The following is a 72,089-nucleotide window of genomic DNA, read 5'->3' on the forward strand; positions in this document are numbered from 1 at the left end:
GGACGTGAAACTTTGTGTTAATGCGTGCGCCTATTTTTTACGGGAATAAAAAATGGCGTCCACCCCGCGGCCAAAAAGTCGCTACTCGTTGCCAGGGGCAACCGCCGTCCAATGAAAGCGGCGAAGGCGTCGCTACCCGTTGCCAGGGGCAACCGCCGTCCAATGAAAGTGCGTATGGTCCGGCGACACACACACAGACAGACAGACAGATTCGCGATTTTATATATATAGATAGACAACACGTTTTACTTATTTAAATCGACTTTTTAATAAATGTTTCCTCCTACAACATCAGAGTGCAGCGCCACATTAAATATGCACTACAATGACAATAGTTTAAAGCGATTTGAAGCATGTTATATTTGGAGGGGGGGGGAGCTTTGTGACGTCATATTTGACGAGGGGGGGGGGGTCAAAAATCGTCCAAAATCACGTGACGTCATTTATGGACGGCCCCTGACTACACACGCACCAGGTACACTCTTCCCCCCCTCCCTTCCCCCCCTGGATCGTTGAGTCTCCAAATGACTCGGTGTACAAACTGAAAGAGGAAGTAGGAGACCACTTGCTCGCTCGCTCTGTCTCTCTGTGTCTGTCTCCCTGCGTCTGTCTCTCTGTCTCTCGCTCTCTGTGTCTGTCTCTCAGTGTCTGTCTCTCTGTGTCTGTCTCTCTGTCTCTCGCTCTCTGTGTCTGTCTCTGTGTGTCTGTCTCTCTGTGTCTGTCTCTCTGTGTCCGTCTCTGTGTGTCTGTCTCTCTGTCTCTCGCTCTCTGTGTCTGTCTCTCTGTGTCTGTCTCTCTGTGTCTGTCTCTCTGTGTCTGTCTCCCTGCGTCTGTCTCTCTGTCTCTCGCTTTAATCGGAGTTAGAGACAGAGGCAGGTGAGGGGTGAGAGAGAGACAGTGGGATGGAGACACCTGGAGCTTAAACTCCATCCGAGGAAGAGGAATTTCGCTCGTAGCGTTTGTGCTCTCATTTGTGGTGAGTCTCTGTGTGGGAATCTGTGGTGAGCTTGTGTGTGTCTATAGGTCTCTCTCTGTGTGTGTGGGTATTTGCAGCGAGTCTCTGTGTGGGGATCTGTGATGGGAACTATTGTGAGTTTGTGCGTGTCTGTGGGCATCTGTGAGTCTATGGGTCTCTCTCTGTGTGGGTGTTTGTGGTGAGTCTCTGTGCCGGAATCTGTGATAAGAATCTGTGGTGAGTTTGTGGGTATCTGTGGTGAGTTTGTGTGTATCTGTGGGCCTCTGTGTGAGTTTATGGGTCTCTCTCTGTGTGTGTGGGTATTTGTGGTGAGTCTCTGTGTGGGGATCTGTGAGTCTCTGTGTGGGTATTTGTAGCGAGTCTCTCTGTGGGGATCTGTGATAAGAACCTGTGTTGAGTTTGTGGGTATCTGTGGTGAGTTTGTGCGTGTCTGTGGGCATCTGTGTGAGTCTATGGGTCTCTGTGTGTGTATGGGTATTTGTAGTGAGTCTGTGTGGGAATCTGTGATGAGTTTGTGCGGGTCTGTGGGTCTCCGAGTCTGTGAGTCTCTGTGTGGGACTGTGGGTCTCTGTGTCTGTGAGTCTCTGTGTGTCTGTGTGTGTTTGTGTGTCTATGGGTCTCTGTGAGTCTATGAGTCTCTATTTGAGGGCCCAAACTGTACACGAGGGGGTGGGTGGCTAGCACCAAACCCGGCCGCCTTTGTCTCCCTAGTGGCGATGTTTTCTACACGTGTGCCGGCAGAGCGGAGGAACTGGGGCAAGGGTCACAGTAGCCCTCATAGAGAGGCCCCTGGAACCCTCTAGTGGGTTCGAGACATGGTTGACCGATAGGGAGCCATCCCTTGACCACACACCCGGGTATCGATCAGCCTCCCATTGTATCTGTACCAGATGGAAATTCCTCCGGTACAGCCATGGAAGGCTTCACGAACTACGTGGTCGAAATAGATGTTAAATAATATGGGAGACAGAGGACATCTCTGTCGCACCCCAAGGTGAACAGGGAAGGGCTCCGACTCCCAGCCACGTAGTTTAATCTGGGCCCGCTCACCATCATGAAGGTAAAATTTCGATTTAAAGCTTGCCTTTAAATCAGTCTCCTGCCCCGAGTAGAGGACTGTCCACCCCTCTTGGTGGCAGGATCTCGATCCAGTCCACCGGACCTCCTGAATACCACAGAGATCCAGGCAGTACCGGTCCAGCTCCTGACAGAAGAGTGGCAGCCTCTGCTCCACAGTGAGCGTTTGAACATTCCACGTGGTCACCCGCAGTGGATTTTGCTGCTTCTGGAGGAACCCCGAGGGTGAAGATTCAGTCTCCTGGCTCCGCCAAATGGGGTTTGGCCAGGAGATGTCATAGACGCCTGTCCCCCCGGGGCCTCCGGCGCAAGCTTTGTTTTATATTTTTTCCGATGGTATCCTGGTAATTTATTTGAAGTTGGAGGGGTTACCAGCCCCTCGCACCCATCCAGAGTCCTTTTGGCCGCTGCGTTGGCTAAGAACGCTATGAAGGGAATGGGCAATCTAAATTGGCCCTCCCGCCAGGGCACTGCTCACCACAGCGTTACCGTCCGGCACCAACGATGAGGTAGGTTTTTTTTGCCAGACCACACAGACACACACGCAGACACCACACACACACAGACACACACACAGACACACACATACGGGGTGGCACTCACGGAACCGTGCGAAATGAAAACACAGCAATAACTCAAGGGGCCTCTTTGCGATCTCGTGGTGTGCGCGGTGCGTTGCTCAGGAGATACGAATTGAAGATGCCCATCGGATCATCATTATAAGAAGAAGAGGAAGTTGGTGGTTGGTGCTGGTGGTGGTCTCCGAACGGGGGAAGATGCTCACGTCAGTGCTGGCGCTGTGCTGCTGTGCCGGATTGGTGGCTGCGGTAAGAGAAGGGGTGGAGGGGTTGATGATCATGATGATGATGGTCACTGCTATCAGTAGGTTACCTTCATCATCATCATCATGGGCACCATGGTGGTGAGGGAAATGTTAACTCCCTCTCCTGGTGTACAAGAGGTTCGATCCCATGACCCTGACGATGCCTGCTGCTGCTGTATATTTGAAGTCTGCGTCTCTCTCTCTCCCCGTGGTAGTCACTGCGTGGATTCTAGCCACACCCGGTTAGATAAAAGTAAGCCACCAAAACTAAGCGCCTGCCTGGGTATTTTGTTCCATCGGACACTCCACCCCCACAACTCCCAATTGGTGATGAGGCAATTGAGAGAGTGGAGAATTTCCGATTCCTGGGCAGTGTGCTCATGAGCAGTTCCGGTTTGACAGCAGAGGTCTCACTCCGAATCAGTCGAGCTGCATTATCTTTGCATCGGTTGCATAACGTTGTGTGGAAGCTACCGAATCTGTCGCTCCGCACGAAGCTTCAAGTCTTCTCGGCCACAGTCATTCCCTCCCTTCTCTACGCTTGCAAAACGTGGATCCCCCAAATGGAACATCTTTTCTGGTTAGAAACATTTAGGCTGGCCTCCCTACGATCCATCATGGGTTTAACCAGGCTAGTTTGTGTGAGGAGCTCACAGATCTTGACAAAGTCCCATCGGTGAGCACCTCCGGCAGGCATGGCTGCGTTAGCTGGGCTATGTAGCCCGCATGCCCAATCACCACATGCCCAAACAGCTTTTGTTCGGCTGGATCGAGGGGGCTAAACGGGCGCGGCACGGGCTAGAGAAGAGATTTAGTGACATGGTACAGGAGGATGTGGAGCTGAGTGGTCTTGCCGATGACTGGTACCAGCGGTGTCAAGATCGGCCTCTGTGGAGGAGGCTCGTGAAGGACGCTACTGGGCAGTTGGAGGCAATCGCCCTCCAACAACAACAGAGGGCGGAGGAGCGACGCTCATAACAACGAGCGGAGTGCCGGGTGGCTAAAGCACAGCAAGTTGGCACCTTAGGGGGCACAGGTGGTGCATCAGCCAGTCATCTCGGTCATCTCAGCCAGTCGACCCGTGGCACCTGCTGGGTCTGCCCCGTGACCTCCTCGACACTTCACGTGGCCTCAAGGTGCACATGGCCTGACACAAGCGTCGTGGTGACGTCACCGCCACTTAGTGGCGAATGGCGGCTGTTGTTGTATCTGAGTGTGTGAGTGGTAGTGTAGCGGTGTGCGCGCTGCCCTATGAACCTGGCGACCCGGGTTCAATTCCCGCCCATGTCGACTCAGCCTCAAATGAGTACCTGGTGCGATGTGTTAACATCGCCACTGGGGAGACAAAGGCGGTTGGGTGCGGTGCTGGCCACCCACCCCTCGTATGCTGTGCTGGCCTTCATAGATACTCGCTAACAGCACTTGCCCTAACAGTCTATTAAGGCTATATGGGAATCTTTGTCTTCGTCTTTGTGTATTTGTCTGTGTGTCTGTGTGTGCTGTGTGTATATATCTATGTGTGTGTGTGTATATGTTTGTGTATCTGTTTGCGTGTGTTTGGGAGTGGTAGTGCAGTAGCGGTTAACGCTACGCTACAAACCCGGCATCCCGAATTCGATACCAACTCACGGCCACTAATGTAATAGTGTTCCAGGAGACTTTGACACCGGGGTTGGAGGCACATGTATTTATTCCGTGTCGGTACAGTACAGCACTGACATACAACACTGGAGGGGGTATCGGCCCCCTCACCCGTCTAACTGGGGATACACTTCTAGCTACGCCTAGCCTACCCCTGGGTTCTCCACTAACGGGCTAGGGAAGGCTAGCTAGCCCGACACTGGTAAGTCGGGCTCACGGTACCCGGAGTCCCAGACCAGCTCTTACAAGAGCACCTGCTCTGGCTCTCGGGACCACGCCGCTGGCTCGATCCTGTCCGGCCCTGACAAGGGCGGCGATCCAGGGGAGTCCAGGGCTCTATCTATGACGATCTTCGATCTTCACTGGTTAGCTTCAACATCTCTCTCTGAGCCCTCCGGCTCATCCCCTTTTATACCAAAACCCCCGCTGAGGGGTGGGGCCCCGGGGGATCCCAGCTCTGAGTCAGCCCCCCAGGCTGCCCGATGCGGACGTCGCTGGAAGCACCTGCCCGTGCACCGACATAGCCACGCCCACTGTGTTTCTTTCCCATCTGATCCCATTGTATACAGCCCCTCCGTAACACCCCTACATCACCCCCCCCTGTACAGCTCGCAGCCGTCCCGGCTGCAACAAACAACAATAAAAGTGTATTTACCCCTTGAACCCGCGTGTGCCTCACAATTGTTTTTTCAACAATAACAACAACAAGAACACCAACAAGAACCCCAACAGCAAGAAGAGAATTAACCCGGCGCACCCCCCCTGAATAAATACGAATACCGTAAGAGCACCCTATATACAATTTGTAGGAGAACACACCACACACACAACACACAATGAACACAACATATGTACATTTCTCCGGGCCTCACAAAAGTCCGCGCATTTTCGCGCGCGTTCTTGCAGCAGGCCCGTCACACGGGGCAACCCCAGATGGCGGACTGTTGGGTGGCAACCGTCCGTGTCCGAGTGAGTCACTTTCCGTTGCCACGTGACCCTTGGCATCCCCAGGAGGGGTTGTCGGGCGTGAGCCTGTCACTCCCGATGCACCTGGGGGCGGGACAGCCGGCAGCACGTTAGGTGAGAGCAGCGGAGACGGACCCTGTGAGTCGGCGGACCCCCCACATGTCTGGCCACGCGTGTGTGAAGTGGGAACTCAGACCGCAACGAAGGGTTTCAATCTGGAGGGGTGCACAAACCACCGCCGCTTCCCCCATTTGATGCGTACACACTGAGGCCGCAAAACCTGAACCACCTCCACAGGGCCCCGCCACGGCCGCACCAGTTTAGAGGAGGTTGCAAGCGGTACCTGTGGACAGTGTAACCATGCCTTGTCACCCGGTTTCCACTGCAGTACGTGCGCCCGACCCAGCCTGAGCCTCTCGTTAGCCTTCTGGCGGAGGTCGGAATTTTGCATAGCAGCCTCCCGTGCCTCTGTTAATTTAGCAATATTGAATTTAACGTGGTCGGCCAATTTAGTTTTACCCCGCGGCGCGGAGATCTGCAGCTGGGTCTGAACAGGCGGGTCAGGTTCGCGGCCGTACATCAAGAAGAAGGGGGAAAATCCCGTTGCCGCATGGGGAGCCATTCTATATGCTGCCAAGACCCCTTGAATTTGAAGGTCCCAATCGGTCTGTGAGTCCGAGACCTGTTGGGACAGCATCGACGTGATGGTTCGATGCAGACGCTCGACCATCCCGTCAGTTTGCGGATGATATGGGGAGGTACGAATTTTTTTCATGCCCAGGAGCTCACAGACTTCTTGGAGAAGTTTACCAGAAAAATTTTTGCACTGGTCGGTCAGCAGCCGCTCCGGAGCACCTTTGTCCAGGACGTATCCCTGGACAAAGGCCTCCGCGATGGCTGCTGCCGACTGGTTGGCAAGGGGTCAGGCCATAGGCCAGCACGTAAAATATTCCACCCCGGTCAATAGGTATCTGTTGCCCCTGGGGGTAGCGGGGAATGGGCCCAGAATATCAAGTGCGACAAGCTCGTTGACCCTGGAAACCTTGATGGATTGCAAAGGCGGGTTAGATTCCCGTGCTGGTGGTTTACGTTGCGCACACCGAGGACATGATCCCAACAGATCCCCGACATCCCTTGTCATGCCCGGCCAAAAAAAATCTAGCTGGAGCATGGCGAGGGTTTTTTGAGTCCCCAGGTGGAGGAGGCGCTCATGAGCAGCCCACACCACCTTACCCCGCAACCCAGAAGGGACCACCAGCCGGTGTCGATGGGATCTCCCGTCCCAATGCATTAACAGACCCTGGACCATCTCCCATGAGTCGACATCACCCCTCCCCCGCCCAGCACTTCCGACGCGACGACGCAACGCGAGGAGGGAGGTATCCTCCATCTGGAGGCGCCCCCATTCAGCAACAGGCAACCCCAAGAGGGAATCGTTTCCCTCTTGTGCAATTGAATCCGTCATCGACGTTGCGTCAGCGGCGGCCGCCAAGACCGGAACGGACATTTCACTCGGAGGCCTGCAACGTCCCGACCCCAGGAGGCATGCGCATTCGGAGGTGGTTGGCATCCGTGACAGAGCGTCCGCATTTGTGTGGCGAACGCCCTTACGGTACGTAGTTTCGAAATCGAAGTCCTGGAGAATCTCCAACCATCGAGACAATTGTCCCGATGGTTGTTGAACTCGCAGGGCGTACTGTAGTGCCGCATGATCTGTGCGGACGGTGAAATGCCGACCGTACAGATATGGGCGATACTGTTGGATGAAGTTAACAATTGCCAACAGTTCCCGACGGGTGACACAATACCTTTGCTCCGCTGGAGACAACACCCGACTACCGTACGCGACTACCCGTTCCACGCCGTCAACCACCTGCGAAAGCACGCCCCCAATACCCGTGTTGCTCGCGTCCGTGTCGAGCAAAAAGGGTTTGGAAAAATCAGGGTAAACCAAGGGAGGAGCCTTAACCAACGCGTCCCGGAGGGATCGGAAGGCAGCCTCCTCGTCCTGGCCCCAGTGGAACCGGACCCCCTTTGATGTCAAAGCGTGTAGGGGCTTTGCGATCGTTGCAAAATCCGTGACAAACCGTCGGTAATACGACGCGAAACCAACGAAACTCCTGACCTCTCCCACAGAGGTCGGAGTCGGCCAGGAGCTGACACACTGCGTTTTGGCGGGATCGGTAGCAATACCTGAGCGTCCGACGGTATGTCCCAAATAATGCACGGATTCGCGTAACAAATGACATTTTTGGGGTTTAAATTTCAAATTAGCAGCCCGCATTTTGAGGAAAACCGCCCGCAACCTCTGGAGATGTTCGTCGAATGTTTTGCTAAAGACGATAACGTCATCCAAATAAATCAAGCACGAGTCCCATTGTAACCCAGCCAAAACCAATTCCATCAATCGCTGGAAAGTTGCCGGCGCTGAGTGGAGTCCCATCGGCAACCGGTTGAATTGGAACAGGCCGTGCGGTGTACAGAATGCAGTTTTGGGTTTCGAATCATCGTCCAGAGAAAGCTGCCAGAATCCCGAAAGCAAATCCAATGTGGAGAAGAATCGCGCCCCTGCCAAGGCATCAAGCGATTCGTCCATCCGTGGGAGCGGGTATGCGTCGGCAACCGAAATTTTGTTGAGGCGACGAAAATCGACGCAAAATCGCAACGAGCCGTCATGTTTTTTAACTAAGACAATCGGCGCTCCCCAAGGGCTGGTAGAAGGAGAAATGATGTCGGCGGCTAACATGTCATCAACGGCCGATTTGACATGGTCCTTTTCGGCGGGACTTAACCGAAAAGGATTCTGGCGAATTGGCGCGCTGTCACCCGTATCAATATGGTGACGCAGCAGATGAGTACAGCCCAGATCGTATTTGTTCCGACTGAAAACGTCGGAAAATTCACGCAGCAATGTCTTAAGCTTTTGACGCTCTAAGTCCGACAGGTCCGTCGATCCCGCACAAAGCGCCTCGAGCCACCCCTCATCACTGTCCGTATGTGGTCGCGGCAGAGGGGCAGCGCTCACGTGATTTACGACGGGCTCCTCACAGGGCACTGGCGTTGCGTGAGCAAGCACGGTCCCCTGTGGAACCACCACCGTCCGCGGCCCCACATTGAGGACCGCGATGAAAGGGTCCCCGTCCCCTTTAACGATGGTCTGGGCCGGAATTAAATGAGGTCCACTAACCCCGACCCTAGATGGCCCCAGCAGAACCCCCTGGTCCCCAATCCCTTTAGCAAAAGGCCGACGTAATTTAAGAGGCACCAGCATCTGGGCCCCCGGCGGTACGCGTACCGTTCTGTCAACGAGCGCCGGTACCGTTGCGAACGCCGTCCGACCCGCAGAGGGAGACGGTAGAAATGCCATACGTCGGCCCGACGGGAGCTCAATACAGCCCTGGTCGATTAAGATACGTATCGGCATTTTGCCCAGGAAGTCCGTCCCCAGCAGGCACGGAACCGCCAGCGAGGAGGAGACAAAAATTGGGCCCGATAATTTTATATCTCCGATACAAATTTGCGCTCGAATTTGTCCAATGATGCCCAGTGAGCCCCCGTTAGCAGCATAGAACGGAACATCAATGGGCAGCAAAGGACGGCTTTGAACGGGAAGAATGTTGTAAATCAATTCCAAAATAATGGTCGCCGATGCTCCCGTATCGACCAGGTTGCGCACCTCAACCCCATCAATGTGCCCCACAACAGCTGACGACCCCGACGACGCGGCCACAACGCGATGGGCCAACACGGACCACTGGCTGGGTTGGATATTAGTCCCCACAGTGGTACGTGTTGGCGCGACGGTGTGCAATCTCGGCCCCCCGTTCGTTGCGGTGCGTGAGTGTGTGACGGGTGTGTGCGTGGGCCAAACATGAGGGGTGCCGCGACCTGCCGGGTTATGTTGGAGCTTGGGAGGAGGCGCGGCGTCCTGTCGATGCGTCGCCCCGCGCTGCCAAGGAGAGCGGCATCCCGAGGCGACATGACCCCGGAGGCCGCACTTGTAGCAGCGCGGGAGCGCTGCCGATGACAATTGCTGGTCGAGGCGGCTCGGTTCGTCCCGAGCCGGCCGTACTCCCGCTCTCCACTCCAGCTGACGGTCGACGGCGCAGATTTCCTCCGCCGGGAGGGTGGCTGCAGCCACGGTACGGCCGGTCGCCGCCTTGCTGGCCTTTCGTCGCTGCGATAGTAGGTTGGCGTGGAGGTGTTGTGCGGCCCGGAGGGAAGACATCTCAGCGTCGTCCTGCGCCACGACGACGATGTCCAATTCGTCAGCCAGCAAGAGGATCTTTTCGGTGACCATGGCGTCCACTCCTTCGTCGTCCATTCGCGGGAAAGCCGTTCTTGCTAGCGCCAGGAGACTCGTGCGATACGCCAGGGGCGACTCCTTTGCACCCCGCTGACGATCGTAAAATAGCTGTCTGCAGTCAGACGGTGGTCCATAGACTGCAGCCAGCAACTGAAGTGCCATCTGCAGCGTGGCGCGCTTGTCTTTCGGCGCCAAGGTGAGAGCGGCGAGGGCATCGCTGTCGAGCAGCGCCGGCAGCGCGAGGAGAGCTTCGGCATCGGTCCACTGCGCCATCTCCTGGTGTGCGAGGAAGCGCCGCTGGAAGCCGCCCCAGTCTCCATCCTCGCCCACAAACTCCTTGAGGGGAGGTAGACGTTGGTGTAATGCAGCGGCCGCAGTGGAAGGTCGCCCCCCGTTGCTCCCATCACTCGTCTCGGCTTCGGCTTCGGCGCGAACGACGAGTGGCATCGCCGGTCGCACCACTGGTGACGCGCTGGCCGCTGTTGATGACGTTGCAGCCACTGTACGGCCGACGTCGGACGCGAGGCTCAGCCCGGCCACGCCCTCAGCAGCTGTTGCGGCGATGGCGGGAGAATCAAACTCCGGCTCCGTCGAAATGGCGGGAACCCGTGCTGGTCGTTGGCTGTTGTCGCTCCGTGGCGGTCCACCAGCCCCCAGCCGCGTAATTTGGTCGAGCGTGGCGGCAGCAGCGTAGAGCAGCTCCGCCAGTCTCGTGTGAGCCTGCCGCAGTCCATCTGCTGACGGCTCCCCTCCATCCAGACGCTGCGGTGTGGACGTATCCGGCCCCGGCTGCTCGGCGTCGCCTTCAGCCATCTCGGGCTCAATTTCTGCAGTGTTGTCCTCCGCCCCCGGTACCCTGGCACGAGCTGTCCGTCGCGTGTCCATATTCGTGGATGATCACTTCTAACACCAGATGTAATAGTGTTCCAGGAGACTTTGACACCGGGGTTGGAGGCACACGCATTTATTCCGTGTCGGTACAGTACAGCACTGACATACAACACTGGAGGGGGTATTGGCCCCCTCACCCGTCTAACTGGGGATACACTTCTAGCTACACCTAGCCTACCCCTGGGTTCTCCACTAACGGGCTAGGGAAGGCTAGCTAGCCCGACACTGGTAAGTCGGGCTCACGGTACCCGGAGTCCCAGACCAGCTCTTACAAGAGCACCTGCTCTGGCTCTCGGGACCACGCCGCTGGCTCGATCCTGTCCGGCCCTGACAAGGGCGGCGATCCAGGGGAGTCCAGAGCTCTATCTATGACGATCTTCGATCTTCACTGGTTAGCTTCAACATCTCTCTCTGAGCCCTCCGGCTCATCCCCTTTTATACCAAAACCCCCGCTGAGGGGTGGGGCCCCGGGGGATCCCAGCTCCGAGTCAGCCCCCCAGGCTGCCCGATGCGGACGTCGCTGGGAGCACCTGCCCGTGCACCGACATAGCCACGCCCACTGTGTTTCTTTCCCATCTGATCCCATTGTATACAGCCCCTCCGTAACACCCCTACACTAACACCAGTGGTAGCGATTATCTGAACCAGTCCTGGGCTTCCCCTAGGTCGACTCAGCCTGAAATGAGTGCCTGGTGCGATGGTGTATTTACACCACCACTGGGGGAGACAAAGGCAGCCGGGCGTGGTGCTGGCCACCCACCCCCTCTGTGTGTGCCACAGTGCCGGTAGCCTTCATAGGCGCTGCTGCTCGCTAACAGAACTTGCCCCAACAGTCTGTTACAGGCTATATGGGGGATCTTCTTTGTTTTTGCTTTAATGACGACGATGATGATGGAGTGCGTCGACCTCATAAAAACAAAGTTACATACTCACGTAAAAAACACACGCACAAAAACAAGGTCTAAGCCAATGCAACCCTTTCCTGCCACCCACAGACACCAACAGAGTATCCGTGTCCTCATGGATTCTACCACGTGGAAGAAACTAACCTTTGCTGTGAGCTGTGCAAGCCAGGTAAGGGCAGAGCCAAAAACGAAATCGTGCAGTCACGGCATTAAAGCAAAGCAGCGCTGTCGTAGACAAAAAAAGTTGCCATTTTTGAGGTGTGCATTTGTGAGCAACAGTTGCTAGAGAGATGTTGACTACCTCGCTTAGTGTGCAGGAGGTCGTGGGTTCGATTCCCTGACCCTGACCATGCACTGCTGCTGTGTATTTGGAGTCTGCATCTCTCTCGATGCAGTCAGTCACGTTGAGTTCCAGGCACGATTCGCGGATAACCAAATTCGTGAATAACGAGGTGGATGGTGATGATGATGATGATGTTTGTTTGTTTGTACCTTTTGCATCTCTCGTCTCTTGCAGGGCAATTCGTTGCGAATAGATGCACAGAAAACAAAGGCCCCTCGACCTGTGGGGAATGTCCTAACGGATACTACATGGCCGTAGAAAACTACCTATCAAGATGTTGGAAATGCAACGAATGTGAGAAAGGTAACAACCACTTCCCTTGCATCTTTATCAATGAGATGTGGCGTTCCTCTAAATATTCGATTTGGATGTATGGATGCATATAGAAGTGTAGTGTGTAGTGTATAGTCGTGCAGTATACAGTAGTGTAGTATATAGTAGTATAGTGTATAGTAGTGTAGTCTGTTGTTGTGTCGGGTGTAGTAGTATATAGTAGTGCAGTGTATCGTAGTGTAAAGTGGTATATAGTGTATACTAGTGTAGAGTATAGTTGAGTAGTATATAGTAGTGTATAGTAGTGTAGTGTATAGTAGTGTAGTGTATAGTAGCGTATAGTAGTATAGTGTACAGTAGTGTACTGTATAGTGCCGTAGTGTATGGTGTAGTGAATGGTGTAGTGTATGGTGTAGTGTATAGTGTAGTGGATAATGTAGTGTATGGTGTAGTGTATGGTGTAGTGAATAGTGTAGTGTATAGTGTAGTGTACAGTGTAGTGGATAGTGTAGTGTATGGTGTAGTGTATGGTGTAGTGTACGGTGTAGTGAATAGTGTAGTGTATGGTGTAGTGTATGGTGTAGTGAATAGTGTAGTGTATAGTAGTGTAGTGTATAGTGTAGTGGATAGTGTAGTGTATGGTGTAGTGTATAAAATCGTGAATATTGTAGTGAATAGTGTAGTGTATAATGTAGTGTGTAGTGGATAGTATAGTGTATGGTGTAGTGTATGGTGTAGTGTATAGAATCGTGAATATTGTAGTGAATGGTGTAGTGAATGTTGAACTGTACATAGCCAACCGCGGTTCATCGGGAGGTGGCGGGAAATCTGGGGTTGGATGACTGGAGAGCTTTACCAAGCAGATTCACCAACACCAGCACCTCCAGCACTCGTCCATCAATTATCTAGGCTCGGAAAGAACAGCAAACGTTAAATTGTTAAAAGCCCATAATACAGGGTTTTTTGGGGGTTTGATCGCGTAAATATCTAAAGTTGTGTCGTTAAACCTGCCATCACCTGACACAGACAATTAGTAAGGTTTGTTACTTAAACAGAACGTGCCAATTCGTTAATAGTACAGCACTAGTGTATAGTGTGGTGGAAAGTAGTGTATAGTGTAGCGTATAGTAGTGTTATTAGTTTAGGGTATAGTAGTGTAGTGTATAGTAGTGTAGTGTATAATGTAGTGTACTAGTACAGTACACCGGTGTGTTTTAGAGCCAAGCCACAACATTTACAATCTGAATACCCGTGACGTTTTGCCAGTAATTACAACCAGCTTCATCAGGCGAGAGCCAGATTTGTGGAGAAGTCCACCTGTTTATTTCCTTAAATAGAGGCGTAGATGTGATGAACTGCGTGTGATATTACCTGCGAGTTGTTATCTCCTTCGCCTGGTATGCAGGAGGTCGTGGGCTCGATCCCGTGGCCATGATGACACCTGCTGCTGTATATTTTCCATCTGCGTCTCTCTCTCTCTCATCGTGGTGGTCACCACATGGATTTTTCTTTGTTTATCCCGCCCATGTCTCCCTGCACAGACGAGGAAATTGTCCAGCCTTGCACCGAGAACTCCGACAGGCTGTGCCAATGTAAAGCCGGTTTCCACAAAGCAGACGGAGACGATAAGTTCTGCGTACAAGATCCAAGCAATGCAATTCCGACCGGTGCACCCAGCGGTAAAACGAACACAGGCTGAGGTCCCCATGCTGACGGTGGCTTAGTTAGATGTTGACTATCTCGCCTGGTGTGCAGGAGGTCGTGGGTTTAATTCGCAACCCTGATGCATGTTGCCACAATGTTAGTGTGATGCTAGTGCCTCTGATGATCACAGTTGGCTAAGAACGTTGCAAAATAAATTCAACGCACATACATACACAGAGACCCAAAGACACAAATAGACCCACAGATACCCACATAGAGACACCCATATTGACTCACATATTACCACAGTCGGCTACGTACGGTGCGAAAGAAGTTCACCGCACGTACACACATAAACCCACTCACCCACTCACCCACATGTGTGGTGCGGAAGCGGTTTCGGCGTTAATTTGATTTACCATGAGAGGCTTGAATAGCTGCAGTAGTAGCAGCAGCAGAAGCAGCCCTTGTTTTGTTATGAAGACGTCGTTACTCACCGCACAGAGAGATAGAAAACGGCAGCGAACGAACCGACTGCAGCACTTGACGATACAAAAGTAATATTTACATTTTTAGTTTTTTCACCTCCGGTTTCCATTTCGGATGACATACACACACACGCGCACACGTCGCGATGTACACCACGTCATGTCACGTGCATAATCAGAAATGGAACGGGAAGGCACACTGATGATGTACACCCCGTCACGTACGTCATCGGAAACTAAATGAAATTGGGAGACGAACTTACGACGTACATTCACGTTTGTGCGTCATCGGACGCGTAACGGAATGGGAAGACAAATCGATGGACGTACGCACACCACGTCACATACGGGAGATGTTTGTTGTTATTGTTGCTGCATTGAGATTCACCGATTGGCCGACCCGATTACACGGCTTCGACACGTTTAACTTTTGCAGAAGTCCCTAGATGATACATACAGACAGAGATCACCTGTGTAGCCTATAACACACTGTAGGGGCAAGTGCTGTTAGTAGCAAGTAACAGCGGCACCTATGAAGGCCGATACCCGAGTGTGGTCGAGGGATGGCCTCCCCATTGGTCAACCAATGGGGAGCCAGAAATCTTTCTGATTGTGAGGGGGTCAAATACTTATTTCCCTCATTAAAATGCAAATCAATTTATAACATTTTTAACATGCGTTTTTCTGGATTTTGTTGTTGTTATTCTGTCTCTCACTGTTCAAATAAACCTACCATTAAAATTATAGACTGATCATTTCTTTGTCAGTGGGCAAACGTACTAAATCAGCAGGGGATCAAATACTTTTTTCCCTCACTGTACATAGACACATACACAGACATACACGCAGACACATACAGAGAAACAGAGAGACAGCGGAACACACAGACACACACACAACCCTGCATGCTTCTCTTTTCAAACAGGAGGAGGCAATACAGCGGGCATTGTGGTGGCCGTGGTTCTGCTGCTTCTGTTTGGCGCTGCTGTTGCTGCGTTCATTTACAAGAAGAAGGGGGGGAAATTTCCATGCGGTAAAGTAGCGACCATTTTTATTTCTCGCATTGCACCAGTAAACTATAATCTTTATTTAATTATATACTGGAGGAGGAAATCCTAAGAGCCATGAAGCTCTTCATTCACTCATGGTCCAGTAAGGGGGCATGAATTCATAAAGTTCAGAACCAATGTATTTATATATATACTGGAGGAAATCTGATTATCTGCAAAGCTCTTCTGTTCCCCCAGATGGCGCTAGTAGGTTTTTTACCGGACCAGGTAAAAGCGTGACAGAATGTGACCACCACTGGACTTGGCTGCTGCTGCTATAATTGTCTCCATGATGGTGGATCAGCCCAAGTGGTTGAGCTGCTATCACTTATGATGTTCAGGTCGCTTCTGAAAAAAATTATCAGAAGCGTCTCTGTCTCACGTGGTAGTTGCGCTGATTTTTCTCTCCACGTTTAGAATCAACGTCACACATTTAAGAGTATTGGGCTGCTGATATACATTTCTACGCGATAATGATGATGGTAATGAGCTACTTTGTAAAGCCCGTCATTTGTGTTAGCCAGGTCACGTAACTCAGTGGGGCCTTACCCGGTAAAATAAAAACAGTTTCGTTTAAGTAAAAATGAAGTAGGCCAAACATCCTCGGTGGTGTGAACGGGCAATATCAGGGCTGCACACCCATTTAAAAAAAAATGTTACCTGCATTCATTTTCTTAGGTTTTTTCGGTAAAGTCACGTAGGTAAAAACATTAAAAAGTAAAATACTTGATACAGCTGTCGTGGCTGTGACGGTACCACCTGAAGACGGAAGCTTGTGTTGCCTCCGAAACGTCGTGATTTTTATTTTATTTTACTTTTTAATGTTTTTACCTACGTGACTTTACCGAAAAAAACCTAAGAATATGAATCCTTGCAGACACGAAAGCTTCAAATGTAGAATAAATGCATTCATTTTATTGTTTTCTTCTCTCGTTTAACCTCCAGACGGGGAGCCTGGTAACCCTGATCAGCCCGGATCGACTGCATCGCCTCTTCTTACGAAGAATAAACAAAACCCTGAGGCTGTACCTTCCACAGGTCAAAATGAACAGAAATTCCATATTCTAAACATTTTATCGTTTTGAATTGCTGGAAAAAAAACCTCCAATAGATAAAAATTTAGATTTTGAAAGTAATTATGATGACGTTATAAAAATATAACACTCACACTGCTTCATGTCCTCAGACCCCCACCCCTCTCACCAAACAACAACAACAACAGCAACAGCCGCCATTCGCCACTACGGGGCGCCACGGTGGCTAGGAGATGTTAACTCCCTCGCATGGTGGACAGGAGGTCATGGGTTCAATCCCGACCCTGTGATATATGAACTCCTTCACCTGTTATACAGGAGGTCGTGGGTTTGTTCCCGACCCTGTGAGATGTTAACTACCTCACCTGGTGTACAGGAGGTTGTGGGTTCAATCCAGACCCTGATGAGATGTTATCTACCTCGCCTGGTGTACAGGAGGTTGTGGGTTCAATCCAGACCCTGTGAGATGTTAACTACCTCGCCTGGTGTACAGGAGGTCGTGGGTTCAATCCCGACCGTGTGAGATGTTAACTACCTCGCTTGGTGTACAGGAGGTTGTGGGTTCGATCCCGACCCTGTGAGATGTTAACTACCTCGCCTGGTGTACAGGAGGTTGTGGGTTCGATCCCGACCCTGTGAGATGTTAACTACCTCGCCTGGTGTACAAGAGGTTGTGGGTTCAATCCCGACGCTGACGCCAGCTGCATATTTGGAAGTCTGCGTCGTCTCTTTCTCTCTCTTCATGGATTTTGTCCAGGTCCTTGGGTTTTTCCCCTCCACATTTAGAATCAACATCGTCGCCCATTGAGATTATTAGGATTACTTTGCTGATATTAACGTCCGAATGATATCAGACATTGTATTGAGCTGCTATCATCTGTGATAGGCCTGGTCGCTTGTAAAAAAAGCATTGTTAATACCTCAGTGGGGCTTTGCCTGGTAGGATGGGTGCATGGTTTGGTGTTGTGTATTTGTCTTTGTTTGGGTTATTTGTTTACCTGTCCTGTACTTTGTACTCCTATCGTGTTTTTTGGACAGTTTGTTGTTGTAACGTTCTGACCACGTGACCACCTACCTTGACCATCTGTGATCAAATAGCTTTATAGCCGATCGGATTCCACCTGAGGTATGCAATACAATATTCAATATTCTGATTCTCGTGATTATTTTTTGCTTAAACTTTGCAGATTCTATCGAAGTAAAATTCATCAAAGGAAATCGCGCCGAGATCGTTCGCATCGTCTGCGACGATCCGGGCAGCTTGCTGGGCGAGGTGGAATCGCTGGGATACGCAGATGTGCACAGCGGAGCCATTGCTCAGATAAACAAGGTAACTTGCAATTCAACACGATGCCCGTTGTGCAGTGTGTAGTGTATAGTAGTGTAGTCTGTACTGTACAGTAGAGTATAGTGGTGTATAGTAGTGTAGTGTATAGTAGTGTAGTGTATAGTGTAGTGTATAGTGGTGTATAGTAGTGTAGTGTATAGTAGTGTAGTGTATAGTGTAGTGTATAGTGGTGTATAGTAGTGTAGTTGTGGGGGTCGCTAGCCCCCGAGATCCCTCCCTCGATAATGCTAACGGCCGGGCTAGCATCATCAATCGCCCCCCCGCTGCTAAGTTCCTCACCTATGGCGGGGGAGCCGTCGCCCGCGGATTCCCCTCCACCGCGGGTCCGCGTAATGGGCATGGTTAATTACCGATTAGTATTCTGCCCCTCTCTACTACGATACTTCCCTTTCCTAATCGCGCGCCTGCAACCCACGCGGCGCGAACGCACGCACGCCCACACACACGCCGCTCCGCGCACTCCAACTCAACTCACGTTATACTCGCGCACCTGTATCACACACGGAGTGAACACACGCGACACCCACTCTCGCACCGCTCTGCGCAGCGCTCCCCCGAGGCGAGCCGCAGCACTACAGAATCACTGCGTACCCACGCGCAACCCGCGCGCTCAGCTCCGCGCAGCGCTCACTCACGTGGCGAACCACTGTGCACACAGCGCACCCACACGCTCACACTGCACGACAAGATCACGCGAGACCACGCTTCGCTATTAATGATTTATTATAGGCCACCTGCGAATTGATGTTGAATCAGTGAGTCGACGAGGCTGGCCTATTCCACTAAACCTGTACCTATTCCCTATTTATCGGCTTACGATACCCTACTTCACCTCCCCACTCACTGTTTGGTGCCCGCGGAGGTTCGCTGCTCTCTGCGCTAACAGCGTACCTCGATGCGTCGCACGGACGTCCGGGTCGCTGGCTGGAACCCCTGCTGGTCCGCTGGCCTGGAGAGAAGGGGCGATTTCCCCTCTCCGCTCCTCTATTTATCCTCCCTACCTCAAAGGGGATGCTGCGCTGAACAATCGGCTCGTGCACCCCAAGCCCGTGCACGGCGGTTCCCCGGGCGCTGTTGATATGCTAATCAGTGTGCTGCGTGCAAGGCGTAAATCCTAATTAATCCCTTACCCTCCCTAACAATGGGGCCTGCGCGCTCAAGCGCAATTATCCCAACCCTCCATGACTATGCGCAACAGCCCCTGTGAGCCCGCTATTCATGCTGTCCCGTGCCTCCCCTGCTTGCCCCGTCGACTCGTGGGGGTGTGTGTGGGGGGAAATGCGCCTCAACCGCGGTGGCCGAATGCCCCACGCCGCGACCACACCATATTAAGGCCGGCCGCAGCGCCGCGGTGCCACGTAGCACGGGGAGGTCATCCAATTCCCTGATCGCCGGAAACCGTGAGAATTAATCCCGATAAGGGTCTCTCGGATAAAAACCGGTCGATCAGGTGACCTTCCCTTCCAGCTCTATGGGGGGGGGGGGGGAATGCGTGCGGGTGTGTGCTTATGTGGGGCGGGTGATGGGGGGCAGTGCGGTGGGGGAAGCCGGGCGGCTCCCTGGTTCGGCAGAGCGGCCCCGTCGTTGTGGCACCACATAGTGTATAGTAGGGTAGTGTATAGTAGTGTATAGTAGTGTAGTGTATAGTAGTGTAGTATATAGTGGTGTATAGTAGGGTAGTGTATAGTAGTGTAGTCTGTACTGTACAGTATTGTATAGTGGTGTATAGTAGTGTAGGGTATAGTGGTGTATAGTAGTGTATAGTATAGTGGTGTAGTGTATAGTAGTGTAGTCTGTACTGTACAGTAGTGTATAGTGGTGTATAGTAGTGTAGTGTATAGTGGTGTATAGTAGTGTATAGTGGTGTAGTGTATAGTGGTGTAGTGTATAGTAGTGTAGTCTGTACTGTACAGTAGTGTATAGTGGTGTATAGTGGTGCAGTGTATAGTGGTGTAGTGTATTGTAGTGTAGTCTGTACTGTACAGTAGTGTATAGTGGTGTATAGTAGTGTAGTGTATAGTGGTGTATAGTAGTGTATAGTGGTGTATAGTGGTGTAGTGTATAGTGGTGTAGTGTATTGTAGTGTAGTCTGTACTGTACAGTAGTGTATAGTGGTGTATAGTGGTGCAGTGTATAGTGGTGTAGTGTATTGTAGTGTAGTCTGTACTGTACAGTAGTGTATAGTGGTGTATAGTAGTGTAGTGTATAGTGGTGTATAGTAGTGTATAGTGGTGTATAGTGGTGTAGTGTATAGTGGTGTAGTGTATTGTAGTGTAGTCTGTACTGTACAGTAGTGTATAGTGGTGTATAGTAGTGTCGTGTATAGTGGTGTAGTGTAGTGTATAGTGGTGTAGTGTATTGTAGAGTATAGTGGTGTAGTGTATAGTAGTGGAGTGTATAGTGGTGTATAGTAGTGTAGTGTATAGTAGTGTAGTGTAAAGAAATGTATAGTGTAGTGTACAGTAGTATGGTATATATTGGTATAGTGTATAGTAGCATAGTATATAGTATTAAAGTTAATAGTAGTGTAGTGTATAGTAGTGTATAGTGTAGTGTATAGCAGTGTAGTGTATAGTTGTGTAGTGTATATTGTTGTAGTGTATAGTAGTGTAGTTGATAGTAGTGTACATTAGCATAGTGTATAGTGTAGTGTATAGTAGTGTCGTGTATAGGAGTGTAGTGTCGAGTGTATAGTGGTGTAGTGTATGGTCTAGTGTATAGTAGTGTAGTGTATAGTGGTATGGTGTATGGTCGTGTAGTGTATCGTGATGTAGTGTTTAAAAGTGTAGTGTATAGTAGTGTATAATGTGGAGGGGGAAAAATCGGAGGACCCAGAGAAAATCCACGCAGTGAACACCATGGGGAGTGAGAGGCAGATAGAGATAGACTCTAAACATACAGCAGCAGGCATCGTAAAGGTCAATGATAAGATGTCAGCCGCAAGAGATGAGGCTTTAAAAAACACTTGGCACGCTCTTCCTTTGCTTCTGTCTCCCTTTCAGGTTGACACCATGGCGTCCCCGTATACGCTGAAGATCATTGGTGGCCAAGGTGGAAACGCGTTCTCGTTTGACGGGCAGGAGAATGTGGCCACGCTGCAGAAGCTCTCCGTGAGCGTTGGAGGCTGCCAGGTCAGGGGCATCGAAGTGTGGCTGACGGACGGGCGCAGGAAGACATTCGGCACCATGTACTCCTCCGCTCAGAAGTTCGAATTCAAGTCGGGCGAGTTCATCACGAGCCTCTCGCTCTGGAACAACGAGGCCGGCACGCACCTGGGCGCCATCAAGTTCAGAACGAGCCACAGCCGCGAGTTCTTTGCCAACATGACGGACTTGGAGCTCAAGAACGAGTACAAGATCGACGTGGGCTCTGGCATCTGCTTGGGCGTTCAGGGCCGGGCGGGGTCCGACATCGACTCCATGGGCTTCCTCTTCATCAATGCCATAAAGTCGTCGGTGATCCAGGACATGAAGTACCCGACTATGCACCAGGTTCTGCCCAACGTGCAGACGGAGGAGATTAAAGAAATGCAGTACAAGAACGAAACCAGTGTCGATCAGTCCTACACCTTCGAGAGCTCCAAGAAGATCAACAAAACGTCATCCTGGTCCACCACCAACAACATCGCGTTCACCTTCAGCCTGACGGTGAACGCCGGTACTCCCAAGATCATTGAGGTGGGGGGCGGGTTCAGCTTCGCCGAGGGCATTGAGAGCAAGCACAAGGTGGAGGAGTCCGAGGAGGAGACTGATACGCTCACGTTCCCAGTCTCTGTTCCGCCCCACAAAACCATCAACGTGGTCGCCACGATCGGCCACGTCAAAATCGTCCTTCCTTACACGGCCCTGCTGCGCATCACCTGCGTGAATGGCGCATTCCTTGATGCTCCCCTAAACGGCGTCTACAGGGGACTCACTTACACCAAGATGGCGGCTGTCACTACTGAGAGCTAGAACGGCGTTTTCCAGCATCTTTGTTTTGGTGATGTTTTCAAAGTGTTTTAAAGGAATGTTTTTTGGCTGTGTAAAATCTTCTTACCTATATAAGTATTGTAGTAAAAGGTTTTTACCCTTTTATCTGGTACAAAACTGACACCTTTTAGACAAAAGTATATAAGTATTTCTTTGTCTTTCTGTTTGTCTGTCCGTCTGTGTGTCTGTCTGTCCGTCTGTCTGTCTATCTGCGCGGGTACCTTGTCACCTTTTTAACTGACAAACTGTGGGGTTTACGTATAGAAAAAGTACACGGATACCACGCTGCAAGGCCGTAGCCATGGAGTCAACATTGGGGGGGTACCAAATCTTCCAGGGGTTCTGGGGGTCCCCCAAAAATATTTAAAAAATCACTAACACATGGGATGGACTTTTTATTTATTATTTGCAATAATATCTAATAGTGTATTTTATTACGTTGCTCTGTTTTTTATTTTTTATCTTTTCTTCATTCATTGTATGTGTAATAAAGGTCGTGGAAGCGACTTCTGGAATCCGGTCTTTATTTGTCTTTCTTTACAACACTCCTTCACACTGCTGACCGACAGCGTGAGAGGGAAAGAGAGAGAGAGACACGCGTGGCCACGTGGCAGCCTGGACCCCCGCTCTCGCGTGGCCTCTCCCTCCGTTCGTTCCAGTTCTGACCACGTGTTGTTCGTCTCCACCCCTATTTAATACCGGGTCACGTGGTACCTTTCCACCAATCCTGGTTAGCCTCTATGGAATCTTCTAGACTCCATCGTAGGCTCCCGGGACCACGCCCCTGACTCGTCTCCCCATTGGCTGTGGCTAAAGCCAGCAGAACCAATCCTCTACTTGCAGATGTCACCTTTCCATTACGTCAGGGCCACGCCCCTGACTCGTCTCCCCATTGGCTGTGGCTAAAGCCAGCAGAGCCAATCATCTACTTACAGATGTCACCTTCCTGTGACGTCAGGACCACGCCCCTAGGCTTCCCCCCATTGGCTATGGACCAGGACCGGCAGAGCCAATCATCGTGACGAGTTGTGATCCGTCAGCGACCCGGATATATCCTCACATTACATATGTAATGGCAGAGATTAAGGATGAATAAAGTATAACCATAACTTGATTTGAAGCTTTTGTGACTGCAGGAATCCATACTGTTTGGTTCTTTTGGTAAAGTCACGTAGGTATAAAATAAAATAAATCACGACGTTTCGGGCGCAACACAAGCGTCCGTTATCACCTGATGACACAAGCGTCCGTCATCACCTAATGACGGACGCTTGTGTTGTGCCCGAAACGTCGTGATTTATTTTATTTTCTACCTACGTGACTTTACCGAAAGAACCAAAGAGTATAACCATAACCACAATCGTATAAACATAAATCCATGCATTGTTATATGGAGACAAGTCCAGATATTGTGGCCAAGGTTTAGCAAATTGTTTTTATGGACCACTGGCATTGATGTTATTTCCAACACAATTTATTTGATGATTGTATTGCCCACCAGCTTCAAAATTTCGTTTTGAATTTGGGAACTGGTGAAATCAAAGTGACCTTTCAGTCAGGTGGTCAGCTCTGCATCGCCCTCTGCCTTGTACTTTAGAAGCTCGTTGAAATTTTCACTCTCATCACTCGCTCACCTACCCACCCTCCCACTAAATCAATCACTCACCAACCACTCACTAATCCACCAACCCACTTCCTCGTCCAACCACCCACCCACCCCTCCTAACGTCACCTGTGGCGGACAGGTAAGCGAAGTGAACAAGGAAACAAGAATTTCACCGGGTAAAGTCACGCAACCGCAGAGAGAAAAAAAACCAAACCAAGTTTGAAAAGCGTCCACCGAATTTTCGTTGCCTGGGTGAGTTACTTAACACTCTGCTGATGTTGTTGATGATGTTCTTAATGATGTTGATAATGGTGTTGATGTTGTTCATTACACGATTATTGTTCCTGGGTAGTGTTATTTTCTAATTGCTTATGCCTCAAAAGTTCAGAAAATGGCTATTATTCCCCACAAACTTTGCTTTTGTGACCAGGACTCTATGTGAAGGAATGACACAAATGCGCACGTTTTCACATTGAAAATAGCAAATCTCAAAATATTACTGTGCAGGTCACAAAAGCAAAGTGTGTGGGGAATAAAAGCCATTTTCTGTACGTTTGATGGAAAAGCAATTGGAAAATAACACTACCCAGGGGAAAAAAAAATTCTTACGCAGTGTTATTAATGGAGTGGATTATTAACTTTGCGTTTGTGTCCTGGTCACAAAAGCAAAGTCTGTGGAAAATTATAGCCATTTTTTGTACTTTGAGGAAAAAGCAAACAGAAAATAACACTTACGACCTAGGGACGATTTTTTTTGGTTACACAGTGTTATATTAATGGAGTGGATGATTAGCTTTGCTTTAGTGTCCTGGTCACAAAAGCAAAGTTTGTGGGGAATAGTAGCCATTTTATGTACTTTGAGGTAAAAGTAATTGGAAAATAACACTTACTACCCAGGCACAAAATTTTTTTTTACGCAGTGTTATTAATGGAGTGGATTATTAACTTTCCTTTTGTGTCTTGGTCACAAAGTCAAAGTTTGTGGGTAATAAAAGCCATTTTCTGTACTTTTGAGGCATAAGCAATTATAAAATAACACTTACTATCCAGGGACAAAAAAAAATATCTATTTTTTGTTACACGGTGCATTCATGGAGTGGATTATTAACTTGGCTTTTGGGTCCTGGTGACAAAAGCAAAGTTTGTGGGTAATAAGAGCCACTTTCTATACTTTTGAGGCATAGGCAATTGGAAAATAACGCTTACCACCCAAGGACATTTTTTTTGTTACACAGTGTTATTAATGGAGTGGATGATTATCTTTCCTTTTGTGTCCTGGTCAAAAAGTCAAAGTTTGTGGGTAATAGTAGCCATTTTCTGTACTTTGAGGTAAAAGTAATTGGAAAATAACACGTACTACCCAGGCACAAAAAAAATTATTACGCAGTGTTATTAATGGAGTGGATGATTAACTTTGCTTTTGTGTCCTGGTCACAAAAGCAAAGTTTGTGGAAAATTAAAGCCATTTTTTGTACTTTGATGAAAAAGCAAACAGAAAATAACACTTACTACCCAGGGACAAATATATATATTTTGTTACACAGTGTTATTAATGGAGTGGATGATTAACTTTCCTTTTGTGTCCTGGTCACAAAGTCAAAGTTTGTGGGTAATAAAAGCCATTTTCTGTACTTTTGAGGCATAAGCAATTATAAAAGAACACTTACTATCCAGGGACAAAATATATCTATTTTATTACACAGTGCATTCATGGAGTGGATTATTAACTTGGCTTTTGTGTCCTGGTCACAAAAGTAAAGTTTCATCTTCTTGGTTCTTTCGGTAAAGTCACGTAGAAGGGAAATAATAAAATAATACAAATAAAACATAATAAAATAATTCTCACGACGTTTCGGCCACAACGCAAGCATGATGGTGGTATTTCATTCAGACGCTGTCTTTCCGACAGACCTGTTCTTCACCTGAGGATGGCTGCTTGCGTTGTGGCCGAAACGTCGTGAGAATTATTTTATTATGTTTTAAATTTACTTTATAATTTTTTTCCCTTCAACGTGACTTTACCGAAAGAACCAAGAAGATGAATCGCTGCAGTCACGAAAGCTTTAAATCGAAACATATTTTTGTGGGTAATAAGAGCCACTTTCTATACTTTTGAGGCATAGGCAATTAGAAAATAACGCTTACGACCCAGGGACGACTTTTTTTGTTACATGGTGCATTCATGGAGTGGATTATTAGCTTTGCTTTTATGTCCTGGTCACAAAAGCAACGTTTGTGGGTAATAAGAGCCACTTTCTATACTTTTGAGGCATAGGCAATTGGAAAATAACGCTTACGACCCAGGACGCAAAAAGATATATGTTTGTTACACAGTGTTATTAAAGGAGTGGATTATTAGCTTGGCTTTTGTGTCCTGATCACAAAAGCAAGGTTTGTGGGGAATAATAGCCACTTTCTATACTTTGAGGCTAAATCAATTAGAAAATAACGCTTACGACCCAGGGACGACATTTCTTTGGTTACACACTGTTATTAATGGAGTGGATGATTAGCTTTGCTTTAGTGTCCTGGTCACAAAAAAAAGTTTGCGTGGAATAGCCACTTTCTATACTTTGAGGCAAAATCAATTAGACAATAATACTTGTTACCCAGGGACGACATTTTTCGTTTGTTACACAGTGTTATTAATGGAGTGGATGATTAACTTCGCTTTAGTGTCCTGGTCACAAAAAAAAGTTTGCGTGGAATAATAGCCACTTTATGTACTTTTGAGGCATTAATAACACAGCCACCTCCGCGCCCTCATCTTGGAGGCCCCTCTCCGATCTTACATTAACATGCTAATTTCTCACATTAACATCCCTAACACAGCCTCTCTCATCGCTTATGAAGGGGAAATGACTTGGTTGACCTGTGCTACCATTGTGTGTGTGTGAGATTAGCCAGGTCGCTTCTGAAGAAGAAGCTACAAAGTAGCTCAATGGACCTTGCACCTGGCAAAATAATAACATAGTTTAGTTTTAGAATGGGTCTCTGTATCTATGGCTCTTTGTATCTATATGGGTTTCTATGTATCTCGATGGGTCTCAGTGGGTCTCTGTCTCTCTATGGGTCTCTATGTCTCTATATGAGTCTCTTGTGTCACTATATGGATCTTTATGTATATATATTAGGGTCTCTGTGTTTCTATATGAGTCTCTATATTTCTATGGGTCTCTGTGTCTCTATATGGATCTATGTGTCTCTACATGGGTCTCTGTGTATTATATGGGTCTCTATATAAGTCTACGTACATATGTTAGGACAAACGAAATTAGGAAAGCTTCCACCAATGTTTATTTGCCTGGGTGAGTTTCTTAACACTCTGCTGTTGTTGATACTAATACGGCTACGGTCTACATTATAGACTGCCAGTATGCTCCCTGAGGTTAAGAACCAGGCTATAGTCTACATTATAGACTGCCAGTACACTCACTCCGGTTTAGAACCAGGCTACAGTCTGCATTATAGACTGCCAGTATACTCACTCCGATTTAGAACCAGTCTACAGTCTACATTATAGACTGCCAGTACACTCACTCCGATTCAGAACCAGTCTACAGTCTGCATTATAGACTGCCAGTAGACTCACTCCGATTTAGAACCAGGCTACAGTCTGAATTAAAGACTGCCAGTACATTCACTCCGATTTAGAACCAGGCTAGTCTACATTATAGACTGCCAGTACACTCACTCCGATTTAGAACCAGGCTACAGTCTACATTATAGACTGCCAGTACAGTCAGTCCGGTTTAGAACCAGGCTACAGTCTACATTATAGACTGCCAGTACACTCCGATTTAGAACCAGGCCACAGTCTACATTATAGACTGCCAGTACACTCACTCCGATTTAGAACCAGGCTACAGTCTACATTATAGACTGCCAGTACACTCCGAATTAGAACCAGGCTACAGTCTACATTAGTGCTTTTTATGTTTTATTTTAATTTTAATTTTTATTCACTTTTTTATTATTATGTTTGTATCTACGTGACTTTTCCAAAAGAACCAAAGAATATGAATTCCTGCAATCACAAAAGTTTTAAGTTGATGATGATGTTATTGATGATGTTGATGGTGTTGATGATGTCGTTTATGTTATTGATGTCATTGATGTTGATGGTGCTGTTGATGATGTTGTTGTTGTTGATGATTTTGATGATGTTAATGTTGTTGATGATGTTGATAATGATGATGGTGTTGATGAAGAGGGTGTTGATGATTTATATGGGTCTCTGGGTCACTATGGGTCTCTGTATCTCTACATGGGTCTCTGTGTCTCTATATGTTTTCTGTGTCTCTATATGGGTCTCTGTGTCTCTATATAGGTTTCTGTCTCTATTGGTCTCTATAAGTAACCACGACCATTACTCCCCGACTCTGGTTGATGGTGAGGAAAGCCCACAGTAGCCTGGGGCTTACAGCTTTCTGAACCTCACCGCCACGCTCGCATGCTCCCTTAATTATTTTGTTCAGAAGAAGAGCCACTCCATGTTGTTTGGCAGTCTTCTGCACTGAGTAGAGTACTGTCCACTCCTCATGGTGGCAGGAGTCAAAGCTGGTCCAGCAGACCTCCTGAATACCGCAGAGATCCAGGCGGTATCGGTCCAGCTCCCGACAGAGGAGTGGCAGCCTCTCCTCCACAGGGAGTGTTCAAACCTTCCCCTTTGCCAGTCAGTGTTTTTTTCCGTTTGTGGACGAACCCCAAGGGTATGGATTCAGTCTTCTGGCTCTGCAAATGGGGATTGGCCAGGAGAAGTCGTAGATACTTGTCCCCCCAGAGCCTCTGGCACACGCTTAGTTCGATATTTTGCACGTAGTTTAGTGGTGATTGAATTGAAGGTGGGGAGGGGGGGGGGACCAGCCCCTCACACCCATCGAGAGAACCCATTTTGCTGCTGAGGTGGCTACAAACGCCATGAGGGGGGTATAGCCGATATAAATTGTCCTTCCCTCCATGGCATTGCTCACATCCACCACAGTGTTACCATCCAGCACCACCACAGAGGTAAGGGGTTGCTTTTGCCGGACTCCTCCACTATATATACATGCACACACAGAGAGAAGAGAGAAAGAGCAGCACACCAGTATTTACTGTGGCGTCTCCTCCACGACTCACCAGAGGTTCCAGACATGGACGAGTCAATGGCTGCCAAGCTCATCAAAGGGAAGAGGCCGGAACTGAAGTTATGGATTGGCAGGAACCCCACGTGCCTGCTCGACTACTTGGACAGCAAAGATTTGATCTCTCGCGACGTATACAAGATGGCCTGCGACATCACGGAGAAAGTGGAGCGCGCCAACTTTTTGATCAACGAGTTCATCGACAGGGAAGAGTGCCTCATACTCTGGAGTGCTCTAGAAATCCTACAGGACAAGTACCCCCAGCTGAAGAAGTGGATCTCAGCCTGTGCGTCGACTGCACATTACCCTTGTGGTAAAGCAATGCAAAACGATACGCAGATACTGATTTTGTATTTTTCGATTAAAATTTCGATTTAAAGCTTTCGTGACTGCAGGGATTCATCTTCTTGGTTCTTTCGGCAAGACATCACGTAGAAGGGAAATAATAAAATAATAAAAATAAAACATAATAAGATACAATTCTCACGACGTTTCGGCCACAACGCAAGCAGCCGTCCTCAGGTGAAGAACAGGTCTGTCGGAAAGACAGCGTCTGAATGGACACCACCAGGCTTGGAGCGTATATTTAAGCTGGGTTGGAGGGGGAAGAGCGCCTTGACAAAGGAATTAGCATATCAAGAGGAATTTAGCATATTTATGGGAAATGCAGATATGGGATTAGTCACTACTTGTGGAATGCGTAGGAGGTGGGGGGGGGGGGGGTTTCAAAGTCATATTATGCCCGTGCATTATGCAGTATGCAGGATTAGCAGCATCAAAGGGAGGGAGTAGGGTTAGCAGTAATAGAGGGTTAGCAGTAATAGCAGCTACTGATGTTACAGTTTTGCTGTGTGTGGAACCCATTGGCCTACACCAGGGACAGCCATGTTCACAGCCTTGTCTCTGCACCCATGTTAGACCAGAGAACAAGGCCAAAAAACGGATGATATAGGGACAATGTCAACAAAAACAACTTTGACAATAATAATCGTAATAATAGTAACACGCATTGTAGTGTTTGGAACTCATTGGCCTCTACATCAGAGACGGCAGACAACGCTGCCACAGTCGTGGAACCAAAACTCGGGTGCCATCCTTGTTAAGAGGCACACGGGCGCGAAACATCGCGCTGGTGAGTGAACGAAAAAATATCATCACACGATGGACTTCGGAAAGAGATGCTACAAGAAATCTCAGCATGTGGGGTCTTACACCTAGTACTAATACATATATTGTAGCAGCAGTAGTCACTACGTCAAAAACTCGGGCGCGTTTAATCCACAAGCCAGATAAACCGCATGCGCGGATTATAATCGAGAGCCTGGGTATCGAGACACTGGGTAGTGAGACACTGGGTAGTGAGACACTGGTGATGAGACACTGGGTAGCGAGACACTGGGTAGTGAGACACTGGGTAGCGAGACACTGGATAGTGAGACACTGGGTAGTGAGACAATGGGTAGTGTGACACTGGGTGGCGAGACACTGGGTAGTGAGACACTGGGTAGTGTGACACTGGGTAGTGTGACACTGGGTGGCGAGACACTGGGTAGTGAGACACTGGTAGGGACACAAGGCCATATAGAAGAAGGTTTTCCCTGGTGTAGACCAATCAGTTTCAAAGACAATGCCATGCAAAATACTGTAGTTGTTTTTATTACTATTAGAGCCATGTTGTTTGCATGTTCACTACAAGCACCGTGTGTGTGGTTAATGCCACTAGTAACTTGATTCCTTGAAAAATAAGTAATCTATTTGGTGTTATAACAGTTTAACACAACTCCTGTTGTATTGCCATAACGGGTTAGAAAACCCCATGTTGTTATTTGATAATACTTTATAGCTCATCGTATTTGTTTTGTTTCTTACCACCCACCACCCACCACCACCAACCACCCACTACCCACCCACAAACCACCACCAACCACCCACCCACCACCACCAATCACCCATCCACCACCACCACCACTACCGACCAACCCATCCACCACCACCAATCACCCATCCACCACCACCACTACCAACCAACCCACCACCACCAACCACCCACCCACCCACCACCACAAACCACCCACCACCCACCCACCCACAAACCACCCACCACCCACCCACCCACAAACCACCACCAACCACCCACCACCACCAACCACCCACCCACCACCACCAACCACCCACCACTACCGACCAACCCATCCCCCATCACCAACCACCGACCCACCCACCCACCACCCTCAACCCACCCACCAACTACCACCACCAACCACCCACCACCATCAACCACCCACCCACCAACCCACCACCACTACCACAACCACCCACCCACCACCAGACCAGGAGCTGCTGTGGTCCAACGACGCCGTCTCGGACTACCCCCACGTCAGCCTGGCCGAGGCGGCGGGGATGGAGACGGAGCAGTGCAACGGCTTCGCTCGGCAGGAGGAGGGGAATGAGGAGGGGTGGGAGGAGGGAGGAGGAGGGGGGTGGAGGGGGGAGGAGGCGGAGGGGTGGGTGGAGGGAGGAGGAGAGAATAGGGGGGAGGAGGCAGGGGGGTGGGTGGAGGCAGGAGGAGAGGGGTGGAGGGGGGAGGAGGTGGAGGGGTGGGTGGAGGGAGGAGGAGGAGAGGGGTGGAGGGGGGAGGAGGCAGGGGGGTGGGTGGAGGGAGGAGGAGAAGGGTGGAGGGGGGAGGAGGTGGAGGGGTGGGTGGAGGGAGGAGGAGAGGGGTTGAGGGGGGAGGGGGAGGTGGTGGCGGAGGAGAAGGGTGAGGAGGGAGGAGGAGGGTGCTGGAGGAGGTGTTGGAGGAGGAGATGCAGAGACTCAGAGACTCGTAAATCCTCATTGCAGGAGGAAGTGGTGGAGGTGGTGTAGATGGAGGTGCAGGACATACATGTATACTCATAGAGACGCAACAGTAAGAAGTGGATGAGGAGCAGGAGTAGTTGGTGGTGGAGGTCATTGCCGTTCGTTTTTATTTTTGGAGCTTCAACTCGGCCCAAGCAAGCGTCACACTGATGTAACTGTACAGGGTAATTCTTGCTTTCGAGTAATTTTCGCTGCTGATGGTATTGATGGTGGTGGTGATGATGATGATGATGGTGGTGGTGATGATGATGATGGTGGTGGTGGTGATGATGATGATGGTGGTGGTGATGATGATGATGGTGGTGGTGGTGATGATGCTGGTGGTAGTGGTGATGATGGTGGTGATGATGTTGGTGGTGGTAAGCGGTGGTGCTGATGGTGGTTGTGGCCGTAGCGAGCGGTTGTGGTTAGCAGCGTCTGCTACACACCCAGGACACCCACGACCTCCTGTATACCAGGCCATGTGCTTAACATCGCACAGGGTCTGGTATCGAACCCACGACCTCCTGTATAACAGGCCAGATAGTTAACATCTTTCCAGGGTCCGGGATCGAACCTTTAGCATGCAGTGACCACCACGGGGAGCGAGACACAGACTCCAAATATGCAGCAGCAGCAGGCATTTTCAGGGTCACTGACTCGAATCCACGACCTCCAGGACACAAGACGAGGTAGTTAACATAATCCCTAATCCATCGTGAGCATGGGGGCTCAAGCTGCGTTCGTTTTACTGTTGGGTGTACCAGTCGAAGGTCGATTTGCGTTGCTAGGGTCCCGGCCGGCTTTACAACGGCACAGCGTGTCAGAGGTCGAGGTGCAAGGCCGGACGATCTCCTCGTCTGTGCTGAGACAAAATCGGGGGGAAAAGAGGAAAATCCACGCGGTGACCACCACGGGGAGAGAAAGACACACACCATGGACTCGAAATATAGAGGAGCAGCAGCAGCAGGCATCGTCAGGGTCACAGGATCGAATCCACAACCTCCTGTATATCGGTGAGGGGGATAGAATCTCCTCCACCACCGTGGCAACAGGCATGATGGTCGGGATTGAACCCACGACCTCCTGCATACCAGGAGAGGGCGATAACATCTCATCAAATACACAACATCAGGCATCATCAGGGTCACGGTAGGAGCTAATCTGGAAGTCGCCAGCACTCAGAGAGACGCAGAGGGGCGCCTTGGATATGTAAGGGAGCTCTTCCTGTTAGACATGGGCCTGGTCGACTACACGAGGCTGCCAGGTTATTGGCGGAGCCTTTTTGACGCATGGCGGAGCTTTGAGTGGAGCAAGGCATGCAAACATTACGACCTCGCACATTTCTTGAATGGTCCCTTTGTTACTCTTAGATTTTTTTTCCGGTAAACTCACGTAGGTAAAAAATTAAAATTAATTAAAAGTAAAATTTAAATAAAATAAAAATCACGACGTTTGTTCTGCAATTTCCTCTTCAAAGGAACCAGTGGAGAGAGGACTCTGGCTCTACCTTTCACCTCTGTAGGGGTGGTGACAGTCAGCAACCTCGTGAAGGGCCACCAGTAGAAGTGGAAGACCGCAGCTGAGACCTCCAGCACCGCTGCGAGACTCCGCTCCACGCTGGCTGGAGAGACGCTGCTGCTGGATGCTCTCGGAGCCATTCAGGAGCTGTGATTGAAGCTGGAGGCTTTCTCTGGTGGCATTAGAAGGCTTTTTCTGGTGGTACAAGAAGGCTTTCTCTGGTGTAGGCCAATTTTACTTAAGGGTTTCAACTGCAGCGTCATCATTTGCTGCTGCTACTGCTGCTTCATGTGACCTCCTTTGCCAGTGTCAAAATATAATAAAAGGTTCAAAGACAATGCATATACTATCAGAGCATGTTTTTTGTTTGTATTTTCACCACAAGTACTTGTGGTTAATGCAGACATGATTCCTTGCAAAAGGTTTCAGTCGGGCGAGGGGGGTAACATCAACCGTTTTACTGCCAGATAAAGGGGAAAACCTATTGATAATTGGTTTTATACCCTTCTATCTGGCAACAAAACTGACACCTTTATTACAAGGAATCATGTTTGCATAGACCACGATACCTGCAGTCGGAATGCAAACAAAAAAACATAACTCTGACAATATATGCACTGTCCTTGAAGTTGATTGGTCCACACCCGAGACAGCTTTCCTTAGAGCCTAGTTTCACATGGTGTTGGACCAGATGACGCCAAAAGGCGCATTCCGACTGCAGGTATTGTGGTCAATGCAAACATGACTCCTTGTAAAAAAAGGTGTCAGTTTTGTTGCCAGATAGAAGGGTAAAAAAACAATTATCATATTTTTTACTGGCAAATGAGGTTCCAATGGTGGGAAAACCTATGCTGCTGCCGCCGCCGCCTGGCATGGCCAAGCTCCACCTCTGGCCACCTCTAGAACCTACTAGACCCTTCCGGAGGGTTCCCAGGGCTTCTCAACTGACACCGCCCTTAACCTTTACCCCAGATACGCCCCTTCATAATAAGGCATAATGTAATGCAGCTATAACCGTAATATAACAGGCCGGCAGGTGTCACCCTGTCATTACAATAGTATCAACCAACTCTACGGTCATATATACAGACCCTACAATAGTTTCTAATGACTATAAGAGCATCGACTGAATTTATAGTCGTATCTATTGACTCTAAAGCAGTATCAACTGATTATAGTAGTAACTATCACCTTTATAGCAGTATATCTTGACTATAACAGTATCTACTGATTCTATAGTCGTATCTACCATCTCAACAGCAGAATATTTTGACTGTAGTAGTATCTACTGACTATATAGTAGGAACCAACTCTATAGCAGTATCTGCTGATTATAGCAGTATCGACCGACTATAGTAGTAACTACTGAATATACAATAGTATCTACTAACTATACAGTAGCATATACCGACTCTGCAGTAGTATCTCCCAACTCTGCAGTAGTATCTGTCGACTCTAAAGTCGTATCTACCGAGTCTATAATAGTATCTACCAACTCTATAATAGTATATATTGACTCTATAATAGAATCTAGTAAGTATACAACGTGCCGTTATGATGCCTAGTCCCGTGGAGAGCCCCCTACCTCGCCTAGATTGCCCAGCCGGCCAAGGTGGCACCTTGGCAGGCTGGGGCTGGCTGCTATACCCCCCCCCCCCCCCCACTGCCCGCTCTACAGTAGCAGTAACTACAAACTCTCCAGTAGTATCTACCTACTCTATAGTCGCATATACTGACTTTATAATAGTATATATCGACTCTATAATAGTACTCACTTCACATAGTGTAGTGGTGAGGCCTAGTCCCGTGCAGAGGCCCCGTCCTCGCCTAGATTGCCCAGCCGGCCGAGGTGGTACCTTTGCAGGCTGGGATGCTACCTTCCCACCCCCCACCCACCATCCCCCCTGCCCGCTCTACAGTAGTATCTATGGCCTATAGTTGTAGCATCTAGTGACTCTTTAGTAGTAACTGCACACATTGGGGAGGGGGGGGGGCGAAGAGGACATCACACTGTGAAGAATTTACCTCAGTCTTGTGTGTAGTTATTTAGCATTTTTAACGCGAATGAGAATTTTTCCCCGCCAACATCGATTTCATGCGCGTTGCTAGGGGCAACCAACGGATCAGCTGTCTCACGCATGTGCAGATGCGTGCTCTGGCGCGCGCTCAGCGTAGTAATATAATCATTAATAGTACTAAATTGTAAATTTAACTACTTTAAAGTTGACAGATGTGAAATACGAATAGCGCTTTTTCATCCTGTGGCATACAGCGTGGTATCCGTGTACTTTTTCGATATGTAAAGTTGTCAGTTAAAAACATCTCAAGGTACCCGCGCAGACAGACACACAGACAGACAAAAAATTACTTATTTAGGTAAGATCATCATCATCATATAAACCACCATCATCATATAAACCACCATCATCATATAAGCCATCATCATATAGACCATAACCATCATCATGTAAACCATCATCATCATCACATAAACCATCATCATAAAATAACCCGCCGTCATCATTAAACCATCATCACCATCATCAAATAAGCTATCATCATCAAATAAACCACCATCACAATCATCATATAAACTATCAACATCATATACACCATAATCATATAAATCATCATATAAACCATCACCCTCATCATATAAAGTCAAGGCTTTGCAAGAAGAGGATAATCTCGTCAGCATATGCTGTGAGAGTCACTCTCGTACTGGGCTCCTTCAGAGCTAAGCGAGGTGAGTTTTCGTCGACGTAGACGCATAAGAGATACCACGAGGAGGGTGTAGAGCTGTCCTGATGGGGGGGGGTAGGGGTCGACAATTTTCGGAAACCTTATAGATCAACTATTTACCCCCCACTTTCTATAACATTTTGGACTTCTGCAAACCTCTTATAATTTTACACCATTGGAACCTCATTTGCCAGTAGCAAAATATGATAATTGTTTTTTTTACCCTTTTATCTACAACAAAACTGACACCTTTTTTACAAGGAGTCATGTTTGCATTGACCACAATACCTGCAGTCGGAATGCAAACAAAAAACACAACTCCGATTAATGATATGCACTGTCCTTGAAGTTGATTGGTCCACACCCGAGACAGCTTTCCTTAGAGCCTCGTCTCCATTGGTGTTGGACCAGATGACGCCAATAGGCGTACATTATCATCATCAGAGTTGTTTGATCACGTGATCGGGGGGGATGGGGTTACGTTCCTGGCACGAGTGAACTCCACGTGTGCCGTGCGTCTCTCCCTCCCTCTGTGCAGCTCCAGGTTCTACTCGGCAGGGGGCACCGTCTTGGGATTTGTGATTGCAGGCTACGTGAGGCGGGCGGGTGAATGAAAGCAGGGCCGTATTACTCATTCATCCACCCACTCACCCACTCATTCACCTACCCTCCCCCTCACTCACCCACTCACCCACCTACTCACCCACCCACCCACTCACCCACCCACCCACTCACCCACCCACTCACCCACTCACCCACCCACCCACTCACCAACCCACCCACTCACCCACCCACCAACTCACCCACTCACCCACCCACTCACACAACCACCCACTCACCCACCCACCCACCCACTCACCCACCCACTCACCCACCAACTCACCCACTCACCCACTCACCCACCCACTCACCCACCCACACACTCACCCACTCACCCACCCACCCATCCACCCACCCACCCACCCACTCACCCACTCAATCACCTACTCATTTATCCAATAACCCACTCACTCATTCACCCACTCACTCACCCACCCACTCACTCATTTATCCAATCACCCACTCACTCATTCACCCACTCACCCATACACTCACTCACTAAGCGAGTGGTGCACCACTTATTTATAAAGTGTGAAGGAGCACCGTATTTTCTTGGTTATATCATTTTGAGATGTATTTATTTTTGAAGTCCAATGTTAAGGTCGTATGATTCATAATCAACGTTTTTGGGTTTAGATCGCGTTATTTATCAATGTGTCGTAACCCTCCACCACCCGACACGGCCAATCAGTAAAAAAGTGTCACGTTGACAAAAGATAATACTCAGCGCTGGTTCGTATGAGTCAAGACGAGTCAAGATCAACGCGCTACGGTGGCTAGGAAATGTTAACTCGTTCGCCTGGCAAACAGGAGGTTGTGGGTTATGTTGAATATATAGCAAAAATGAAAATGTGATGAAATAATAAAATAATAAAAATGTACAATTATTTAAAATATGTTAACGTATGTAATTTGGTGTAATTAACTCAAAATGTCTGTTAAGTGTAATGAATTATTAATGTGTGTATCTGATTGCGTGCATGTGATTATGTGTGTATTCATTATTGCCTCTCGTTGTCTAGGGGTATGTATCACCAATCGTGATACATCAATGATTCTCACTTGAACATTCATGATTCTCGCTTGAACAATTCTAATTCTCAATGATTCTCACTTTAACATTCATGATTCTCGCTTTAAAAATTCTAATTCTCGCTTTAACGTTTATGATTCTCGCCTTAACAATTCTAATTCTCAATGATTCTCACTTTAACATTCATGATTCTCGCTTTAACAATTCTAATTCTCGCTTTAACGTTGATGATTCTCGCCTTAACAATGACGTGTGTAATTACGTCAGGTCTTGGGATTCAGATCTTGCCGCAGGAGACAGTTCTTCATAACGACAATGATGCACGAGTTTAGCAAAGAATCACTCGGAAACCTGTTTTTAATTCTAAGCAACTTTAATATCAACTTACTCTAATATGCAGAACTCTTATCAACAGTAATTAATAGCAACGATAGTATACATGCAAATATACCTACTCATCAATCCGTATTAAATGACAAAAAAACAAGTATTGGCTAATATTCACGATCACGTGATAAAAACAATAGGCAGACCCTAAAATAGCAATATGCGTACGGAATGCATGTCCGAAAATATGCGTATCAAATGGTTATAAGCATCAACAATCGGATCTCCCGATCACGTGATCAAACAATACGTACAGGCTAACCCACAACAACAGTATCAATGTCAGCATACGTGTTCAAAAATTATCCTTATCAAATGTTTAGAAGGCATCAACGATCAGATTTGCAAGATTATGCGATTAAAAGTAAAACAGCTACTATCTCAGAAATTCCCTAGGTCACTCATTAATTTTTACCGACTTATCCCAGACCGTATGGTGTAATAGATATTGTTAATTAAAAATATACAAAATAGTCATATTAAACCTTTTGATCTGAGGTACATCATCATATACATATCATCAAGTTAACGTTAATACCATGATGTTTGAAAATATTCCTATTTGGTGGTGGTCAATCCAACCTTACAACTTCCCAAGCCAAGGCTTGTGGATAATACTGGTCAACACACTTTTTCTGGCATAAGGTATTCCAACGGTTTTAATGTAATTTTGGGGTGCTGATTCCAAATCTGGCATTAGTTTTTGTCTATCACATCAGGTTTTTTAGATATCAAATATTGCATTTTCAATTAAAACTGCAGAAGAAAAATATTAAACTAATGTGGATATCTACATAAAATGATATTATAAACACACTATCCTAAAAATACAGCACCATATTTTAACACTAAAGCAGTCACTGACTCGCAACAACTTGCAATCATAAGTGACGGCGTTAATTTCGGGTAAAATCAATGAAGATGGAGTATGCCTATACCTAAAAATGAGATGTGATAAAGCAAATCTGAGATCAGATTTGGAATCGGCACCCTGAAATTAGTCTAAAACAGCTGCAAAAGTCCAGGCCAGAAAAAAATATTTTTTTTGTTGACCAGTGTTATCAACCTCCAGAGGGCGATGCAGCAGGGGGTGCTGTTTTAGCCTTTGTTGTCTCAAGGGAGTTCACAGGCCTCCATTATGGCGGTGTGTTTTTTAGAACGCGCTAAATCCAGATAGAAAAAAAGAACTATTACGTAAAAAATAGGCGATATCACTCTTAATTATTTTTTTGGAAAAGGCAGGAGGGAGGAGAAACCACTCCGAAAGAGCAGCGTTGGCAGTTGAAGGCAACCACTGACGACGCTTCACGTCCATCAGGGTAGGGTACGGGTATCGGGTACCCGATTGCGACCTCTGGTGTAGAGGTGGAGTGGGTGACATCACGTCACGCGTGCCCTCGGAGAGAGTGGCGTCGCGGGACGTGACGTCAGGTGGGCAATGCGGGGTGGGGGGGGCCTGCAACAGACCTGGGTCTGTTGCACACCAGCCTACTGCACGGGCTTAACCAGGAACCAAGCCACGGTCCAATGGCAGGCGGTCCACCTATTCCAACGGCCGAGGCCGCGTGGAGTAGCGGCCTGCCCGCGGTGCGTCGCCAGTGCCCCCACCGAAGCGCCGCCAGGGGTGCCTACACTGGTGGATGTGCCAGCGGCGCAGCCGCTTCCTGCCGGCGCGCCGCCGGTTCCAACGGCCGGGGCCGTGCGGGGTGGCAGGCCGGCGGCTCACACTCCGACTGATGCTGCTGCTGTTGTGGAGTGACTCATGCAGCCAGCTATGGCTGCAGAGTTTGGTAGTACGTGTTGTTTACGTCGTTTATTGTGAAAATTCGGTCACAGTTCCTATGACCTGCACTGTTTCATTGCTTTTATGTCTTTATTTTGGTGATTTTCGAAAAGTTTTTTGGTTTGGCCATGTTTGTTTGTTGTAGTACAGAGTTTGACTGATGGCCTTAATCTAAGTTGTCTTGTGGTTGTTGTTGTTGTTTTACTTGCATCCCACTGGGATATTTGCACAGGGTTGGTGTACGGTGATTTTTCTGCAATATTTTGCTGTCTTTTCTTGGATTTTCTGTTTGCACATAGTCACTTTAAGATGTTTTCTTGTTCATGTTTTTGTTTTTTGTTTGTTGCGGTTGCACCCGATTCAAGAGCCGAATGGCTCACAGGGCTATACCAAATAAATGAACTTTGAACACACGCGCTTAAGAGGCATGCGTATCCACTGACGGCCGGGGGCGGGCCGGCTTCTACATCCCCGACCCACGGGGCCTCTTTCCATGGTCCGGGGGGGTGCCCTGTTCTTACTTTATCATGTGACGTGCTGCCCTAAGGTTGTGGGGTTCGAGTGGGCGCACGTGTGTCCCCGCTCTCAGGGTGATTGCAGCCGGGTTGGCTGTGTTTTTTTCACGGCGGGGGGGTGATGTAGAGGTGTAGTGGGTGACGTCACGTCACGCGCGCCCTCAGAGAGAGTGGCGTTGCGGGACGTGACGTCAGGCGGGCCGTGGAGGATGGTGACGTCATGCCCCACGGGGGTATTTAAAGGGGGACCCGGGATGGAAGCGGGGTTCGTCGGGGGTAGGAGTGGGGACTCGGGTAGTTGGTCCTCACACGAGGCTAGGGGAGGCTACTCCGCCCAACCGGCCGAGGTTGGGGGTGGTCCCGGGCCGGGGCAAGGTGGAGAGCCGAGTTAGCCGGGGTGTAGGGATCACAGTACCCTGTCCCCTGGGGAGTTATTGGCTAGGGGGGTGTTGGTCCGGCGTAAGCCCTTAAATAAACATGGCGTGAGCCCCTAACAGCAACCTGCCTCGGAGTCGTGAATTGCACCTCAACACTAGTATACTACACTATACACTGCACTATACACTACATTACTATAAACTACACTCAGGGACGTACGGTCAGGGGAGGCACACCTGTCATATACTCCAATGAAAATAGCTGTTACGAAAAAAACTAATTTCCACTGATCTGTGTTATAAATGTCATTTCTGTATGATTCCAATAATGACAGAGAGACAGTAACAGGCACGCGCTTATTGCCCGCGCTTCATCCAGTTTCTGAGGGGTTGCAAAATCAGAGGGGAGGCTCTCTGTATTTGCAGCGGAGCTCCGCAAATTTGGCGATTTTGAATATCAAAATTTTTGGAATCATACGGAAATGACATAACACAGATCAGTGGAAGAATCTAAATTTTTATTGTATTATTTTTAACTTCTCGTAACAGCTATTTTCATTGGAGTATAACAGGCGAGGCTGTGCCTTCCCTGCCTCGCCTCACCGCACGTCCCTGACTACACTGTATACTACACTACTATACACTACACTATCCATTGCACTATACACTGCGCTATACACTACACTATACACTACACTATCCATTGCACTATACACTACAATATACATTACACTATACACTACACTATACACTACACTATACACTACATTATCCATTGCACTATACACTGCGCTATACACTACACTATACACTACACTATCCATTGCACTATACACTACGCTATACACTACACTATACACTACACTATCCATTTCACTATTCACTGCGCTATGCACTACACTATACACTACACTATCCATTGCACTATACACTACGCTATACACTACACTACACTATCCATTGCACTATACACTGCGCCATATACACTACACTATACACTACACTATCCATTGCACTATACACTGCGCTATACACTACACTATACACTAGTGCTTTCTCTGTAGTTGTCACAGTCTGACTTGTCACATTTTTAGAAGACAGTGACGATGATGGCATCTTTCAATTCGTTGGGAAGGTCTTTATCATTCCGGATCCTGGCCATGAGGGAGTGCAGGTGTTCTAGTTGGCGTTGTCCTCCATGTTTGTAAATCTCAGCAGGAATCTGGTCTAGCCCACGAGCTTTGTTCTCTTTCATTTGCTTGATAGCTTAAGCCACTTCAAGCAACGTTGGTTCTCCAACTAAATCCTCAGTGGTAGAGTGTTGCGGAATCCCATTGAATATAGAAGCGTCTACAACAGCATTGCAGTTGAAAAGAGTGCTGAAGTGTTCCTGCCAGCGGGAGATGATTGCACTTTTGTCTTTGAAGATTTCTGTCCCACCTTTAGACTGGAGTGGTGCAAGGCCCTGTTTTGATGGTCCATGTACGACTTTGGTTGCTTGAAAAAATGTATGTGGGTTACTAGAATCTGCAAGATGTTGTATTTCTTCTGCTTTGTTTCTGAACCAGTTCTTGAGTTCCCGGATTTTAGTTTGTACTTCCCATTTGGCCTCCTTATATGATTGTTTTTTTCTGTCTAGACTGTTTGTGTTGTTCCCAGGCGATTAATGCTTTCTGCTTCCTGTCAATGAGGCCTGTGATTTCCTGGTCGTTGTCATCAAACCAGTCATATTTTTTCCTTCTTATGTAGCTAATGGTGTTTTCACAGCTGGTTCTAACTGCCGTCTTCAGTTATGTCCAGTACTTATGAATATTTTCCTGAAGCCTGTTTGGTGCAGAGTCTTTGAGCTAGTTGTTATTTCAGTCGGGCCTGTACTGCTGGGTCTTTTCCTCTGTAGTTTTGGTCGGTTGATGTGTTTGTGGTTTAGTTTGAGATTCATCACTGATCGAATTATAATATAGGTTTTTGGGTCAGATCGCGTTATGTATAAATGTGTCGTAACCCTCCACCACCCGACACGGCCAAACAGTAAAAAATGTGTCACGTTTTTCAAAGGACAAAATAATTCACTTCTTTAGCCCACCGGTGTGTTGAAGAGAGAATCAACAGCATTTTAAAGTTTGAGTAGTACGACGTTTCGCTGATAGTAGTAGGTCTCCTTGGTGTCTTCTTCAGAGTCCAGTGTTGGTGCATAGGTGCTGATGATGGTTACATGTTGGTCTTTTGCGAGTTTCAGGACGTAGGGTCATAAAACGCTCCTTGATACCAATTGGAAGTTCACTTGAGCTGTCGATGAACACGTTGTCTATTGCAAACCCTACACCATGCAGGCGTCGTTCATGTGCTGGTTTACCCTTCCAAAAGAAGGTGTAGCCTCCACGTTGCTCAGTCAGTTGGCCTTCATATGCCAGACGAGTTTCGCTGAGGGCGGCAATATGGATATTCAATTGTCTCAGCTCGCTCGCCACAAGAGCTGTTTAGCGCTTTGGATGTTGCGAGTTTGAGTTGTCTGTGAGGGTCCTGACATTCCAGGAACCAATATTTAGGTTATATTTATTTTTGTTTCGACCGCAATTTTTGATGCTCCCTCTGGTCACGGTAAGCCAGACAGGATGTTGCTAGGCAGATTGGATCTATGTGGCTGCTCAGTCACAGCTACAGCTGCTGGGATGCACTCCTGCCTAATCTGAGTGCACGACAACCTTCTAATGCACTATGAGACCTCCTTTACCAGTGGCAAAATACCCCAGGCTCTCAATACTCTGATAGTGCGCTGTTTTTGAGTTGTACACCTTTTGGCGTCATCTGGTCCAACACCAATGGAGACTAGGCTTTAAGAAAGCTGTCTCGGGTGTGGACAAATCAACTCCAAGGACAGTGCATATCATTATCATTATCAGAGTTGTTTATTTTTGTTTGCATTTTGACTGCTTGTGTTGTGGTTATTGCAAACATGATGCCTTGTATAAAGGTGTCAGTTTTTGTACCAGTTTAAAGGGTAAAAACCTACTACTATAACCTTCTAATAGCTATCGCCTTGGTGTTGGTTTTTTACTAGGAGCTTCTAGCTGCATAGGCCTCCCCCACTCGCCACTTGCCAATTGCCCAAAGACTTTGGGTGTGTAGTGTGGTGGTGCGATAGCACAGTTTCCCTGGAGGGTGCCAGTGCGTGAATTAATTTACATGCAGTGTCTGTTGCACACCAGCCTACTGCACGGGCTTAACCAGGAACCAAGCCACGGTCCAATGGCAAGGCAGAAAAGCAAGACAATTGGACGGCTTTTCCTGAAGCTCCAGATATTCAGTGGCTTCTCCGCCATATGCCATTGGCCATCTGGAACGTGGCTCATCCGCCCCACCGAGGTGGAGTGGATACACTTGGTATCCGCCCGGGATTTTATCAGGGTTTACTCCCTTAGCCTAAGTGGCTAACCAGTGCCCCGTTAGCCAGCGAATTTCCAGGTTGCGTCCAGACAGGCCTTCATGGTTACCGAAACGGCCCAGGTGGTCGAACCACCCACCATACTTCGCCCTGTCCGGCAAATCCTGTACTTCACCTGTTACCACCTCCCACGACGTGGACGAGGGGTTGGTTTTTTAGGAGGTTCAGAATCGCGTAGTTTCTCTCGTTCACGACTGTGGTTCTCTTTGGCCTCTACGTTCCGCCCGTGGTTCTCGCTCGCCTCGCTGATGGAGGAATCCATGTGCAGGTAGTCCGAGACGACGTCGTTGGACCGCGGCATCTCGTGGACCTGCGGCGGCTCATCATTTGGCGGCGGCAGTGGTGGGTGGGTTGGTTCGTGGTTGGTGGTGGTGGTGGTGGCTGGTGGGTTGGTGGGAGGTGGGTTGGTGGTTGGTGGTGGGTGGGCTGATGGTGATGGTGGTAACAAACAAAAAAATATCCGATGAGCTATAAAGCTTTGTCAAATAAAAATATGGGTTTTTTTTGTAATCATCTTTGCAATACAACAGGAGTTGTGTTAAGATGTTCAAACACAAAATAGACGACATTTCTTCTTTTGTAAGGAATCAAGTTACTAGTGGCATTAACCACACACACGGTGCTTGTGGTGAACATGCAAACAACATGGCTCTTATAATAATAATAATAACAACAATAATGTTGGATGGCATTGTCTTTGAAACTGATTGGTCAATACCAGAGACAGCAGCCTTTTTTTATGATCGAGTCTCACCACCAGTGTCTCACTACCCTGTATCTCACTACCCTGTATCTCACTACTCAGTGTCTCGCTACTAAATGTCTCAATATCCAGTGTCTCGCTACCCAGTGTCTCACCACCCAGTGTCTCACTAGCAGTTTCTCACTACCCAGTGTCTCACTAACCCGTGTCTCACTACCCAGTGTCTCACAACCCAGTGTCTCACTAGCAGTTTCTCACTACCCAGTGTCTCACTAACCAGTGTTTCACTACCCAGTGTCTCACAACCCAGTGTCTCACTAGCAGTTTCTCACTACCCAGTGTCTCACTACCCAGTGTCTCACTACCCAGTGTCTCGCTACCCAGTGTCTCGCTACCCAGTGTCTCGCTACCCAGTGTCTCACTACCCAGTGTCTCGCTACCTATTGTCTCACTAACCAGTGTCTCGCTACCCTGTGTCTCACTACCCAGTGTCTCGCTACCAAGACTCTCGATTATAATCCGAGCGTGCGATTTATCTGGCTTGTGGATTAAACCACGCGCCCGAGTTCATGACGTAGCATCTACTGCTGCTACAAGTTTTTACTTGTACCAAGTATAAGACCCCATTGCTGAGCTTTCTTACAGCATATTTTTCAGAAACGACTTTCCACATTTTAGCAGCTCAACGAAGTGGTTGTTATCATCATGTGGACATTTAGAGCAGCAGCCAAATATTTCTAGTTTTGAAGCTTTCGTGACTGCAAGGATTCATATTCTTAGTTCTTTCGGTAAAGTCACGTAGGTAAAAAATTAAATTAATAAAAATAAAACAATAAAATCACGACGTTTCAGAGGCAACACAAGTCTCCGTCATCAGGTGGGACCGTCACAGCCAGATTAGCTGCTGGCTGTGACGGTCCCACCTGATGACGGAGCCTTGTGTTGCCTCCGAAACGTCGTGATTTTATTGTTTTATTTTTATTAATTTTAATTTAATTTTTTACCTACGTGACTTTACCGAAAGAACAAAGAGTGCAGCAGCCAAATACTCTAAATCCATAGAGATACATCGAGACACAGACCCATATATATGCACAGAGACCCATATTCATACACAGAGACCCATATAGATACACAGAAACCCATATATATACATATAGACCCATTATAATAGATACATATAGACCCATATAATAGATACATATAGACCCATATATATACATATAGACCCATATAATAGATACATATTTACCCATATAGATATACAGAGACCCATATAGATACACAGAGACCCATATATATATACATATAGACCCATATATTAGATACATATAGACCCATATAGATACACAGAAATCCATATAGATACAAAGAGACCCATAGAACAAAATAAACTCACCAGTAGTTACAGGGACCCGAGTATTTTGTTTGGAATCAATCTGCGTGATTTGCTGTTCATCTTGATCCAATGCAATCGAGTCGGGCTGATTAGAGTGACCAGGCTTCCCGTCTGGAGGTTGAACGAGAGAAAAGAAAAAAAATCAAATAAATACAAGCAAAATATATGCAGCCCTGATTTTGCCCATTCACTCCACTGAGGATGTTTGTCATATTTAATTTTTTATTCAAAATCTAACTAAACTCCTTTGTTTTTTACCAGGTAAGACCCCACTGAGCTATGTAGCTCTTTTTGAGCAATGACCTGGCCATCACGAATGATAGTGGCTCAACGAAGTGGGCTTATCACGTGGAAATGTATAGCAGCCAAATACTCTTTAACGCGACATGAAATGTGGAGGAATGAAAACTGGAGGACTTGGAGAGAAATCTACGCAGTGACCACCACGGGGAGAGACAGAGAGACACAAACTCCCAATATACAGCAGGCGGCAGGGTTGGCATTGTACCCACGACGTCCTGCATACCAGGCGAGGTAGTTAACATTGTACCACTGGGATTGTCTTTGTACTGTTCGCCTATTGACATTCTCTGGTCTACTAACACACTGCTAGGGGTGCAGAGACAAGGCCATACAGAAGACTGTCTTTCGTGTTGTAGGCGAATCACTTTGAAAGACAATGCCATACATTATTATCGGAACGTGTTTGCATGTTTTTCCGCAAGTATGATATGTTTGTGAGTTAATGTAGTACTTTAGGATACCTTTAAAAAGGAATCAAAAGTCTGCATTATATCTTAACACCACCTCTGGTTTTTATTATTGCCAGACATGGTTGTGTCTATAAATCACACCTAATCTTAAACTTTCATCCGTTATTTTTGTATTTCTCAAGCTTCAAAACAAACAAACCACGCGAAACAACTCGGCTTTTCGATGTGACAGGATTTGTTTTGTTCACTCACCAGCGCGATGTTTCGCGCACATGTGCCTCTTAGCAAGGAGGGTACCCGAGTTTTGGTTCCACGACTGTGGCAGCGCTGTCTGCCATCTCTGGTGTAGAGGCCAATGAGTTCCAAACACTACAATGCGTGTTATTATTACGATTATTATTGTCAAAGCAGTGTTTGCTTGCATTGTCATTGTACTTGTTCTCTAGTCTAACATGGGTGCAGAGACAAGGCCCTGAACAAGGCTGTATCTGGTGTAGGCCAATGAGTTTCAAACACAACAAAGCCGTAACATCAGTAGTATTTGTTTATATCAAAGCAGCAGCTGTGTATCGTTTTGCATTGCTTTACCACAAGCGTGATGTGTGGTTGACGCACAGGCTGAGATCCACTCCTTCAGCTGGGGGTAGTGGTCCTGTAGGCCTTCGAGAGCCCTCCAGAGCTTGAGGCACTCATCCCTGCCGATGAACTCGTTGATCAAAAAGTCGGCGCGCTCCACTTTCACGTTGATGTCTTTGGCCTCGTGGTATTTGTCGCGAAGGATCAAACCCCTGCTCTCCAAGTAGTCGAGCAGGTACGTGGGGTCCCTGCCAATCCACTTCTTCAGTTCCGGCCTCTGCACTTTGATGAGCTTGGCAGCCTCCGACTCATCCATGTCTCGAACCTCTGGTGAGTCGTGGAGGAGACACCACGCGGTGGTAAATACTGGTGTGCTGCTCTGTCTCTCTTATCTCTGTGTGTATGTATATATTGTGGAAAATTCTGGAAAAAGTAATCCCTTACCTCCGTGGTGGTGTTGAATGCTAACACTATGTGGATGTGAGCAATGCCATGGAGGGAAGGCCAATTCCTATCGGCTATACCCGTCATGGCACTTGTAGCCATCACAGAGGCCAAATGGGTGCTCTGGATGGGTGCGAGAGGCTGGTATCCCCTCCACCTTCAATTCAACGACCACTAAACTACGTGCAAATTATTGAACTAAGCTTGAGCCAGAGGATCTGTGAGGACAGGTAACTACGACTTCTCCTGGCCAACCCCCATTTGGCAGAGCCAGGAACTGAAACCATACCCTCGGGGTTCCTCCACAAACAACGATAAACCACCATGACTGGCCATGGCGAGATATTCAGGAGGTCCGATGGATCGGCTTTGGCTCCAGTCAACATAAGAGGTAGACAGTCCCCTCCTCGGGGCAGGAGACTGCCAAACAACAAGGAGTGACTGAATGAATGTAGCGGCGAGGTTTGGAAAGATGTAAGTCCCAGGCAAATTTGGGCTCTCCTTTCCATCAACAAGAGACCAGAAAGTATTGGTGGTGATTTGTTATGCCCCCCCGAAGATGAATATCAGTGGAGGGATGCAGGCAAGGCCGATGAGTCATGCCTTTCATGACCTCCTATCACAGATGCGAGCAAAAGTGGCCCCTCGGGATAGAGTCATCCTGTTGGATGATTTAATGACCGAGTGTGCCATGATGCTGGAAGCTGGGCTGGAGCAATTGGAAGGCATGGACAAGATCAGCTCAATAATAATGGTATGAGGCTGCTAAACTTCTGTGTATCCCATGGGCTTGTAATTAACAATACACTATTCCAGCATCGGCACATCCACAGAAAACAATGTATCCATGCTGAGTTCAAGAAAGAACATCTGCTACACTATATAGCGATAGAAAAGTGGATGTGGGGCTATGCCCCTGACACCAGGACCTACCATGGAGCTGATTTTTCCACCGACCATCAGCTTGTCATCTGTAAGATGTGCCTGCCATTCTTCCACTCCGCAGGTGGGTGTCCAGTAGTGTATAGTAGTGTAGTGTATAGTAGTATATACTAGTATATAGTAGTGCAGTGTATAGAATTGGCATGTTCTGTTTACGTGACAACCCTTACTAGTTGGCTGTGTCGGATGGTGGCGGGTTTTAACGACACATTTATATATTTACGCGATCTAACCCAAAAACCTCTATTATGGGTGTGTTGCGCCTTACCAAGGCTCTGTGGGTCTTCAAATGGTCACCACCCTCATGGCCCGATAGGGGGCGGCCGAGAGAGTGAGCGGGATATGTGGTGGTCAGAGGTCGCAAACGGGTTTTGATTCCTTACCCGTACCCGGCCGCACCAGGGTCGCAAACGGCTACCCGTACCCGGCTGGGTACGGGTAGCTGGGTATCGGGTAGGGTACGGGTATCGGGTACCCGGTTGCAACCTCTGGTGGTGGTAGACCTGGGGTAACCCCCCCTCCCCCCGGTAGAGAACCCAGAACCCCATGGGGTGGGGGCTGGGGGCTAGGGGCCAACGGTTCATTTCCGACCCTTCCAGAAACTTCTGGAAGGTTCTGGGAAAGGTGTGGTGTATAAAAGTCAGTCCTCTCAACGGGACCGGCAGTGTTCATCCCCTCAAGACCAGAGGTCGCAACCGGGTACCCGATACCCGTACCCTACCCGATACCCGGCTACCCGTACCCGGCCGGGTAAGGGTACCTGTTTGCGACCCTGGTGCAGCCGGGTACGGGTAGACCGTGAGTCACTGGTGAGTAACTGTTTGTCACTCATTTCCCAATGTCTTGTCTCGTCTCACAATTCAAGTTCCTAGAATCAACCCACCCGCACCTGCAACGTGTCTTCATCCCAGAGGTCGCAATCAGGTACCCGATACCCGTACCCGGCCGGGTACGGGTAGGGTATAGGTACGGGTACCCGTTTGCGACCCTGGTGCGGCCGGGTACGGGTAAGGAATCAAAACCCGTTTGCGACCTCTGCTCAAGACTAGACCAGCACCATGGGACCAACAACCGAGGCTCTTGTGAGAGCCGGGTAGCAGCGGTCCAGTGGTGGGACCCGTACCCTGGCTAGGTCGGGTCAGTCTAGCCTCCCCTAGCTCTCATAGCGGAGGACCCGTGAGAGCGTAGCCTGGAGTGTGTAGTGCACATATTCTTAGGTTTTTTCGGTAAAGTCACGTAGGTAATAAATTAAAATTAATAACTGTAGAATAAAAATAAAATAAAAATCACGACGTTTCGGAGGCAACACAAGCTTACGTCTTCAGGTGGAACCGTCACAGCACGATTGCTGTATCAAGTGAGATAAATTCCAAGAAAACAGTCCTTGTATATATACTGGTTGAGGGTGGGAGGAGCCAAGATAGGCACGCGAGAAGGGAGGTTGTACCTCCCTTCGGTTAAAGGGTGACGGGGCCGTACCCCGTAGTGTTACAGGGGCCATAACCGTAAGTGTTACGGCTATTGCCATTGTTATAGTTTATTGTAATAAAGGTGTTGCCTCCAAAATCGAAGTCCCGTTCCACGTGTATACCCACAACAGGTGTATAGTAGTGTAGTGTATAGTAGTGTAGTGTATAGTAGTGTAGTGTATAGTAGTGTCGTGTACAGTAGTGTAGTGTATAGTAGTGTAGTGTATAGTAGTGTAGTGTATAGTAGTGTATAGTGTAGTGTATAGTGTAGTGTATAGCAGTGTAGTGTATAGTATTTTAGTGTAATGTAGTGTATAGTAGTGTAGTGTATAGTAGTGTAGTGTATTGTAGTGTATAGTAGTGTAGTGTATAGTAGCGTAGTGTATAGTAGTGTAGTATAATGTAGTGTAGTGTATTGTAGTGTAGTGCATAGTAGTATCGTGTATACTGTATAGTATAGTAGTGTAGTGTATATCAGTATATAGTAGTGTATAGTAGTGTAGTGTAATGTGTGGTTAATCCTGCCACCACCCAAAACAGCCAATTAGAAAAGTTTACGACGTAAACAGAATGTGCCAATTCGTTACTAGTAGAGCACTAACCGATGTGTTTCAGAGTAAATCCACAACATTCACAATCTGAGTACGACTTTTCACAAGTAATTACAACTATCTTCATCAGGCGACATCCAGATTTGTGGAGAAATCCTCATCCTTCGTTCTTTAATCCCCCCCCCCTCACTTTGCTCAAGAAGGGTTCACAAGTGACGCCATCACATCAACCCTTATATTTAAGGAACGAAACTGGAGGATTTCTCTACAAACCTGCTGTTGCCCGATGAACCTGATTGTAATTGCTGGCAAAACGTCATGGTACTCAGAATGTAAATGTTGTGGATTTTCTCTACAACACAACCGGTGTGCTGTACTAGTGCACTACACTATACACTACACTACTCTACACTACACTATACACTAATGCTGTACTAGTGACTAATCAGCACGTTCTGTTTACGTGATAACTTTACTAATTGGCTGTGTTGGGTGGTGGCGGGTTTACCGACACATATTTAAGCAATCTAACCCAAACAAACCTCTATTATGCAAGGCCCACTGAACTATGTTGCTCATTTTCAGATGCCACCTGGTCACAAATAATAGCTTAAAGAATGACAACAGTAGTAGTACCCCAGTAATTATCCTGTAATGGGGTAATTTGTATGGGGTAAGGGTAAAAGGTAGGCTCGTTGCTTTTTACCGTTTAACTTTTACCTTCCCATACTGCCCTGCTGGCTCCACCCCCATTCACCTCGCTTCCCATTGGAGCCGAGGTGAACGGCGGCCCTCCCACACGCCCCCCAATACCCCGGGCCGTGTGATTGGGCCAGAGCCCAGCAGCAAACCCCGTTTACGCTCGCATTACATATCCATCAACGGAGTGGGCTGTGAGCAGGCAGGAACCCAGGTCACCCGGTCGCCGGGGTGTGTCGCCCAGTGTGCTGACCATTGCCCCACCGCTCCCCACGCCGAAAGCACCACGAGCAACCACCAGCAGCACAGACCGTGACCACCCCACACACATCGTGACCCCCCCACACACACACCGTGACCCCCCACCACACACACTCACCGAGTGCTGTAGCCGAGTGCTGCGGTTGCCTCCGCCTCTCTGTAGCTGCTGCGGGCTGCAACTCTCCCCCGGTCTGCGTGCACTGTGTAACAAAACATACATATTTTTGTCCCCGGGTAGTAAAGTGTTATTTTCTAATTGCTTATGCATCAAAAGTACAGAAAGTGGCTATTATTCCCCACAAACTTTGCTTTTGTGACCAGGGCACAAAAGCAAAGTTAATCATCCACTCCATTAATAATAATCAACGATATTTCTCGTAACAGACAGTCTATAATGCAGACTGTAGCCTGCTACTAAATCGGAGTAAGTATACTGGCAGTCTATAATGTAGGCTGTAGCCTGATTCTAAATCGGAGTGAGTGTATTGGCAGTCTATAATGTAGACCATAGCCGTATTTGTATCAACAACAGCAGAGTGTTAAGAAACTCACCCAGGCAAATAAACATTGGTGGACGCTTTCCTAATTTCGTTTGTCCTAAAATATATACATTGACCTAGATAGAGACCCATATGATACACAATATAGATACATAAAGACCCATATATTTTTCGATGTATTTATTATTATTTTATTACTTCCCTTCTACGTGACTTTACCGAAAGAACCAAGAAGAAGACCCATATAGTGACACAGAGACTCATATAAAGACATAGAGAGACAGAGACCCACCGAGACCCATCGAGATACATAGAAACCCATATAGATACAAAGAGCCATAGATACAGAGACCCATGCTAAAACTAAACTATGTTATTATTTTGCCAGGTGCAAGGTCCATTGAGCTACTTTGTAGCTTCTTCTTCAGAAGCGACCTGGCTAATCACACACACACACACAATGATAGCACAGGTCAACCAAGTCATTTCCCCTTCATAAGCGATGAGAGAGGCTGTGTTAGGGATGTTAATGTGAGAAATTAGCATGTTAATGTAAGATCGGAGAGGGGCCTCCAAGATGAGGGTGCGGAGGTGGCTGTGTTGTTAATGCCTCAAAAGTACAGAAGATGGCTATTATTCCCTACATACTTTGCTTTTGTGACCAGGGCACAAAAGCAAAGTTAATAATCCACTCCATTAATAATTATCAACTATATTTCTCGTAATCCAAAACACACGAAAGTGTGCTTTTTAAGGAGATGTAACATTATTGGGCGGTACCTCTTTATAACTACCAATACATGGTAACCATTAAGAAAAGTGATGATGAATAAGTAAAGTTTGCGCAAAGCACCGTCATATAGACGAGATGTAAATATAGGTGGTGCAGTGCTGTGAACCCTGAGTCCTGAGCTGGGTTCAAGGTCACGGGTAACATTAATGGTTCATGATATCTGAATCAGTCTCTCAGCTCCTCCTCTCTAGCAACCCACACTGACCAGCACGGTGTGGGGAGGCCTATGTGGCACATTAGGAATGGATCACTCTTTTAAGTATACCCTTGTGCAGCAAGGGAGTAAAGTGTGGTTCTGTGAAGGTCCTGATGTGCTGTGCAGTGCATCAATGCACGTGTGTACAGCAGCATGTGATGACTGAGTTGGGCCTGTAGGTGGCTGGCCGGGTTAATGAATAACCGCACGGGTAAACCAGCCACGTGGTGAATGGCGTCTCGGAAGAATTGCTGCGTGTAACGCGCGTTGTTGCATTTTACAGGTAAAGGACCCAAAGGTTGTTTTTGATCGTTATATAAATGTTCTAGACTTGTTCTAGACTTGTTCTAGACTTTAAGCTTGGCTTTGAATTGTTCGTTTGTGATATATGCAATTAGAGGCGTTTTAGCACTGTGCATTGTAAAGAGATGACGCACTGTAATTAGTTACTGTCATTGTAATTATCTAACTCTAATACTGTTTAGTCTATAACCATGCCCATGTACCCAGAGTATGACTACTTGCAATGCTATTGAGAATAGAACACATGTAAAGTAGTAAGCTGTACAATGGTGAGATACAGTACGTATACTGTACACATACAGTACATATAATGAGTGTAAGATACCGATATAAGTGGACGGTATAGATAGACATACAGCTTAGGATTAAAGTAATAGTCGAATAGTGATGTGCAAATGTGATTGTCAAAGACAAGGATGGTTTATAAGTAGTAGAATTGGGTTTAAGAGAAAGGGTTAATGAATAACCGCACGTGTAAACCAGCCACATGGTTAATGGCGTCTCGGAAGAATTGCTGCGTGTAACGCGCGTTGTTGCATTTTACAGAGTGATGGTGAGGTTCTTCACAAGATTAATATTAACTACAATAAATAAATGTGCTTGCCCTCGATTTGGAGCACCTGCCCACGTCCTTCATTTCGAGTGTGCAACACCTATATCCAGCAGTGGATTGACAAATGGCTGCAAATTGTTATTCAGTATTTGTGTAGTGCGAGCGTAAATGGGGTCGCTGCTGGGCTCTGGCCCAATCACACGGAACGGGGTATTGGGGGGCGTGTGGAAGGGGCCGCCGTTCACCTCGGCTCCAATGGGAAGCGAGGTGAATGGGGGTGGAGCCAGCAGGGCAGTATGGGAAGGCCGGATCTGACGATCAGGAAGGGGAGGAGTCAGCGGGGTGGGGAGAAAGAACTTGAATAAAAGACAAACGGAGACCAGCAGTGCCTGACGGAGTTTTTTTTATTACATTTGTTTCATATGTTAGCGCCCAACTGATAATTCCATAAAACGAATATATAAGGAAGCACTATCTTTGAAAGAGCGAAAATAAATAATGGAGGTCATTTTTTGTGAGACTGGTCAGAAAGTTCAGTTTTAAAACTCAAGAGCAGAAACTGAAGTTGGTTGTCAACAAAAAACCTACTCCAGTACTCACTCTAAAAGCCATTTTTTTACAAACCCTATGGGTAGTGGCAATGCCGAGTGGCTAATCGAACATGTTCTGGAGCATAGTCGAGGTTGCAAGAGGCTGAAATGGGTAATGGTCACTACCCTGGTTGTCTTGTTTTCTTCTGAATAAACTATGGGTGTAATGAATAGGACTCCCCCTGCCTTACCCAGCAAGTAATGACCATCCACATGCTGGTTCTTGGCACCAAAAAGCAGCTGTGCTTTGCGGCGGGAGATGGGGGGGCAGTGATGACATTTGTTTGGGTAGGCGAAACACTAAGTAAGGGCAGCATTGTTTTCTTTGTCACTGTGTTGGTAAAACGATGGGGCAGTGTTTATCTCACTGCACTCTCACTGCACTCGATGACCTCAGTAAGATTCAAAGCCGTGGATAATATTAGTGGAGATTGATATCCGAAGTCGCCCTCGGCTCCAACTAAGCAGCATGGTTGGTGACCGATCTAACAACCATTAACGAAGTGGCATGCGAATGACTTCATCCAGTAGTGGATTGACAGAGGAATGTGAATTGTTGGGAATGTGTTGAGTATATTAAAAGCTGAAATACAGCATTAAATATAGTGACCCCCACCCCCCCGACACACTCACACTCACCGGGTCCTGTCGCCGAGTGCTGCGGTTGTCTTCGCCTCTCTGCCGCAGCTGCTGCTGCTCCTGCAGCTGCTGCTCCTGCAGCTGCTGCTCCTCCAGCTGCTGCTCCTCCAGCTGCTGCTCCTGCCGCAGCTGCTGCTGCTGCCGCAGCTGCTGCTGCTCTTGCCGCAGCTGCTGCTGCTCCTGCAGCTGCTGCTCCTGCAGCTGCTGCTCCTGCTCCTGCAGCAGCAGCAGCTGCTGCTGCAGCTGCTTCTTCAGCCACAGCTGCTGCTGGCTGCAGCTCTCCCCCGGTCTGCGTACACTGTGTAACAAAAAAAAATTTGTCCGTGGGTAGTGAGTGTTATTTTCTAATTGCTTATGCCTCAAAAGTACAGAAAATGGCTATTATTCCCCACAAACTTTGATTTTGTGACGAGGACATTGATATTTTGAAATGTACCTGTTTTCAATAAGAAAACGGGTGAATGTGTCATTCCTTCGCGTAAAGTCCTGGACGCAAAAGCAAAGTCTGTGGGGAATAATAGCCATTTTCTATACTTTTTAGGCATACGCAACTAAACAAATAACACTTAGTACCCAGGGATAAATATCGTGTTAATAGTGTTATTACAGCGGGGGCCTGCTGCTGCTGCTGCTGTTGCCGCTGCCGGGTCCGGCCACAGCCACCTCGACCCCGACCCCCACGAAGCCGGCCACTGCACCCGCTCCGTCACACGACCTGTCGAATGGGAACACCTCCACGGTGCACCTCAGCGGCGTCGACGACGACGACGAAATGGACGAGTAGGACGACGACGGGAAGAATGATGCGTTTGAATACAGCAAAGTGAGCTCCCGTGTCACGACCTCGATGCCCAGCACGTCTAAACGGTGCCTGCGGTGTGACGAACGGGCAGCCAAAGTGGCCGCGAAGGAAAACGTTCGAATCAGATGGGCCCATCTGCTGCTGTTGGTGCTGAAGCTGTTCTTGTTGTTGATGGACGCTGGGATTGGGATGGGAATGGGTTGAGACGGTGGCACTTGCTGCTGCTGCCTGTCGGCTCCTTGGAGGCCCGACGCCGTGAACCACTGCAGGTACCTCTGCTGATCCTGCGCGCCGTGACAGAAGTTTTTTTTGACAGGAGGCGAAATGTGTTAATTAAAACAAAACAAAACCACAGAGTAATGTCTTTTTTTTAAGTAAACCGATTTTTCTTCTTTGTCATCTGCTATCATTATTAAACCATTGTCGCCGTCTTTGCAAATAGCGCTCTGTGATGTTGGGGAATTGTCAGGTGGAGCAACCGGTCTGCTTGGCGAGCGGGCGTCTATCGCGAGTGACGCCGCCGGGCTTCGGTGTGACCATGGCGAGTGGCCGCTGCCGCTACTTATTATTGTGGTTGTGACATTTAGCGGCAAGCGGCGGGAACAGCGGGGAAGGCGAGCTGACTAGGGGCTGCACGCCAGCTGTCACGCCCTGGCCAATAGCCAAACCCAACACCTCCTCCTCCACTCACACCTTCAACAACCCCACCTCCAGCACCCGAACTCCAACCCCTGCAGCCACTCGCTCCCCTCTGCCCCAACCCTGCAGGTCGCCCAAGCGCCCAACTGATAATTCCATAAAACTAAAAAATAAGGAAGCACTATCTTTGAAAGAGCAAAAATAAATAATTGAGGTCATTGTATGTGAGACTGGTCAGGAAGTTCAGTTTTAAAACTCAAAAGCAGAAACTCGAGTTGGTTGTCAACTACAAACCAACTCCAGGACTCACTCCAAATGCCCTTTTTTGACAAACCCTATAGGTCGTGGCAATGCCGAGTGGCTAATGGAACATGTTCTGGAGCATAGTCGAGTTGTCAAAAGGATCACATGATCATTGGACCTCCTTTGCCAGTACCAAAATATAATAATATGGTTTTTCCCCTTTTTTCTGGCAACAAAACTGAAACCTTTTTACGAGGATTCGTGTAACTGCATTAACCACAATTCTTGTGGTCAAAATGCAAACAAAAAACACACTGATAATATATGCATTGTCCTTGAAACTGATTGGTCCACACCAGAGACAGCTTTCTTTAAATGGAAACCCCTATCATTAGGATAACATGAGAAATGGTCACTTCCCTGGTTGTCTTGTTTTCTTCTGAATAAACGATGGGTGTAATGAATAGGACTCCCCCTGACTTACCAAGCAAGTAATGACCATCCACATGCTGGTTCTTGGCACCAAAAAGCACCTGTGCTTCATGGCGGGAGATCGGGGGGCAGTGATGACATTTGTTTGGGTAGGCAAAACACTAAGGGCTGCATTGGTTTTTTGTCACTGTTTTGGTAAAACGGTGGCGCAGTGTTTATCTCACTGCACTCTCACTGAACTCGATGACCTCAGTTAGATTCACAGCCATGGATAATATCAGTGGCGCATGTTTGGTGACCGATCTAACAACCATTAACGACGTGGCGTGCGAAGGACTTCATCCAGCAGTGGATTGACAGAGGGCTGTGAATTTGTTGGGAATGTGTTGAGTATATTAAAAGCTGAAATACAGCATTAAATATAGTGACCCCCCACCCGACACACTCACACTCACCGGGTCCTGTTGCCGAGTGCTGTAGTTGTCTTCGTCTCTCTGCAGCATCTGCCACTGCTGCAGCTGCTGCATCCGCAGCTGCTGACGCTCCTGCCACCACCGCCGATGCTGCTGCCGCGCCTGCAGCCACAGCTGCATGGCGCAGCTCTCCCCCGGTCTGCGTGCAGTGTAACAAAAAAAATGTTGTCCCTGGGTAGTAAGTGTTATTTTCTAATTGCTTATGCCTCAAAAGTACAGAAAATGTCTATCATTCCTCACAAACTTTACTTTTGTGACGAGGACATTGATAATTTGAAATGTACAATTTTCAATGAGAAAATGGTGAATGTGTCATTCCTTCACGCTGGTCACAAAAGCAACGTCTGTGGGAATAGCCATTTTCTATACTTTTTAGGCATACGCAACTAAACAAATAACACTTAGTACCCAGGGATAAATATCGTGTTACATATTGTTATCACAGCGGGGGGGCTGCTGCTGCTGCTGTTGCCGCTGCCGGGTCCGGCCACAGCCACCTCGACCCCGACCCCGACGAAGCCGGCCACTGACCCCCGCTCCGTCACACGACCTGTCGAAGGGGAACACCTCCACGGCGCACCTCAGCGGCGGTGACGACGATGAAGTGGACGAGTAGGACGACGACCAGGAGTAGTCGTCCATGAAATCGAGAAAATGGAGCCACCAGGTCTCAACGTCGTTGTCCATCACGTCTAAACGGTGCCTGCAGAGGAAAGGTGGCGAGCTGGCGCCCAAAGTGGCCTCTTCGGAAGACGGCAGCGGCAGAACGGACCCCCTGATGCTGTTGCCGCCGCTGCTGTTGTTGTTGATGGACGCGGGGATTGGGATGGGAAAGGGTTGAGACGGTGGCACTTGCTGCTGCTGCTGCCTGTCGGCTCCTCGGAGGCTCGACGCCCAGGGTGGGATGGCCATGGTGAATTGCTGCTGCTGCAGAGTTTTTTTTTGACAGGAGGCGAATTGTGTTAATTCAAACAAAACAAAACACAGAGTAATGTCTTATTTTAAAAGCAAACCGAGTTGTCTTCGTTGTTATCTGATATCATTAAACCATTAGTTATATTTCCTCCAAGTGCCTATTGGCACATCCCCGAAACTGTACCGTCCCTGGCATGGACCTGTCGAGGTCATTGAGGTTCGGTGGCCGCATTGCGTATGTATCCGATTGGGCCGGCGGTGCTGGTTAGTGCATCCTTCGCGGTTGAAAACAAGTGTTCCGTTCGGCCCGGTCGATTTATCCCCACATCCCTGGTGGCCTGTGTCTGATGTGTCTGGTGCGCCGACCACCACGTCTGAGGTAACGGGCCATAAGGAGGATTGTTCTATACTGCCTACAGGACTGGAGAACCTATTTGCCACGGATGGAGCATTGCGGACTCGTACAACGAACTGCTCATCACACCCGAGCGGACCCGTCTCTATCCGCGGGGACGGCCCTGCTGCACACACCCGTTTGTGAGTCTATGTGTAGTGTTGAGTCTATGGGCAGTGTTGAGTCTATGGGTAGTGTTGAGTCTATAGGTAGTGTTGAGTCTATGGGTAGTGTTGAGTCTATGGGTAGTGTTGAGTCTATGGGTGGTGTTGAGTCTATGGGTGGTGTTGAGTTTATGGGTAGTGTTGAGTCTATGGGCAGTATTGAGTCTATGGGCAGTGCTGAGTCTATGGGCAGTGTTGAGTCTATGGGTAGTGTTGAGTCAATGGGTAGTGTTGAGTCTATGGGCAGTGTTGAGTCAATCGGCAGTGTTGAGTCTATGGATAGTGTTCAAGTTCAAGTTAATTTATTAGGTACTAGTGGTAAGTACCCGGCGTTGCTCGGGCGAAAAAGGCAGACACACACATGGACTGACACACAGACATTGACCCACACACATAGAAACACATCGACTTAGACATACACACATATATGGTTAAACCCAGGATGGATCGTAGGCAGGCCATCCTAAATGTTTATAACCGGCGAAGATGTTCCATTAGGGGGGTCCAAGTTTCGCAAGCGTAGAGAAGGGAGGGAATGACCGTGGCCGAGAAGACCTGAAGCTTCGTGCGGAGTGATAGACCAGGTAGCTTCCACACAGTGTTACGCAGCCAATGAAAAGATAATGTGGCTCGACTGACTCGGAGTGAGACCTTTGGTGTTAAACCGGAGCCGGTCATTAGCACACTGGCAAGGTATGGGAAACTCTCCACTGTCACCACAACTGCCCCATCACCGATTGGGAGTTGTGGGGGTGGAGTGCCCGATGGTAGAAAATACCCAGGCAGGTGCTTAGTTTTTGTGGGGCTGATGGTAAGGCTCCAGGTTCAGCAACAGCACCTCAAACTCCTCCTCCGAGTGAGCAGCAATTAGCAGATCATCGGCATACATAACGTGGTTGAGCAATAGGGAGCCATCCCTTGACCGCACCCGGGCATCGATCAGCCTCCCATTGTGTCTTTACCAGATGGAAATTGTTCCGGTACAGCCATTGAAGGCTTCAGGAACTACGTGGTCTAAATATATGTAAAATAATGTGGGAGCCAGAAGACATCCCTGTTGCACCCCAAGGTGTACAGGGAATGGCTCCGACTCACGGCCACGTAGTTTGACGCGGGGCCGCTCACCATCATGAAGGTCCTTAAGGATGGTGAGCAGTGGGTGAGGGACTCGGAAAGCACGAAGAACAACCCAGAGGCCAGGCCTACTGATGGTATCATAGGCCTTGAGCAGGTCAATAAAGCACACGCATGGACTAAGACGCACACATGGGCCTACAGACACGCAAATAAATGTACTTACACTGACTAACATGGAGGCATGCACACACAGCATCTAACACACACGCACATGGACTCAGACACACATATGGACTCACACACACAAGCAGTACATGCTGACGTTTTGTATGTTAAATGTAAAAGCTAAATGTGTGAATGTGTGTCTGTTGGAAATGTTAAGCAAACTTGGCGACACGCAGTTTGTTAAAAAGGGAATAGGGCGATTCTAAAGTAATCTACAACCCTCGATTCCTTCGCAACGATTTCAAAGAATCGCTTTTCACGCTTGGGTTACATTTTAAATTACAGAGTTTTATTTTCATTGGTATGTTATGTTTTAAGTTTTCTGAAGTTTTAAAATGTATATTTGCCCCGGGCAACGCCGGATATTTCCCGTTCGTAGCAGTTTATATCGACTCTATAACCAACTTATAGTAAACGGCAATCGGCCGATTCTAAAGGAGTCTACAACCTTCGATTCCTTTGCGCGATTCAGAGAATCGATTCTTGGTTCGGTCGGGTTTAAAATTCTAATTACACAGTTGTATTTTCATTGGTATGTTATGTTTTAAAGTTTTCAGAAGATTTTAAATGTATTTTTTCCCCGGGCAACGCCGGGTATATCGAGTTTATAGCACAAAGTCCTCGCCTGACAAGTGTGGGTTTCGAGGCCTAGTACCGTGCAGAGCCTCCGGCCTCGCCTAGATTGCCCAGCCGGGCGAGGCTGGGGGCTGGGCCGCTACCCCCCCCCCCCCACTACAAAAATACTGTCTAATCGCTATAATTTTATTATCTACCGACCCTATAATAGTAATTGCACACATTGGGGTGGGGGGGGGGAGAGAAGAGGACGTGAAACTTTGATTAATTTACCTCAGCGTCGCGTGTTAACGCGTGTGCATATTTTTAACGGGAATGAAAAATGGCGTCCACCCCGCAGCGACGGCATTGCTGCCCGTTGCCAGGGGCAACCGCCCTGGTCGGCGTCTCGCGCATGCGCAACGGCGTGCTTCCTCACGTGCCGGTCGGCAATAATAAATAAATAAAGAGGCATCGCACTAAATCGACCGGCAAATATTTTCCGTCTTAAACCAAACGGCCCGAGCGCCAAATCCCTCGCAAGCGAGCGTACACAGACGGACAGACAGACGGACAGACAAAAAGTGACTTTTATAGGTAAGAAAAAGAAAAGAAGTAAAGAAGATAGCCCTGTGAGCCATTCGGCTCTTGAATCGGGTGCAACCGCAACAAACTAAAAACAAAACATGAACAAAAAACATCTTAAAGTGAATATGTGACTGAGTGCAAACAGAAAATCCAAGAAAAGACAGCAAAATATTGCAGAAAAAACACCGTACACCAACGCTGTGTGCAAAAAACCCAGTGGGATGCAAGTCAAACAACCAACAACAACCACTTGAGTCTACGGGTAGTGGTGAGTCTATTGGTAGCAGAGGTGGGACAAAGTCATTGTTATGCAAGTCCAAGTCGAGTCTGAAGTCATCAAATTCATGACTCGAGTCTGACTCGAGTCCAAGTCACATGACTCGAGTCCACACCTCAGAGGTGGGACAAAGTCATTGTTATGCAAGTCCAAGTCGAGTCTGAAGTCATCAAATTCATGACTCGAGTCTGACTCGAGTCCAAGTCACATGACTCGAGTCCACACCTCTGATTGGTAGTGTTGAAATTCTAAGGAGTACAGTATAATTGTGAAGGTGTAGAACGAGCAGGCGTCTGAGAGTGCTTACCACCTTCCTCTTCGCGATTCCAATCGGCTGTGGTGGTTGCAATTGTATGAGCGAGCGGTATTTATACGCTGCCAAGCTGGTTTCACATCAACTAGGACACAAATTCCAAGAATATAACAGGAAACATAATCTATCCACAGCGCGTGTTTGTCTGTGTGTCTTTGTGTGTTTATTTGTGTGTGTCTTTGTCTGTGTTTATTTGTGAAGGATAAGACAAAGACACACACCTGTATGTGTGTGTGTCTGTGTGTGTGTGAAGGACAGGAAACACACACGCCTGTGTGTGTGTCTTTGTGTGTGTGAATGATGAGACACACACGCCTGTATGTGTGTGTCTGTGTGTGTGTGAAGGACAGGACACACACACAGACGTCTGTACGTGTGCCTGTGTGTCTCATCCTTCACACACACGCAAATAAACACACACGCACAAAGACACATGCACAAATAAACCAGCCTGGCAGCTTAAAGCTACCGCTCGTTCGTAAAATTGCAACCACCGCAGCCGATTGGATTCGCGAAGAGGAAGCCTGTAAGCACGATCAGACGCCTGTTCGTTCTACAGTGAGGGAAAAAGGTATTTGATCCCCTGCTGATTTTGTACGTTTGCCCACTGACAAAGAAATGATCAGTCTATAATTTTAATGGTAGGTTTATTTGAACAGTGAGAGACAGAATAACAACAAAAAAATCCAGAAAAACGCATGTAAAAAAATATATAAATTGATTTGCATTTTAATGAGGGAAATAAGTATTTGACCCCCTCTCAATCGGAAAGATTTCTGGCTCCCAGGTGTCTTTTATATAGGTAACGAGCTGAGATTATGAGCACACTCTTAAAGGGCGTGCTCCTAATCTCAGCTTGTTACCTGTATAAAAGACACCTGTTCACAAAAGCAATCAATCAATCAGATTCTAAACTCTCCACCATGGCCAAGACCAAAGAGCTCTCCAAGGATGTCAGGGACAAGATTGTAGACCTACACAAGGCTGGAATGGGCTACAAAACCATCGCCAAGCAGCTTGTTGAGAAGGTGACAACAGTTGGTGCGATTATTCGCAATTGGAAGAAACACAAAAGAACTGTCAATCTCCCTCGGCCTGGGGCTCCATGCAGTATCTCTCCTCGTGGAGTTGCAATTATCATGAGAACGGTGAGGAATCAGCCCAGAACTACACGGGAGGATCTTGTCAATGATCTCAAGGCAGCTGGGACCATAGTCACCAAGAAAACAGTTGGTAACACACTACGCCGTGAAGGACTGAAATCCTGCAGCACCCGCACGGTCCCCCTACTCAAGAAAGCACATATACATGCCCGTCTGAAGTTTGCCAATGAACATCTGAATGATTCAGAGGACAACTGGGTGAAAGTGTTGTGGTCAGATGAGACCAAAATGGAGCTCTTTGGCATCAACTCAACTCGCCGTGTTTGGAGGAGGAGGAATGCTGCCTATGACCCCAAGAACACCATCCCCACCGTCAAACATGGAGGTGGAATCATTATGCTTTGGGGGTGTTTTTCTGCTAAGGAGACATGACAACTTCACCGCATCAAAGGGACGATGGAAGGGGCCAAGTACCGTCAAATCTTGGGTGAAAACCTTCTTCCCTCAGCCAGGGAATTGAAAATGGGTCGTGGATGGGAATTCCAGCATGACAATGACCCAAACACACGGCCAAGGCAACAAAGGAGTGGCTCAAGAAGAAGCACATTAAGGTCCTGGAGTGGCCTAGCCAGTCTCCAGACCTTAATCCCATAGGAAATCTGTGGAGGGAGCTGAAGGTTCGAGTTGCCAAACGTCAGCCTCGAAACCTTAATGACTTGGAGAAGATCTGCAAAGAGGAGTGGGACAAAATCCCTCCTGAGATGTGTGCAAACCTGCTGGCCAACAGTCTATGGGCAATGTTGAGTCTATGGGCAGTGTTGAGACTAAGGGCAGTGCTGAGTCTATGGGCAGTGTTGATTTCTATGGGTAGTGTTGAGTCTATGGGTAGTGTTGAGTCTATGGGCAGTGTTGATTTCTATGGGTAGTGTTGAGTATATGGGTAGTGTTGAGTCTATGGGCAGTATTGAGTCTAAGGGCAGTGCTGAGTCGATGGGCAGTGCTGATTTCTATGGGTAGTGTTGAGTCTATGGGTGGTGTTGAGTCTATGGCGGTGTTGAGTCTATGGGCAGTGTTGAGTATGGGCAGTGTTGAGTCTATGAATAGTGTTGAGTCTATGGGCAGTGTTGATTCTATGGGTAGTGTTCAGTCTATGGGTAGTGTGAGTCTATGGGCGATGTTGAGTCTATGGGCAGTGTTGAGTCTATGGGCAGTGTTGAGTCTATGAATAGTGCTGAGTCTATGGGCAGTCTTGATTCTATAGGTAGTGTTCAGTCTATGGGTAGTGTTGAGTCTATGGGTAGTGTTGAGTCTATGGGTAGTGTTGAGTCTATGGGTAGTGTTGAGTCTATAGGTAGTGTTGAAATGCTACGGAGTAAAGGTAGTCCCCGAGTTACGATGGTCCGACTAACGATATTTCGATCTTACGATGGCGTTAGCGATACGACAAAATTGCCATCAACAACCTAACATCGTTCAAGTATGCAGACGACGGATATAATCTTGGTGAGTTCAGTGCAATATGATACGTTACGATACGTTCAATGCATATATGATACGTAGATTTAGCGATTTCATTTTAGGGTTACAACGATACGAGACATACGTTCAATGCATGTTAAAAGTTTTTTTTTTATAGCAGATAGGATTGTTTCCTGAAAAAAACTGTTCTATTAAATTGCAGTTCATATAGGTAGGCTAAGAATTTACCTTGTTTTTTACTTTAAATTTTACTGTAAAATACAGTATTGTAATTAATAAATACATAAAGTATATAGTTTATACAGTACGCTACTGTAAATTGCTCTGTTTTACTAATTTATCACCATTCTTTAAGACTCCTGGGTAGGCTAGGCCATCTTCGACTTACGATGGGGTCGTCGTAACGCATCTCCATCGTAAGTAGAGGACTACCTGTATAATTGTGAAGGTGTAGAACGAGCAGCCGTCTGAGAGTGCTTACCGCCTTCCTCGTCGCGATTCCAATCGGCTGTGGTGGTTGCAATTGTATGAGCGAGCGGTATTTATACGCTGCCGAGCTAGTTTCACATCAACTATGACGCAAATTCCAAGAAAATAACAGGAAACATAATCTATACACAGCGCGTGTTTGTCTGTGTGTGTCTTTGTGTGTGTGTGTCTTTGTGTGTTTATTTGTGTGTGTCTGTGAAGGATAAGACAACACACACCTGTATGTGTGTGTGTGTGCATGTGTGTGGGGAGCGGCAGTGTAGCGGTTAGCGCGCTGCGCTATGAACCCAGCGACATGGGTTCGATTCCCGCTCACGGCCAACACCAGTGACGATTATCTGAACCGGTCCCGGGCCTCCCCTAGGTCGACTCAGCCTCAAATGAGTACCTGGTGTGGTGTGTAAACATCGCCACTAGGGAGACAAAGGCGGTCGGGCGTGGTGCTGGCCACCCACCCCCTCGTGTACCGTTCCGGCCTTCATAGGTGCTCCCTAACAGCACTTGCCCCTACAGTCTGTTAAGGCTATATGGGGGATCTTTGTGTGAAGGACAGGAAACACACACACACCTGTGTGTGTGTAAAGCACAGCAAGTTAGCACAGCAAGTTGGCACAGCAAGTTGGCACAGTAGGGGGCACAGTAGGGGGCACAGGTGGTGCATCAGCCGGTCATCTCGGTCAGTCGACCCGTGGCACCTGCTGGGTCTGCCCCGTGACCTCCTGCCAGCGGGCGTTCGACACTTCACGTGGCCTCAATGTGCACATGGCCTGGCACAAGCGTCGTGGTGACGTCACCGCCACTTAGTGGCGAATGGCGGTTGTTGTTGTAAAGGACATGACACACACACGTTACGCCTGTGTGTGTGTCTTTGTGTGTGTGAATGATGAGACACACACACCTGCATGTGTGTGTCTGTGTGTGAAGGACAGGACACACACAGACGTCTGTAGGTGTGCCTGTGTGTCTCATCCTTCACACACACGGAAATAAACACAGACGCACAAAGACACACGCACATATAAACCAGCCTGGCAGCTTATCGCTATCGCTCGCTCGCGGTGCAACCACCGCAGCCGATTGGAATCGCGAAGAGAAAGCCTGTAAGCACGATCAGACGCCTGCTCGTTCTATGTGGGGGCTGACGCCCACCTCCCCGCTCCCCGTGAGCGGGCGAGGCGCGACGTCCACCTCCTCCACTCCTTGAAGTTGATTGGTCCACACCCGAGACAGCTTTCCTTAGAGCCTAGTCTCACATGGGTTGGACCAGATGACGCCAAAAGGCGCACAACTCAAAGACAATGCACCATCTGATGGTGCAGTTATGTATTTTGTTTGTATTATGACTGCAGGTATTGCGGTCTATACAAACATGACTCCTTGTAAAAAGGTGTCAGTATTGTTGCCAGATAGAAGGGTAAAAAACCCATTATCATGTGTTTACTGGCAAATGAGGTTCCCATAGTGTAGATGGTTGCCCCGAGCTCTCATACTCTGATGGTGCATTGTCTTTGAGTTGTGCGCCTTTTGGCATCATCTGGTCCAATCCATGTGAGACTAGGCTCTAAGGAAAGCTGTCTCGGGTGTGGACCAATCAACTTCAAGGACCGTGCACATTATCAGAGTTATGTCTTTTGTTTGTATTATGACTGCAGGTATTGCGGTCTATACAAACATGACTCCTTGTAAAAAGGTGTCAGTTTCGTTGCCAGATAGAAGGGTAAAAAACAATTATCACGTTCTACTTAATTAAATAGACTTTTTAATACATGTTTTATCCAACAACATCAGAGTGCAGCGCCACATTAAATACGCGCTACAATGACGATAGTTTAAAGCGGTTTGAAGCATGTTTTTTTAGGGAGGAGAAGGAGATGACCAGCGGCAGGACCAGAGGTCGCAAACGGGTTTTGATTCCTTACCCGTACCCGGCCGCACCAGGGTCGCAAATGGCTACCCGTACCCGGCCGGGTACGGGTAGCCAGGTATCGGGTAGGGTACGGGTATCGGGTACCCGGTTGCGACATTTGCCGCAGGACCCTGGGTGAGCGTCTCGTCGTTAGGGCGATTTCTACTGTGTAAAGCCCGCCGTGCACGCACGCACTCGAGCACAAGAATATGCACGCGACGGCAGCTCTGTATGCTGCAGTACATGCACACGCTCAAATCACTCGGAACCCGTAGCGGTTGTAGAGATGGTAATCTACACGCAAACGGCAGGGAGTGGATTTAGCGCACTCCGACCCGCACCTTAATCACTCGCGCGGCACAGCAGGTGCGCGTTTTATACACAAACTCGAACGAAAACCCGTATAAACAATGACGGTTTTAATCTTGATTTGAAGCTTTTGCGACTGCAGGAATCCATTCTCTTTGGTTCTTTCGGTAAAGTCACGTAGGTAGAAAATAAAATAAATTAAATCACGACGTTTCGCGTGCAACACAAGCGTCCCTCATCAGGTAGGACAAACACAGCAATAAACAGTTGCTGAAGTAGGCAAAATGGGCTGCGAAAAACAAGAAAGAGAGGGGGGAGGAGCAAGGGAGGAGAGATAGAGAGGGTGGGGGTGCAGAGTAGGGAGGTGTGGGGTTCTGCAAGCTACGCCACAGGCCAAACAAAGAGTACTACACTATACACTACACTATACACTACACTATACACTACACTATACACTACACTACACACTACACTACTATACACTACACTATACACTACACTGCACACTACACTACTATACACTACACTATACACTACACTACTATACACTACACTATACACTACACTATACACTACACTACTATACACTACACTATACACTACACTATACACTACACTACTATACACTACACTACTATACACTACACTATACACTACACTGCACACTACACTATACACTACACTATACACTACACTACTATACACGACACTATACACTACACGATACACTACACTACTATACACTACACTATATACTACACTATACACTACACTATACTACACACTACACTACACTATACAACTACACTATACACTACACTATACACTACTATACACTACACTATACACTACACTGCAGATTACGCTATACACTACACTATACACTATTATACACTACACTATACACTACACTATACACTACACTGCACACTACACTATACACTACACTGCACACTACACTATACACTACACTATACACTACACTACACTGCACACAACACTATACACTACACTGCACACTACACTATACACTACACTGCACACTACACTAAACACTACATTATACACTACACTATACACTACACTATACACTACACTACACTATAAACTACATTATACACTACACTGCACACTACACTATACACTACACTATACACTACACTATATACTACACTATACACTACACTATACACTACACTGCACACTACACTATACACTACACTATACACTACACTATACACTACACTGCACACTACACTATACACTACACTATACACTACACTATACTACACTATACACTACACTAGACACTACACTATACACTACACTGCACACTACACTATACACTACACTGCACACTACACTATACACTATACACCACTACACTATACACTACACTATACACTACACTACTATACACTACACTATACACTACACTGCACAGTACACTATACACTACACTATACACTACACTACTATACACGACACTATACACTACACGATACACTACACTACTATACACTACACTATATACTACACTATACACTACACTATACTACACACTACACTACACTATACACTACACTATACAGTACACTATACACTACACTACACTATACACTGCACATTACACTATACACTACACTATACACTATTATACACTACACTATACACTACACTATACACTACACTGCACACTACACTATACACTACACTGCACACTACACTATACACTACACTGCACACTACACTATACACTACACTGCACACTACACTATACACTACACTGCACACTACACTATACACTACACTGCACACTACACTATACACTACACTGCACACTACACTATACACTACATTATACACTACACTATACACTACACTATACACTACTATACACTACACTATACACTACTATACACTACACTATACAATACACTACACTATACACTACACTATACACTACACTGCACACTACACTATACACTACACTATACACTACACTATACACTATACTATATGTAGGGCTGTTACAGAGGGGCTGTTTGTGTAGGGCTGTTTGCATAGGGGCTAACGGATAACAAACACAGTGGGCGGGGACTCCGTGAGCACACGGGGTGGTGCCCGCAACGACGTCCGTACTGGACGGCGTGAGGGGGGTTTCGATCCTCTAGGGGGGTATAAAAAGGGTTGAGCCAGAGAGCTCGGGGCTCAGTCTTAGTGTAGTTAAGGGAAGAGAGAAGACCGGCCAGATAGGCCCTGGACTCCCCCTGGGACGCCGCCCTTGTAAGGGCAGTGCAGGCTGGAGCCAGTGGCGTGGTCCCGGAACCAGAGTCAGACCTCTGGGATTCCGGGTACCGTAGCCCGACTGACCAGTGTCGGGCCAGACAGCCTCCCCTAGCCCGTTAGCGGAGGACTCGGCTAGGAAGGCTAGCTAGGGGTGAATTCCCAGTTGTACGGGTGAGGGGGCCGATACATCCCTCCAGTACTGTAAGACATTGTGAAAATAAATACGTGTGCCTTACCCCGTTGTCCACGCGTCTTCAAGAGTACTTCATCTGGTGTCAGAAGAACCAAGAACATGGACACGCGCCAATCAGCTCGAGCCAGGGAACAGCAAACGGAAGACGCCGCCGAAATTGTCGAGCCCGAGATGGCTCAACAAGACGACGTGCAGCCGGGGCCGGACGCGTTCTTGCCGGAGCGTCGCCATGAAGAGGAGCAGCGGACAGACGACCTGAGGCTGGCTCACGAGAGGCTGGCGGAACTGCTCTACGCCGCTGCCGCTACGCTGGAGAACATCACACGGCTGGGGGCTGGTGGTCCACCGCGGGGCGAGGGGAACCGGCGTCCGGAGCGCCTTCCCGCCATTTCTGAAGATTCTAATTTTGAATTTCCCGCCATCGACGCGGCGACCGCTAGGGGCGTGGCCAACCTCAACCTGGGGTCCGACATCGGCCGCGCTGGGGCTGCCGCATCAACGACGGAGGAGGGCGCGTCATCAAAGCTGCGACAGGCGATGCCATCTGCCGTTCGCGCCGAGACGCAGCCGAGTCGGGGAGACAGCAGCCCACGGGACTCCACGGCAACCGCTGCGCTGCATCAAAGGCTGCCCCCGCTTAAAGAATTCGTGGGCGCAGAGGGCGACTGGAGCGGCTTCCGAAGACGCTTCCTCGCCCACCAAGAAATGGCTAAATGGACAGACGCAGAAGCTCTCAGCGCCCTGCCGGCGCTCCTGGACGGCGACGCGCTTGCCGCCCTAACATCGGCACCGAAGGAAAGGCGCTCTACGTTACCAATGGCGCTGCAGCTGCTGGGAGGGGTCTACGGACCATCGGCGGAATGCAGACAGGAGTTCTACGACCGCAAGCGGGGAGAAAAGGAGTCGCCCCTGGCGTACCGAACGAGCCTCCTGGCGATGGCCAAGTCGGCCTTCCCCCGTATGGATGACGACGGCATCGACGCTATGGTGACGGAGAAAATACTCCTCCTGGCTGACGATCTTGACATCGCTGTCGTCGCACAGGAGGACGCGGAAATGACATCGCTCCAGGCGGCGCGGCTCCTCCACGCAAACCTCCTGTCGCTCCGGCGGAAAGCCAGCAGGGCATCGGCGGGGCGTGCGGTGGCTGCAGCCACCCTTCCGACGGAGGAACTCTACGCCGTCGACCACCGACGGCAACAGGCGACGAGTGCACGGCCGGGCCAGGACGGGTCGGGCCGTTCCAACCATTCGTCACCTCCGACGTCGCTCCCGCGGTGTTTTAACTGCGGCGTCCGGGGCCACGTCGCCTCGGGGTGCCGCTCTCCTCGTCAGCGCGGGACGACACCTCACCGGGACGACGGGCCTCATCCCAAGCTCCACCATCAAAAACCGGCGAGTCGCGGCACCCCACACGTTTGGCCCACACACACACCCGTCACGCACTCAAACACCGCGACGAGAGGGGGGCCGATATCACGCACCATCGCACCATCACGCACCACTACGGGTACCCATATCGAACCCGGCCAGTGGTCCGTGCTGGCCGATCGTGTGGTTGCCGCATCGTCGGGGTCGTCGGCCGTTGTGGGGTATATCGACGGGGTTGAAGTGCGCATCCTGGTCGATACGGGAGCATCGGCGACTATTATTTCGGAATTAATTTATAATATTCTCCCTGTCCGGAGTCGTCCCTTGATGCCAGTTAACATACCATTCTATGCGGCTAACGGGGGCTCACTTGGCATCATCGGACAAATTCGTGCCCAAATTTGTATCGGGGAAATAAAATTGTCTGGGCCGATTTTTGTTTCTTCCTCGCTGGCGGTTCCGTGCCTGCTGGGGACGGACTTCCTGGCCAAAATGCCGATTGTAATTTTGATCGACCAGGGGTGCATAGAGCTTCCATCGGGCAGACGCATGGCGTTTCTGCCATCACCGGTTGCGACTCGGACGGCGTTCGCGACGGTGCCGGCGTTCGTGGAGAGAACGGTACGCGTTCCTCCGGGAACGCAAATGTTGGTACCCTTGAAACTTCGGCGGCCCCTCGTTAAGGGTGCTGGGGCACAAGGGGTACTGTTGGGACCGTCTAGGGCCGGGGTTAGTGGACCTGACTTACTACCGGCCCAGACCATAGTGAGAGGGGATGGTGAACCCTTCATCGCGGTCCTAAATGTGGGCTCGCGGA

General features: G+C 48.2%; 2 protein-coding genes across 3 annotated transcripts; one reads left to right on the top strand and one right to left on the bottom strand.

Moving 5' to 3' along the window:
- The first annotated feature begins 555 nt into the window (after positions 1–555).
- Positions 556–22,243, top strand: LOC133359541 (aerolysin-like protein). Of its 2 annotated transcripts, XM_061577980.1 has the most exons (9): positions 556–976; positions 2,737–2,880; positions 11,676–11,754; positions 12,103–12,231; positions 13,743–13,880; positions 15,259–15,366; positions 16,328–16,420; positions 17,604–17,746; positions 20,767–22,243. In XM_061577980.1, the coding sequence occupies exons 2-9, from the start codon at positions 2,830–2,832 to the stop codon at positions 21,715–21,717; spliced, it is 1,692 nt and encodes a 563-aa protein (XP_061433964.1). In that variant the 5' UTR covers positions 556–976; positions 2,737–2,829; the 3' UTR covers positions 21,718–22,243. The 2 variants fall into 2 exon arrangements, with proteins under 2 accessions (XP_061433964.1, XP_061433965.1); XM_061577981.1 differs by lacking the exons at positions 556–976; positions 11,676–11,754 and having other exon boundaries at positions 2,752–2,880.
- Positions 22,244–37,562: 15,319 nt separating this feature from the next.
- On the bottom strand, positions 37,563–55,409 carry LOC133359598 (FYN-binding protein 1-like). Its single transcript, XM_061578061.1, has 5 exons — positions 55,037–55,409; positions 51,581–51,662; positions 47,109–47,423; positions 45,808–45,918; positions 37,563–44,131 (listed from the first exon to the last, which is right to left on the bottom strand). The coding sequence occupies exons 3-5, from the start codon at positions 47,410–47,412 to the stop codon at positions 43,824–43,826; spliced, it is 723 nt and encodes a 240-aa protein (XP_061434045.1). The 5' UTR covers positions 47,413–47,423; positions 51,581–51,662; positions 55,037–55,409; the 3' UTR covers positions 37,563–43,823.
- Between the last annotated feature and the right edge of the window lie 16,680 nt (positions 55,410–72,089).

Source organism: Lethenteron reissneri, chromosome 65, assembly GCF_015708825.2.
Source record: "Lethenteron reissneri isolate LAM-NWPU_2019-01 chromosome 65, ASM1570882v1, whole genome shotgun sequence".
Taxonomy (NCBI): domain Eukaryota; kingdom Metazoa; phylum Chordata; class Hyperoartia; order Petromyzontiformes; family Petromyzontidae; genus Lethenteron; species Lethenteron reissneri.

Coding starts and splice junctions, on each gene's coding strand:
- LOC133359541 (XM_061577980.1), top strand. CDS start 2,830: ATGCTCACGTCAGTGCTGGCGCTGTGCTGCTGTGCCGGATTGGTGGCT. Junction 2,881..11,675: donor GTGCCGGATTGGTGGCTGCG/GTAAGAGAAGGG, acceptor TGCCACCCACAG/ACACCAACAGAGTATCCGTG. Junction 17,747..20,766: donor CCATTGCTCAGATAAACAAG/GTAACTTGCAAT, acceptor TCTCCCTTTCAG/GTTGACACCATGGCGTCCCC.
- LOC133359598 (XM_061578061.1), bottom strand. CDS start 47,412: ATGGATGAGTCGGAGGCTGCCAAGCTCATCAAAGTGCAGAGGCCGGAA. Junction 45,919..47,108: donor AACCACACATCACGCTTGTG/GTAAAGCAATGC, acceptor TTCAACCTCCAG/ACGGGAAGCCTGGTCACTCT. Junction 44,132..45,807: donor TCGGGTCCCTGTAACTACTG/GTGAGTTTATTT, acceptor CATCACCATCAG/CCCACCCACCACCAACCACC.